Here is a 63,930-nt window from a genome sequence, read left to right on the forward strand (position 1 = left end):
GGGCACCTGGCTGGCTCAGTCGGAGGAACACGTGACTCTTGATTTCTGGGGTGGAGAGATCAAGCCCCACGTTGCGTGTAGAGAGCGCTACAAAAAAAACCCCAAACCAAACAAAAACCACCCTGCCACGCAGCCATCCCACCCCTCCCAGGATTTAACCATGAGAAACGAGAGCACGTGTGCACACAGAGGCGGCACTACTTCCTCATGGCAGCGCCAACCCGAGACCACCGAGGGCCGTGGGCAGGGTGATGAAGCCGTGCGCGGCCGCGCCGTGGACTCCTCTCGGTAAGAAAAGGGAATGAAGTGGGGCGCCTGGGTGCTCAGCGGTTGAGCGTCTGTCTTTGGCCCAGGTTGTGATCCTGGGGTTCCGGGATCGAGTCCCGCATGGGGCTCCCTGCATGAAGCCTGCTTCTCCCTCTGCCTGTGTCTCTGCCTCTCTCTGTGTGTCTATCATGAATAAATAAATAAAATCTTTTAGAAAAAAGAATGAAGTATGCAAGCCTGCAAGCGCGTGCATGAAGCCAAACACTGCCATGCGGTGACAAAAGCCAAGCAAAAAAGTGCACACGCTGTGTGCTTCCCTGTAGGGAAAATGCTGGAAAAGACAGCGATTGTCTAGAATCCAAGAAAGGAGGTCAGGGGTTCCCTGGCCTGGAGTTGGGGGCGGGGGTAGTGACAACTGCAAAGAGGCCTGGGGTGGGCTTTCTGGGGAGATGAGGAAGTTCTTTCTTTTCTCTTTTCTTTTCTTTTCTTTTCTTTCTTGATTTTATTTATTTGAGAGAGAGAGAGCATGAACCGGGGGAGCAGCAGAGGCAGAGGGAGAAGCAGACTCTCTGCTGAGTAGGGAACCTGACGCCGGGCTCGAAGCCAGGAACCCTGGGATCATGACCTGAGCCCAAGGCAGACGCTCAACCACTGAGCCACCCAGGCGTTCCTAAAATGGGTGTGTTTTCTCGTATGTAAGTTATACCTCGATAAGCAAAACAAAAAGAACACAGCAACTCTGTGTCCACACTAATAAGAAAATACCCTCAAGCCTATTAAGTGAAAAGAGCAAGATGTCCCACAGCCGGCCTCACAGGCCGCTACTCACGTGCAGAAAAAAGAGAGCGAGAAAGGAAGCGGGGATCCTAGCTTCCCACGGCCCTTCTACCTCTTATCCATTAAACAAATACTTAAGTAATAAGAAGTAATAATATTTCTTTTAAAAAAAAAGATGTCATTTATTTATTCATGAGAGACACAGAGAGAGAGGCAGAGACACAGGCAGAGGGAGAAGCAGGCTCCATGCAGGGAGCCCGATGCGGGACTCGATCCCAGGACCCCAGGATCAGGCCCCAGGCCGAAAGCAGGCGCTAAACCTCTAAGCCACCCAGCTATCCAAGAAATAATATTTCTTAAGTAATACTATTACTTATATCCCCAAGCCCTGTGCCCTGGGGGTGTGACGGTGAAAGAACAGATTCGCATCCCCACGGGGCTTCTGGCCTTGTGGCGGGGAGGGATGGACTCCGACAAGTCAAGGGATGACCTGCTAGTTGACAAACAGCATCCGGTGTTTTGGAGGTGAAACGCAGGCTGTGAAGACAGGGTAAGGGAGCCCGGGGCCTGTTTTAACTAGGGTAGTCAGGGAAGGCTTCTCGGGGGAGGTGATGTTTGATTGGCGACCTGAAGCAGGGGAAAGACTTGAGCAGATCCAGGCAGCAGGAACAGCAAGTTCAAAGGCCCTGGGGTGGGACTGAGCTTAGCGTGTTTGGGGAACAGCGGGGAGGCCGGAGCTAGCAGAGGGATTGTAGGGGAGATGAGATCAGTGAGACAATGGGGCAGCCTGTGGGTTTATCTTGCAGGGATGTGGGTGCGGTGCATCCTAAGTGGAGCCTCAGGGAAGCTGGGGAGAAAGGAGGAAACTGATCTCTGGCTGGGGTGGGGGTGGGGGGGCCGGGACCAGCGAGGAGGGAGAGGAGGGCACACAGGGCCAGGGTCAGGGAGTGGGTGGCAGAGGACACATTCAGGATCTCCTCTTGACTGGCCCCGGACAGTGCGGACGGTGGCCCCATAGTGTGAGAGGGAAGGCGCGTTCCATGGCAGGGGGGGGGGGGGGGGGGGGGGGGGGTGTCAGGCACAGGATGACCAAAGGAACACAGGGTGCCACGCGGTGACTAGATGTACGTGGCGGGAGTTCAGAGAGGAGTCAAGGCCGAGACACAGACCTGGGAGGCATCGCCGTGTCGCCCAGTGAAGAAATGAATGCGCTGTAGCAGTAACAGTAATAATAGCGGCTGTGGCGCTCTTGTTCTGGGCCAAGCTCTGCTCTATGCATTCCAGGTACTTTTTTTTTTAGGATTTTGTTTTTATTTTTTTTAGATTTTATTTATTTTATTTAGGTTTTATTTTATTTATTTATTCATGAGAGACAGAGACAGAGATCCCGGGTCTCCAGGATCATGGCCTGGGCTGAAGGCAGGCGCTAAACCGCCGAGCCACCCAGAAATCCACCTAGGATTTCTTTTTACGTAACCTCTACCACCAACGTGGGGCTCGAATCGAACTCACAACCCCGAGATCAAGAGTGGGCCGCTGTCCTGACTGAGCCAGCTGGGCGCCTGCGCCCCGTGTGCACTAATCAAATGCACCCATTACTGTAGGTGTTGTTTCCACTGAACCCTCCTTACGGCACGCCTGGGTGGCTCAGTGGTTGAGCATCTGCCTTGGGCTCAGGATGTGATCCTGGGGTCCTGGGATTGAGTCCAGCATCGGGCTCCCCGCAGGGAGCCTCTTTGTCATGAATAAATAAATAAAATCTACAGGGCAGCCCGGGTGGCTCAGCCATTTAGCCCCTGCCTTCAGCCCAGGGTGTGATCCTGGAGACCTGGGATCGAGTCCCATGTCGGGCTCCCTGCATGGAGCCTGCTTCTCCCTCTGCCTATGTCTCTGCCTCTCTCTGTCTCTCTCATGAATAAATAAATAAAATCTTTTTAAAAACATAAAAAAAATTCTTTAAAGAGAATGAAAACTAAACCCGCTTTACTGTGAGGGGACTGGGGCACAGAGAGGCAAAGTGACTTGCCCAAGGTCACACAGCCCGGAAGTGGGAGAACTGAGATTTGAACCCTGACCGCGTGGCCACCAGAGTCTGCATCCCCAGGGAGGGCGGCTCAGGTTGGGGTCCAGGCTCCCCATGCGAGCGTCTGACTCCCGGGGTGATCCCTCTCACCAGCCACCTGGCCACGGCTCTGCTCTCCTCACCCCCTTCCGCAGCCCCCCAGGCGTTAGGCCGGATTCCAGTTAGCGGGCCTGCCTCCAGGTCACCGGTTGCTCCGAACCTTCTGGACACACCCTGCTCCCTCCCTGTACACGGGCAGCTCCAGGTTCCCCGGGGAGACTCGGAGCCCCCAGGGCGCGGGCAGGAGGAAGGGGCGCGGGGCTCCTCTTGGCCCCGACAGGAGGTCACGCGGGGCTCTGTTGGTCTGTCCGGCCCGCTGGACCGCGTGGTAGCTTCCCGGGGCTGTCACAGCCCGTCAGCGTGGACCTGGCGCCTTTACAATCACAGAAATGTATCCTCTTGTGGTTCCGGGGCCGGAAGTCCGAAATCAAGGGGTCGGCCGGGCGTCCCTCGCTCCAGAGGCTCCAGGGGGGAACCTTCCTTGCCTCTCCCGGCCCCTGGGCGCTGCCCGTGTTCCGTGGCTGTGGCCACATCCCTCCCATCTCTGCCCCTGTGGTCACGCTGCCTCCTCCTCCTCCCAAATGTCCCCCTGTAAAGACGTTTGTCATTGAACTTAGGCACCTGATGATCTTTTCACCCCAAGGTCCCTAACCTAATTATATCTATAAAAATCCTTGGGCAGCCTGGGTGGCCCAGTGGTTTAGCGCTGCCTTCAGCTCAGGGCGTGATCCTGGAGTCCCAGGATCGAGTCCCACGTCAGGCTCCCTCCATGGAGCCTGCTTCTCCTTCTGCCTGTGTGTCTCTCTCTCTGTCTCTAATAAATAAATTTTTAAAATCTTAAAAAAAAAAAATCCTCTTTTCTGGGTAAGGTAACGTCCACAGGTTTTGGGGACCTGGAGGTGGACATGTCTTTTTGGGGGACTGCCATTCAACCCACGGCAGACAGAGATCCCTCAGAGGACAGGAACAACATTGGGGGAGGCAGAAGAGCCTGGCTCAGTGGTTCTCAAATTTGACCATGTGTCAGAATCTTCTAGAAGGCTTGTTCATCGCAGACTGCTGGGCTCCAGACCCCACTCCCACCCTTCTGATTTAGTAGTTCTGGGGTGGGCCGAGACATGACACTGGTCTGGGATCCGCGCTAAGAACCACTGTCCTGGTGGTTAAGAGGGTAAGGCTGCCTGAGCTCAGCAGTCCCCACCCTTACCGTGTGTGTCCTTGGGTGACGAGCTTTTCTTCTTCAAGCCTTAGTTCCCATCTATAATCTGGGGCTAACTCCTCCCCACAGTGCTCCCCGCGGTGGCCCACGCTCTCCCCTCACTCATGGTGTCCCGTGTTTTTGCTGGCCCTTGATCCTCCAACTTCCTTTCTACCTCAGGGCCTTTGCATATGCGGTGCTTTCTGCCTACCAGGCCTTCCACTCCACGCTTCCTTGGCTGCCTTCATCTCCATTCAGATGTCACCTCTTCACAACACACAACCCTTCTGGCTTTATTCCTTGCGATCGTTGCTCCATAAACAGCAACTGGGCCCTCCCCAGCCAAGGTCAATTCCCCTCCCCCTCACTATTTTCTATTGTCACACCCACCCTGTTCTTTCTTTCTTGAACTTAGTATGATTTATAAATACCTATGAGTACGTGGATCTGTTCACTTGGTCATGAACTGTGTCACCCCATGACTATGTCAGCCTCACCAGGGCAGGGCCTTGGGCAGGTTTGGGGTTTGGTCTTTTTTTTGTTTGTTTGTCCTCAGCTCAGGGCTGACACAGACTGACTGTTTTGTTTGCTGAGCAGGGAAGACAAGAAGTCCGGCCTCAGGCAGGAGGACGAGGCTCTGTCCGGTGAAAGAACCACGTTCAACCTGCCCGAGTCTAGCTCCCACCACTTCTGCTGCAAAACTAGTATCACCCCCAGGACCCAATCCTACTGGTAGAAGAGAATGGTGGGGATCCCAGAGGGGAGGCACTGGGGTTTTGAGAAATAGATGGTAGGTTTTCCACCAGGGCTGTGGGGGGTGGGGAAGCTCAGCCACATCAGAAGGGAAGGCAGCTGCCACCCAGCTTATCTGGGTGGGAGCTGCCTTCCCCAAATATAAACCACAAATGTCCCCCCCCCGCCCCCCCCCCCCGGAAGGATATGGTGAGCCAGCCTTATCCTACAGGGGGTGACAGAGAGGCGGGGACGAGCTAGGGTAGAAGGAGAGATATGGGAGGAGGCAGAGGGAAAGAGGAAGACAAGGAGAGGAGCGTGGTGGGAAGGAAAGCAAAGACACATAGCGACAGAGATGAAGAGAAAGAAAGAGACAAAGAAAGAGAAAGAGCCTGGGATAAGGTTGACCAGAGGCAAGGAAGGATCTAGAAGGTTAGAGATAACAGAGGGCAGATGGGAGTCCAGTGGCAGGTGGTGGGGGGAAGCAAGGTACCAAGGAGGAACCACCAAGACAGTGTGAAGAGGGAGAAGGCAAGATGTCGAAGGATGTGGATGTTATGCTAACATTCGTGCAAAGTGGGACACGACCTGCATATGCAGGTGGTCTTTCCTGGTCCGTATATACATTTCTGGAAGGAGATCCAAGGAACTTGTACAGTGGCCGCCTCTGGGGAGAGGGACCCAGAGGCTGGGAATGGGGGAGGAGGGGAGGAGGTCGATCTTGCAATTTACTCCTCTTTGGAATATTTTGCATTTTGCACCATGGGTTTGGGTTACCTGCTCAAACACTGAGTATGATTAGCGATAGAATAAGGGAGAGAGAGAGAGAGAGAGACAGAGAAAGTCAGAGATAAAGGAACAGGGAAGAGAAGGGGGAAGAAAGGGAGAAAGTTTCCTTTTGTTTCACCCAGTGGCCCCAACCTTCTGCAGATGCCTCTGGTCTTCTGGAAAGGCCGTGTGAGCTATCCCCAGCTCCCCGAGCCACGGGCCCACAGCCGGCCCCTCGGGTGCAGTGAGGATGGGCAGAGGCTCTCAGCCCCATTGTACTTGGGTTCAAATCCCACCTCTTCCACCTTTTGGCTGTGTGACCCCTGGGTGGTGACTTCATGTCTTTGTTCCTTAGTCTTCCCAGCTGTAAAATGGGACGGGGAAGGTCCGCGCTCAGAGGAGGGGCCCCAGGAGGGTTGCATTTGTTTCCTAGAACTGCCCTAATGAATTGCCATGAACCTGGGGGCTTACAGGCCCAAAGGTGTTGTTTCCAGGTACTGGAAGCCAAGTTCCAAAATCAAGGGGTGAGCCCATCTCAAGCTTCAAGAGGAGGATTTTCTTGGCGTCTGGGAGCTGTCAGCGCTGTTCAGTTCCCACCACAGCCCTCCCGTGTCTGACTCCTCTGGGCATTGCAAACCTCCTGCTTTTCTCTTCTAAGGACACTGTGCCTGGCTGTAGGGCCCAGCCAGATAATCCACGGTGATCTCATCTTCAAGAGCTTCATCGTGTCCATGAGGCAGGGGGGCCTTTCCCCTCATAAGGTTGAATTTACAGGTTCCATGTGGACCTAACTTTTGGAGGTGGTGGGGGCACCGTTCAATGCACTAGAGGGTTAAATGAGGTAAATTAGGTGCTCAGTGAGGCCCTGGACACTGTCTTGCTTTTTTTTTTTTTTTTTTTAAAGATTTATTTATTTGAGAGAGAGAGAGAGAGTGAAAGAGGGGAGGAGGGGCAGAGGGAGAGACTCTCCAGTAGACTCCCTGCTGAGTGCAGAGCCCCACACAGGGCTTGATCTCACCACCCTGGGATCAGGACCTGAGCCGAAATCAAGAATCAGATGCTCAACCGACTGAGCCACCCAGGTGTCCCCACTGTCTTACTGTTTTGACGAATGTGAACTATTACCTTGATTTTGCTGGGCGCACATGCTATTGTTTAGTGCACTGAGTTGGTTGCCTATCTTTAAGATTCAAGAGCTTTTGAGTGAAGATGGGGATCTCTTTTTTTTTTCTCCAAAGATCTCATTCATTTATTTATTCATGAGAGACACAGAGTGAGAGGCAGAGACAGGCAGAGACAGAAGCAGGGTCCTCACAGGGAGCCCGATGTGGGACTTGATCCCAGGACCCCGGGATCAGGATCTGAGCCAAAGGCAGACACTCAACCACTGAGCCACCCAGGTTCCCCAAAATGGGAATTTCTTAAGAAAAATCAGAACATTTGGCACCATGAGGCCAAACTCTACAAGGCTACAGTGACCCGAGAAGTGACTGCTCTTCAGAGGGGCATGTGTGCCACCGCTTTCCTGCTTCCCAGTGTTACCCAGCTGGGCCCGGGGCATCAGGGTCTGAGTCTCCTTGGACCATGTCTGTCTTGCTCAATGCTGCAGCCTCGCTGCCCAGCTCAAGGCCTTCCACGGAAACCAGCGAGGGCGCACGTCAGGTGGGCATGTGGGGCCAAGACTTCAGGCCTGGCCCTCCCAGGCCCTGGATGGGTCCTTCCTCTCTGTGGACCTGTCTCCACATCTGCAAGAAGGGGGAAGGCATGAAATGCTCCCCTGGGCCCCTCATAAACTCTGGGGAGATGGCAGGAGGCGGGTGTGAGGCTTGAGTCCAGCAGTGATGCTGCAGCAGACAGTGCTGGGAGGCCCCACAGCCGCCTTCCGCTCTCAATCCCGGCTGCACATTAGGATCACCTGGATGATTTTCTTTCTTTTTTTTTTTTTTTTTTTTAAATTTTTATTTATTCATGATAGTCACACACACACAGAGAGAGAGAGAGAGAGAGAGGCAGAGACATAGGCAGAGGGAGAAGCAGGCTCCATGCACCGGGAGCCCGATGTGGGATTCGATCCCGGGTCTCCAGGATCGCGCCCTGGGCCAAAGGCAGGCGCGCTAAACCACTGCGCCACCCAGGGATCCCACCTGGATGATTTTCGTTTCAATACCTGTGACCAGGCCCCAATCCACAGCAAAGAGGGTTGCCCTCTGTAGGACAGACCTTCAATGTCTTTATTCCTCCCGAGACCCCTCTCATGTTCATTGATTCTTTCTCTTTATTCTCTCTCTCTCTCTCTCTCCCTTCCTCCCCATTGGGAGCCATTCTATTATGTAAGTGAGTCTGTCTCTTTTTTTATCTTGTAAAATGAGTGTTTTTGTTTTATGTCCATAATTTGTAATCGACACACGTGGGCTGGTAGCATAGGTCTTGATTTTGCTTTTACCATCACAGGTTTGGCTCCCCTGCCCCATGGGCACACTCGGTCCCTGGCTCCTGATGACTGCACCAAAGTCCTTGGTGTGCGCGATCCCTGTGTTTCCCATCTGCTGCCCTAGAAAGGACACCCAGGCCACCTCCAGCTCCTACCCCATAAACACTGTTGCAGTGAACATCCTTGTGCACGCTCCCACACAGTCCCATGATTTCTTTGGGAAGTCACCCAGGAGCAGAATTATTGCCAGATACCTACGTGCAATGCTTTATTTGACTAAGCCAGACTCAAATTTTTACCAGACTCATGTTAGAATGACAGCTTGTTGAAATTTGCCTTCCTCCGATTTCCAATGAATTTGAGCCCTTGGGCATACACCCTGGTTGGTCTTTTGGGTTTTTTCCTTCTATAAGTTGCCTGTTTATACCTGTTGCCCATTTTTCTATTTGGGTTGCTCTTTTTCTCATAAAAAAAAAAAAAAAATCTGATCCGTGTTAGACTCTGCAGATATTTTTTCCCTTTCTGAGGCCTATTACATTTGCCCATGATGTCTTTCCTTGAACAAGTTTTAAATTTTAACAAAGTCCTTGTTTTAAGAAGTCCTTCTCTGCTGCTGGTCATCAAACATTTTCCTCTCTCACATTTATAGTTTGTCTTTCAGAGGATCTATAATCCATCAGAGAAACCTTTTCTGGGAGGACTCAGGTAATGGAAAGGTCTCATATCTGTACCATCTAGTTAGCAGTCGCTGGTTAAAAGTGACAGTGGAGGACGTGAAATGTGACTAGTGCAACTAAGGGGCTGAAATGTTTCATTTTATTTCATTAGTTTAAAATTCAAAAGCCACACTTGGTTAGTGGGGTTCTTTTGTTGTGGTGTTAAGTAGGGATTCTGTTTTCTTTTCTTTTTTTCCCCCCAGATTAACCAATTTCCCCACTATTATGAAACAAGCTATCTATTTTCCCCTCATTGTCTTGCGGGGCCATCCTTATCATGTTTAAGCTCATGCTGGATACACCTGGGGCTGCCTCTCGGTTCTCTGGAGAAGCCCGGTGGGTCTAGTGAAGGTTAGAAAATCGCAATTCTACAGTAACAGAATTTTTAGCCAGATGCCCAGCCGCCCAGAAGAAAGACTACGTTTCCCAGCCTCCCTTGCTGCCAGGTGCAGCCACGTGAGCGGGCTGTGACCAATGAGGCAATGGCGCGCGACCTCTGGGTCGTGTCCTTAAAGGGGAGTCGCCGCCTTTCCCGCTCCTTCGGGACCACTGATTCAGCCCGGGGCGTGGCCTGGCAATTTGCATTTCCAGCAAGTTCCCCGGGCTGCTGCTGGTCCGGGAGCCGCCCGGGAGCACCGCTGGTCTGCCTGGTTTCCCTCCCTCATGGAGGGTCAGGCGACTCCCTCCCGGCTTCCCCTCCTGGGCCGTCGCGGGCTCGAGCACAGCGCCCCCTGCTGCAGCCCAGGCAGCACCACCGGCGTGGCGCACGTCAGGTGGGCACGTGGGGCGAAGCCAGGCCCGGCGGATGTCGCCTCCTGCCCTCGCTCGCCCTCGGAGTGCCCGGCGCGGAGCCCGTCGCCACGGGGATCAGCGGGGGCCTGCCCGGAGGGGACGCACGAGCGGGAGAGGGCCGGCAGCCCGGAGGCTTCGGGAGCCTTGGTGCAGGGCCCCCTTTTGAGCCTTAGCCCCCGGGGCCCGGGGTGCTGGCCCGCTGGCTGCCCGGCCTTCCCGACCCTGTAACCGAGCCCCTGTATTCAGTCTCCCGTTTGGAACACCTGGAGGGGGTTCGCTGCAGCCGTGGGAACCCCTTGCAGATGCGGCCTCCGCGAGCGCTCTCAAGGCCACCCGAGAGCATCCCTTAACTGCACTGCTGGGGACGGAAGGTGACAATCACAGCAGAGTGGCCACGGGGCTCAACGAAGGCGCATCCACCGCGGGCTGTCCCCCCCGTCGCAGCGGCGGCGCGTCCCGGGGCGGCCCCGGGGCCCCAGGCGGAGAGCGGGGGCCTCCGAGCGCTCGTCCCGGCGGTGGCAGCATCACGGGCGCACCAGCCTCCTGCAGGGAGTCCGCCTGCTCTCCCTTCTCTGTTTTCTGGAACAATTTGTACAAGGTGGGACTTACTTGATCCTTCAAAGTCTGGTAGAACTCATTTGTAAAAACATTCAAGCCCAAAGCGTTTTCTTTGGCGTGTCTGTGTGTGGGGGGGGTGTGACTTTGGTCTTTTCTTGTTTTCTGTTTCTCCTTATACCCGTCTTGGCATCGTTCTTCCCGGAGATGTAACAACTCCACCCAGGCATCCGACACATTCAGCCGTGGCAGCAGCTGCTTCCCTGGGTATGTTTAAGCCTGAGTCCCCCACCAGACTGTGCCCGGTCTTGGCCAGCCCTGGTCGCACACCGCACACCCGGCTCCCCATCTGGGGTGGGTCATGTGACGCTGGGGAGCGGGAGGTGTGGCCCAAGCCTGAGTCTCTACGGGTTTCCTGCCCGGAACCAGGCTGAGGTCCCAGGCGCCCGAGGCAGGGGGATCGCTGCTCACTCTGCCGCTGTCCCCAGGAGGCCGCTGCTGCCCCCACACCCGCCACCGTTCAGGTTCTGGGGGAGACCCACACAGTCCAAGCTCAGCACCAGCCTGGGGCGGTCAGTGCCCAGAACACAAGGGCGGCGTGGTCCCCTGCGTGTCAGCCAATTCCCTTGTCCCCTCAGGGAGACCCAGGCTCAGGATCTGGAGGGAAGGCCAGTGGGTGTCCCTAAAGCTCGCTGTTCCAGATCCATCCACCTTAGCCGATTCCTCAAAAGCCCACCTGCCCACTGACCAATTTCCTACCATCAGCTCAACAAGCATCATTCCTGAACATGCTCAAGACAACCTCCAAAACAAGCTTCCAGCAAATCTCAGATGTGGCAAACTGGGCATCGTGGCACACGGACTCCGGTAAACCGGCTCTCTGCAGGCCAGGGGGCGGGCGAATCGGGGTCCCATGTCGCGGGCATTACTGGCTGCTTTGACCTGGGGCTTGCCCCCCACCCCCCGACCAGACACGGCTCTTGCCCTACATGGGCTGGGATCTTGGGGCTCGCCAGGCCTCCCTCCCTCAATCCTCGGGCCCTTCTCCCCAGTTCCACACCGAGATGGCCTGGACAGGGAGGGGCCCCTACGCACTACACACACACACACCCCCGAAACAAGAAAACGATTTAATTGTAAAACTAACTTGAGGGGGTGGGGTGGGGGTGGGGCTGCGCCAAAGGGACAGGAACCTGATTCTTCAAGCGGTGGTTCTGTCCCTGGGGCTACCCCGTCTGTCCCCAGGTCGGGACAGGGGCCAGAGTGTTATAAAATGACAATATAAATAGACTTCTAGAAAAGAGGAGGCTGTCCAGGTGCAGTAGTCATCTGCAGAGGCTGGGGATGGGCGGGAGGCCCTGGTCCCCGTCTCCCCAGCCAGCCACAGAAAGGGGGTGCAGGACATGGAGAAAGGCCACTCTTCAGACATTCATGATCGACCCCCGCAATGGCTCAGGGGGGCCGGGGGCTGCGCCGTATGTCAGGCAAGGCCTCAGACACCCACTCGCAGGCTGGAGGACAGAGCAGCTGGACCTTCTGCATGGGCGTACGTGCACACACTCACGCACGCACACACGCACCCCCCTTTCGTAGTGTTCTCTCCACCCACAGCAGCCCCCACTGCAGATGATTTCCAGTGATGGGGGGGCCGCCTGTCCTTCCTGGAAGACAGGAAGACGCAGGGAGGGACTGTCCCGGAGGGTGGGGAGTCCGGGGACCCTTGCTTGCTCCCATGAGTCCCTGTGTTTTGTTTTGTTTTGTTTTAAAGTCACAAAATCAAAGCTGGAGTTCAGTAGTAGGGTCCTGCACACTCCCCCACCCCTGGCCAGGAGGGTGGTGCCACGTGGAGCATCTCCCAGGCTGGGAGGAGTGGGGGCCGGCCCCCTACTGGCCTGTGGCAGGGCAGGGGTCACCCGAGGGGCTCTTTGGTTCAGGGACAGGGCACTGGGCCTCATCTGGTGCGGTTCTGGCGCATGAGGGGCACGATGCTGGCGGGTGGGCCCGCTTTGGCCAGGAACGGGTGCTTCAGCAGTTCAGCCGCTGTGGCCCGCTGGGCCGGGTCACGCACCAGCAGGCGGTCCAGGAAGCCCTTCAGGGATGGTGACACCTGCCGGAAGGTGGGGGAGAGAGTTGGGGGGAGGGTCTGAGTGCCGGCTCCGCTGCTCACTTGCCATTGGGCCTCAGTTTCCTCTTCTGTCAAATGGGCTGACAACATCCACCATCTTGGCAGGGGGCCAGGAGGGCCCAGGGTCTAGAGCTTGGCCCCAAGTCCAAAGACCCCAGGGGCTCATTTCAAGGTTTGGAGGAGGTGACAGCAGCGGGACCCTGGAGGTGCCCCGCCTCCCCAGGTGATTCGTCTGTCAGGAGGGCTCCTCTCAGGGCTCTGGCTGTGCTGGGTGTGCTCAACCAGCCAACCGAAGTACAACCACGGTGGGGCAGCGGTGAGGGCTCAGGGGACCCGTGGGGACGGGGAGTGGGGAGCCCAACACAGATGAAGTGTCACCTCCGCCACACCACCCGCCTGCCAGGTGGGGCGCACCTTGTGCAGGTTTTTCAGTCGGGGTGGCAGGTTGTCCCGAATCATCTTCATGGCTTTGAGGGGGGGCTCGTTGAAGTAGGGGGGCTCCCCATCCACCATCTCGATCACCATCACCCCCAGAGACCAGATGTCCACCTGTGGTGGGGAAGGGACATAGGGCCGAGCTGCGCGGGGCCGGGCCAGGGTTGGGGGAAGCCACGCAGGGCTGGCCCCTGGCTCTGCCTCTGCCTCCCTGCTCCTGGAGCCCTCGGGCCCCAAACACCCTCTCTTGACACCCAGCTTGCCAGACCCGCACACCCCTCCCCCAGGGAGCCCTCTGAAGGGTTCTGCCCACACAGCGCCCCTCCCTCCCTCGGTCTGTGGATCATCCGGGGCTCTGTGACCAGCCGCCTCACCAGCATCGCTGGGACAGAGCAACTGGTTCACGAACAGGCACGTGACCTGAACTGAGCCCACCAGAGTCCACTCTAAGACTTTAACCAAAGTAACCGGGAAAACCGTGGTACTCCTAGGCAGGGGGACGTGTCCCAGAGCTGCCCGGCCATCTCCGCCCTGACAAGGGGAGCGTCTGCCCAAGTGAAGACTACACGGGGAAAGTCAGGGCTGGGGAGGGACAAGGCACAGGATGGCTGGGACCTGAAACCTGTCACCTGCCCCTGACTTTACAGCTCTTGGGACCCGGAGCTTCCACATTTTGAGCTGGTGTTGTCAGGGCACTGGGCCTGGCTCATCGGTGATGATGCATGCATGCCCTACCTCCTGCACAAAACCATCCCCAGCGACCCATTCCCCACCCTGAGCCCCACTCCACCCCCAGGCTCCCACTGTTCCAGACTGTCACAGGGTAAACCAAGCCCGGCCTGCTCCAGCTTACCTCTGGCCCATAGGGAAGGCGAGAGATGAGCTCTGGGGCCATCCAGTAGGGCGTGCCGACCAGTGACTTCCTCCGTGGTACCTCCTTGCTCACCTGGGCGCAGAACCCAAAGTCCGACAGCTTCACCTGCAGCAGGGCACAGGCAGTGGGGGTCAGGGGTGCTGGAGGTGGGAGGGGGAGTAGAGGTGCTCACCTAGTGAACTCCCCTGGCCTTGGACGTGCTGGGGCTGCACTCTGCGGCCTAGAGGCTAGAGCCAGACCACTGGGTAGGTCCACAGCCCCCCAGTAGGGGGCCCCCAGGTGTGTCACTTCCCCAAGGTCACAGGGCTGCCTTCCTGGCAGGGTCTGCCCTGGGGCTTCTGGTGGAAATGAGTCCTACGGTACCAAACACGGTGTGGGGACTGAGACCCCAGCTGGCTCCCACAGCCCCTGTCCTGGGCCCCTGCGTCCCTGAGCGCAGCCCTGCCCCCGAGGGTATGAGGGGTGTGGCCTACTCTGCAACCACCACATGGCCAGACCCACGCATTTCCACCTGTTTCAGGGCCATGGGCCCCTTTCCGATTCCTGAGGATTCGTATGGATCTTCTCGCCCCCAGGAAACACACACACACAGCCTGCACACAATTTCAGGCTCACGGATGTCCCCCAAACACACCTGTGGCCAGTTCAAGGTGTTCATGGACGCCAACTGCGACTCCCAGGGAAAGAGCCCAGCCCTACCCGGCCCTCTGCTGAATGGCTTAACTTTCCTGGGGGAGGGCAGGCAAATCACCACAAGGACCCCCTCCCACAGGAAAGCACGCCCACCTGGGAGGCTCATCCAGGGAGCTCAGAGACAGAGTCTCAGGCTGGAAGTCAGGAGACAGGAGTGGGGGCCACGGCCACCCAGATGCCTTCCACCCTCTCTGGGCCTGGGGTTGGACTCCAGTTCCCACATCCCGTGCAGAAGGCAGAGCCTCCACCCGCCTGCCCCCCCGCCCAGCCCATGAGCAGGTGCACGGAGCCCCCCACTGACTGGGGAGGAGCAAACCGACTCCTCAAGCCACTGAACTGGGGGGGTCAGAGGTAGAGGGGAGCCAGGGAGAGGCAGGGAAGCCCGAGCCACCCTGCTACTCACTCTGCCGTCGTGGGTCAGCAGGATGGAGTCACTCTTGATGTCGCGGTGGATGACTCCCTGCGCGTGGAGCACAGACAAGGCCTGCAGCACGGCCAGGCACACGGCGGCAATCTGCTCCTCATTCATCCTGCGCAGGGTGGGGGTCAGCAACGGGGGCCCCGCCGGGGAGGGGAGGGGGGAAAGGCCCCGAGGGGGATGCAGCCCTTCTGCCCCCCGAGACACGGTCCCACCCCCAGGGGTCTGAGGGGACTCCATCCTGTCCTGGGAGAGGTCTGAGGGGACATGGGGGAACGCTGCAGCCCAGAGACCCGGGGAGGCAGCAGGCCGGGTGCCCGCCTGCCCAGCGGTACCTGGTGTGAGTGACGATGTCGGTGAGGGCGCCGCCCTCCAGGAACTCCATCACCACCCAGAGCTCATCCCCGACCAGGTAGCTGTTGTACATCTCCACCACGTTCTCGTGCTGGTAGTCCCGCATGATCACCACCTGGGCACCGGGCCGCGTCAGCGCCACCAGCCCCTGCCTCGAACCCAGCCACCAGCCGGCCACCAGGCCTCCTGCCTCCCCTCCTTCCCCGGGCTTGGGCTCAGCCTCTGCGCAGGCCCAGTCCCGCTTGTCCCTGCCACTCACTGGGGGTTTTCCTGGACTGCCCTCCCCCGTGCCCTAGCCAGGAAACCCTGATGCCCACATTTAAGGGTGCACTCCCCCACACCCCATTTTCTGATCCTGCTCCCTGACCAGTCCTGAGCTCGCCTCTGAGTGGCCCTGCTGACCAGGCTGGTGTGGGGAGAGGGCGGCGGGCAGGGAACGTGTAAGCACGGGGTTGAGACGGCAGGACAAGCAGGTACCAGCCATGGGCAGAATCAAAGGCTGGGGGCATGGACTTCAGGGGCGAGGAGGCCTGGCAGGGCAGCCTGGGGGTGGTGGGAACACGACACTCGCAGGGGTTCCCTTGGAGCGCTGACGGCGCAGCTGGAGCCCTGTAGTATTTGGGGGGCAGGGGATGGGTTATGGGGACAGCTGAGGGACCAGAAGGCAAGAGGCAGAGTGTAGACCACCTCCAGGCCTGACAAGCGGAGACTCCCGTGTCAGAGTTCAGGGGCTGCTTCCAACAGATTCCTCCGGGGCAGGAGCCAGGAGTCTGCCCCTGTAACAAGCTCCCCGGCAGACGCTCCCAAGAACCAAAGCCAGAGATTGGACAGAACCAAGGACCCTGATGGAAGCCCGACCTCAGAGGCCAGGCCTTTACCCTGAGGACACGGAGGGGCGGGGCAGGGGAACTGCCAGGGTCAGTAAAAGAGGGAGCGGGCATGGCAGGCCTGCATGTCCAAGAAAGCCCTTTAGCTGCTGTGTGGGGTTACCCCGGGGGTGCCCATGAGGCAACCCAGGGCAGAGCCGAGTAGGAGAGGATGGGGCTGCAGGGAGGCTAACGTGCTCTCTGAGCCAGGGAGCCAGGGGAGGGGCAGGGCCGAGGGAGAAATTCTGGGGGTCAGTTTGGGACTCAGTCACAGAGGGGCTCTGAGGAGGCCAAGAGTGTGACAGAGATGCAGTGGTGGGTACTGGGGGTGATGGCCCGGGCAGGTGTGAGCAGTAAGGAGAGGAGGCAGCTCAAACCCAAGCCCTGGGAACCCCCAGTGCTGAACGGTCTTCTCACACCCTCCCCCTGATAGGGCCTGGACCAGAGAGGGCCTGGACCAGCACTGGCCTCAAAACCAGCTGGGGGAGGACACGAGGAGGGTGAGACGGGGGTGGGAGGGGGCCCGGGGCCCACCTCGTTGAAGAGCAGCTCACGCCTCTGCTGCTTGCGCAGGTCCATCTTCTTGACGGCCACCAGCCGGCCCGAGCTGCGCACGGTGGCAATGCACACGATGCCCGTGGAGCCCTCGCCGATCTTGATGAAGTTGTCCAGGTAGGAGCGAGGGTCGCCGGGGTCCACCACCAGCTGCAAGGCGGCCCGGAACTGCTCGTGCGACACTCGCTGGGGTTCCCGCTGTGGCGAGCGGGGCCCAGGGGGCCCGGGGGCCGGGGGGCCGGCAGGGGCAGCAATGGGGCGGGCCTGAGGGGCCAGCTGGGGCTCAGAGGCATGGGGCCCCAGCACTCCCGGGCTGGGGGGACCGCGGGCTCGGGTGGGAGGCCGGGAGGAGGAAGACTGGGGGACCGCCAGGCCCCCTGCCGAAGGCCCGTTGGGGGCCAGGTTGTGAGGCTCCCCCTGCAACAGAAGAGAGAGGTGGCTGTCAGTGGAGGGGTGGGAGGGCCAGCTCTGCTCCCTGCGTGGGACAGACACATGGTGGTCAGGATGGAGATGGACGGTGGGCTGGGCACAGGCTGGAGTTGGGAAGGGAACAGGGGGAGTCTTGGAAAAAGGGGCAGTGGAAGGTCCTGGGGCAGGGGGGTTGGTTACCTGGGCACCCCGGGCCGGGTGGTCCGTATCGGCCCTCGGGTACGTGTTAAAGGGCCGACCAGCTGCCACTCTGGCCCCACCGGCCAGACCGGCAGGTTGAGGGGTGCCGACGTCAGGCCCAGAGAGGGGGCGTTTGTCCCGGGAGGACTCTTGGGGTCCCCCTGAGCCCTCCCTGGAAGACTTGGGCCTCTTCTCTGGCCCCACCCGCCGCCTGTCGCCACTGCTGCCACCCGCCTCGCTGCGACCGGCGGCCCGGCCTTGGCTGCCCGCCTTCTCTGGGGCCCCTCTGGCCGTGCTGGCCGGCTCTGCGGGCATCCCGTTCTCCTGGCGGGCACGGGCAGGTGGCGGTGGGCTGTCTCTCCGCAGGGAGTTGGAGCGCGTCACCGACATGTTCTCAAACTCGTCGAGCAGCAGCGTGAGGGCCCCATCCTTGGCGCCTTTGCTGCCACGCACGATGGTCTGGGGTCCGGGGCAATGGCGGGATGGGGGCCGGGCAAGGAAGAGGAGGACACAGGACGTGTATCCGACACACAAGGACAGGACAACACAACACACACAGAGACAAGACAGAGACGGAATGAAGAAATGCCATGGGGTGATGATGGGGCTGGGCAGGTGGGGGCAGCACCAGGGAGGCCCCTGCAGCCCCTCCCACACCACCGGGATGTCCTTCTCGCAGGGAGGAAGCCAAAGGATTAACCTCCCACGGGTCAGGCTGTCGCCCCTGGGCTGGCCAGCCCTCCCCCCACAGAAGCATCCCGTCTTTTCTTCTATTCTCCAGGCTGGGGGCCGGTCTCTGCCCCGTGGGCAGGAGAGGAAGGAGCGCAGAGCCCACACCACCCCATAATCAGCCCTGGAGAGCTGCAAATTACACGATGCTAGGGCCAGGGCATGGCTTGGACTTCCTCCTCTGCAGCCTGCCGGCTGTTAACCCCAAACCCATGCTCTGTTTCCCTGGAAGCCAAGGGTGGAGTACAGGAGAGTTGGAAAGGACCGCAGTGCAGGAGTGCCCTGGGAGCAGTGGTGGCGAATGCGAATTCCCACGGGGCCCGGTGGATGTACCGTGTGTCCCTAATCGACCCCAGCTCCAGCTGCTGAGTCTACCACCCTGATCCAGGTCATGGCCACCTCTTCCCTTGAGTACTGAGTCAAAGCTCCAGGGTTCCCCCGTCCCCCCTGGACTCTACTCCAGGCACACAGGGCTCCTCACTGCTCCTCAAACATACCAGGTACTCGCCCACCTCAGGACCTTTGCACTGGCTGTTCACTCTTCCTAGGACACCTTCCCCCAAGTATGCCCATAGCTCCTTCCCCGTCCTCCTCTTTCAGGCCTTTGCCCAAACTCAGTTTCTCAGGGGGAAGCTTTGGTTGACCACCTGGACTCTAAAACGGCAGCCCCTAACACTCCCTATTCCCCCTCCCTTTCTTCTCTTTCTCTGGAGCACCTGAAACCAGCTGCCATGAAGCACGCGTACACTGACCATCGCCTGCACCCCCCCACCACCCGTGTGTGATGTTCATGAAGGCAGCTGTTGTATTTGCCTGTTTTTCTGCTCTTGCTACATCTTAGCACCTAGAACAGTGGTATGTATGCAGAGAGTGCTCAAGAAACACTGGCTGAACCAGTGAGGGAGGGAGGAGGGCTGGGAGGGGGCTGCGGGGAGCAGAATATGCACCCCTATCCCTCTGCTGTCCCTCACTGGCCTGCGGGGACGTGGGCCCAAGGCTGCCAGACATCCTCAAGCCAGAACTGCCCCCTGTACTGTGCACAAAACACCGATGCCACAAAACGCACCTCCAACCCCGCCAACCTTCCTGGGCCTGGCCACAAGCGTGGAGGCCCAGTCTTGCCTGGGCACCAGGTAACGCAAGGTAGACACCTGGTCAGACCCTAGTGCTGGAATAAGAGGCTGAGAAGTCCCTGGGGAACGGGGGCGGGTCTGGGAGGACCCAGCCAAGGGGAGATTCCCAGCCTAGGGCAGCGAACAAATACCCAGAGGGGTCCCGATACAGCGCTAGCCCACGCGCACCCTCGTGTGAATCAAGACAAGGTGCCTCCTCCTCCTGGCGGACACAGCCCAAGCAGGGCTCACCGCCAGTGGTATGGGCAGGGGTCAGATTTTAGGGTCCCCTAGGGAGGCCAGAGCCAGCACGGAGCAGCCAGGAGGCCAGCCGGGGGATGGAACTGAGTAGGGCTGGGGGGGGCCTGCGGGCCCAGAAGAGCCAGTGCCCCGTCCGCGGTGGCCGCCACCCCCTCAGCCCCTGCGATTAGTCAGCAGAAGCCAGAAATACAGATTTGGATGTGAAGTCTCTGCTGTTTTAAGCCGCGGCAAAGAGTTCAAAGTACTCAAAAGGCCGGCATGAGCTACCCGCCCCCGCAGCCCCGGCCCTGGCACCGACGCCCACCTGCGCTGATCACGGAGGGCGTCCTCGGGCCACCGGGCCGGGCACCCGGAGAGGGGGGCTCAGCCGCAGGCCGGTCCCCAGGCGCTGGGCCCGCACGCCAGCACACCCGTCTCCACCCCAGAACAACCCTGGCCGCGTGCCCTCGGCCCTTCCTGGTTCCCACTGCCCTTGGGGTGAAGTCCGCGCTCCGGGCTGGCTTCCACGCCCTGCCGTGGACACGCAGATGGGAACGGGCTCAAGGGCTGTAGGCTGTGGAAACAGACCCTGGTTCAAATCCCCACTCCACCCTTTTGCTCAAGATGGCAGGAACCCCCCCACCAAACTAAAACACCTCCAGGGCTTTCCTCGGACAGCTTCCTCCCCTTTAAGCCCCGCCTCCTCTCCATCTGCCCAGGGACAGACGCCTCCTCAGCCCTCAGGGCTCAGCTCAGGTATCCCCTCCCCCCAAAGCTCTCCCAGACTCCCTGGCAGCAGCTCCCCTGGGCCACCCAGCCAGACCCCCCTGACCCTGGGGGCCTGGCCCTTGCCCGAGGACAAGTTCCTGGTACTGGGGACAGGCACAGAGCCCAGGGAGAGGAGGCTCAAGACAAGGAGGCTGGTGGGGGGGTCTGCCATAGGGGTCAAGGTGGGGGTTGTGAGGCAAGGGGAGGGGTCAGCGGGTGGAGGGATCGAGGTTAGCACTGGGGGTGAAGATCAGGGTAGAGGGTTGGGGTGTGTGTGTCTGGCAGGCAGTGAGGAGGGGTCGGCCCCAGGGTCAAGCATGAGGTTGAGGGCGCAGGGGCACCCTGTGGGCTCGGTGTGGGGCAGGAGAGGCAGCGGTGGGTCATACCTTGGGGGCCCCGGGCTGGATGGAGGTGATGCAGGCAGGGTCCACCAGGGGCTTGGGCCGCCGAGCCGACTCCTCGATCAGGCTCTGCCACTGGCGGGGCAGCCCCGTGAACTTCTGCTCGTGCTGGTCGAAGCCCGTGTGCACGCGGTGCTCGAAGTTGGATGGCGCGGAGATCTCTACTCGTTTCTTCTTCTTCCCAAACATGGTGCCGAGGCTCTCAGCACCACGAGGGCGCAGACTTGGGCTCCTATCAGCAGGCCTGCGGGAGGGGGCCGCTCACCAGAACCCGGCCATTTCTCTCTGCTCCTCTGACCCTGCCCTGGCCCTGCCCCTCCTCATCTCCTCCTTGGTCTCCCATCCCCCACCTGCAGCCCAAGGGACTCTGTGAACCATCTAAGTGGGGCCGAGTCCTTCCTGCAGCCCACCCCACACGACCTACCCCTGTCACCTCTCTGCTTTCACGTCCCTTTCACTCACACTGGTTTTCAAACCTCAGGGCCTTTGCACTGGCTGTTCCCATCTCGTGGAACACTCTTCCCCAGTATCCACACATGGCCCCCTCCTCCTTCCCCTCCTGTAGGTCTTAAGAGTTGTCAGGCGAATCTTTTCCTGACCACCCCCAGTGAAAGAGGTGCCCCGCTAGCCTTCCATCACATAGCTTCACAGCATGTTTAACTTCTGGAAGTTCTGCTGTTCATTTCTTGTGTTTACCAGTTTGATGTCTACACCCCCCAGCCCTAGAATATCAGCACCGCATGCCAGGTCTCATCTGCCCCATGTGTCCGTGTCGTGCCCCATACCCAGCACAGGGCCTGGCCCCAGTCCATGCTCAGTGACTGAGTCCTTTGGTGACTTGTTCGACAACTGCTTACACAGTCCCCTGTCCTATGCCCGGCCTCTGGGAGCCTCATGGCAACACTCCCAGTTGTTGTTTTTTTTTTTAATGTATATTTTTTTATTGGAGTTTGATTTGCCACCATATAGTATAACACCCAGTGCTCATCCCATCAAGTGCCCCCCTGAACACTCCCACTTTATAGATGAAGAGACTGAGGCTCAGAGAAGGGAGCTCTTCACTGGGAGCACACAGTGGGAAAGTCCCACCGCGCAGCAACTAGCAGACAAGACGATCCCCGTCTTTAGGGTCTGTGGTCTCTAGGTGGATACTTCGGACAGTACCAGGCACCATATAAATGCTCAATGGGAGCCAGTTGTAAAAGCGAAGGGGCCCCAGGGGCGATGGTGTCCCACAGGGAGCGCAGGGCGGTGAGGGGAAGGGGCGTCAAACGGCCAGGGCCCAAATCTCGCTCTGCCGCTTACTCTGTGTGACTGTGGGCAAGTGACTTAACCTCTCTGTGCTGCTGCCATGAGGATTAACAGGGTTGGCAGGAGCAGAGCAGGGCACGGAGTGAGGGCCCCGTCCACGTTTGTGGCTCTGATCATCAGGAGCACTCCTAGCAGTGTCCGAGGGAGGAGGGGCCCCAGGTCCCGCTCCCGTCCCACACAGGAACCCTGGGGTCCCACAGACCTGGTGTGATGCTGGCTGGGCTAGAAGTGCCCTCGGGCAGGTGATGTCTCCTCTCGGGGCCTCGGGTTACTCATCTGTAAAATGGGAAGAACATATTCACGCATGCATTCATTGGTCACTCTGCTCTGTGCCCAGCCCTGTGAGCTTGCTGCTAGGGACACAGTGGTGACCAAGATCGCCTCCAACAGCCCAGGGTGGTCAGGGCTGTGGTCAGGAGAAGCTTCCCCGAAGAAAGGCTGTGCGAGCTAAGACCCAGAGGATGAGGGGAAATGCACTGGGCTGGGATCTTTGTGGGTTCAGGCTGGTTCCCTGGAGCCTGGCACGGTGCCCAACACAGGGTCGGCCCCAAGCTCAGTGAGTCCTGTGACCTACTGAGGGCTCTCTCGAGCGTGTCCGGGATGCTGCCCTCCTCCCTCCCTATTCCTTTCCTGTGGGAGCAGCTCAGTGAGGTTACAACAGCCAGCCACCCCTCGCCCAGAGGTAGGACCATCAGTGAGGAGCCATCTAGGAGAACCGGTTTGGCAGCAGGAGCTCAGTGGGAGGGGGTGGGGATCCAGCAGACAACTTGTCTCAACTGGTTGGGGCTTCATGGGCAGCAGGTGGCCAGAGCCAGGTCCGGCCAGGGCTGCCCTCGCAGATCTGGTCACCCCTGTTGCTCTGGGGCCCCTGGCTGCTGGCATGTGGGGTGTGACAGCCCTGGCCAGGATGTAGGCCCCTTTGCCTCTGCCCCCAACCAAGCCAGGAGCCCCTTCAGCGTCTTCCCCGGGTCCAGCTCGCTGCATGCAGCCCATCCCTCCCTCCTAGACTCCGCTCCCTGGCCCCCACCCACCCTGTTCTGGCTCCCTGGCCTCTCTGCCCTCAGCTGTCCACCTCTCCAGGACCGGTCCTCGCCTTGTCTCCACAGCCAGGCTTTCACCATCCTCCTCACTGTCACCCCAGACAGAGCTTCGCCTCCACCTCCTCGCTGTGTTCCCAGATGCGCCCCCACCTGGCCCCAGGCCCAGCTCACCCCTCATCTCGGCCTCTCACTCAGCCTACCCTTCCTCCCCCAGCAGCCCACAGCCCCAGGCACCACGTCACTCCGGGGAGTCGGATTAGCCACGTGACCCCTCACTAAGCTCCAGGGAGGGAGGGGCGGACCCCAAGGTGGGAGGAGCTTGGCACCAAACGGTGTGGGCAGGCACAGCCTGGACCCTCACCCACACACCCCAAGGCGCCTCTGCATGCAGCAGCCAGCCCCCTGTTTATCCTGTCCTCCAGGCCTGTGACCCTGCAGGGGAAGGGGACCAGGGACACACCTCCGGATATCTGCCCGGGGCCACCCCTTCCCTCTGGGCACCGCATGGAGAGAGGCACAAACAGAGGAACTGACCGTGTTTATAATGATCCGGCTCCAGCTCCAACCTGGGGCAGCTCCCAGCTCTCCCGGCTCCCTCACCAAGCCACCCCCCCTCGGGCCAAGGCCCCCAGCTCCTGATCTGATGGGGGCCACAGAGGGGAAGGCGGGGGAGCTGCAACACAAAGCTCGGTGCCTGTGCCAGGAGCCAGAGGCGGGCGAAGAGGGGCTGCTGGGGCTCCCCTGCAGGCTCGGAACCTGGGAGTCTGGCTGCTGGGCCTGTGCCACCTCACCTTCTGCCCTTGGGAGCCAACCAACCCACCCTGGGAGCTCACTGTGCAGCGGGGGCCTGCAGCTCGGCCACCCTGTGCCTCAGTTTCCCCTGTTAAAGAGGGTAACGCCAGTACCTGCTTCCTGGAGTCCTTAGAGGAGTCCCAGTTAGAACGCCAGGCACCCACGCAGTAAGGCAGCGCCCAGGAAACGAGGTCACCATTCTTACGGCGGGAGCCGACACTCGCTGAGCACCCACTGTGTGCCGGCCCCTCTTCTAAGCGCCCCACGCATGTGACCGACGAGGAAGCAGCCACGACGAGCCCCGCGTTACAGCCAAGGGAAAACGAGGCACAGGGAGCCCACAGCTTGGCACAGAGTGGACCTGAGGCTCCGGTCTGGGAACCCAGAGCCTATGCCAGGCCGGTTTTCAGAAATAAAGGCAGCGGTGCCCTCAGAGGGCCAGGCGTGCCAGGCTCTGCTGGCCGCCCTATGCCCCCAATCCCTCTTCCCCTGCACAACTGACCAGCCCCAATTCACAGATGGGGAGCCTGAGGCCCAGAGACAGGAAGCCCCTCGTCCAGGGCATCCAGCATTCAAACCGGGCAGGTGGGCACCAGAGTCCAGGCTCTTACCTGCCTGGCCTGCCCTGAGGGCCACGGGGACGCCACTGCTTCTGTCACAGTCACCATCATCTTCACCTCCGGGTGCCTTCCTTCCTCCCTCGCCCTCCTGTCCATGCCCATACTCTGCCCTTCCTTGTTTTTTAAATTTATTTATTTATTTGACTTAAGAGAGAGCAAGAGTGAGAACAGAGAGAGAGAGAGAGAGAGAGAGAGAGAGCGCACAAGGTGGGGGGGGGGGGCAGAGGAAGAGGGAGAAGCATGACACGGGGCTCAATCCCAGGACCCTGGGATCACGACCTGAGCTGAAGGCAGACACTTAACCGACTAAACCACTCAGGTACCCCTTGTTTTTTTTTAAGTTGATTTACTTATTTTTTGTAATCTCCACTCCAACGTGAGGCTCGAATTCATGACCCCAAGATCAAGAGTCACATGTTCATCCAACTGAGTCAGCCAGGTGCGCCCACACCCTGCCCTTCCAGTCCTGCCCTGAGCCCTCCTTGGGCTGGAGGTCCCTACCTCCTACCTGACCTGTCCCAGCCCCCCAAGGGCAGTGGGAGGCAGCACGTGCCCCCAACCCCATGGCCCTCTATCTCCTTTTACCCTGGGCCTTCGGGAGGACAATCTGCAGGGGTACAGGTGGCCACACACCAGTCCCCGCCACCAAAATGTGCCTTTCCGAGGCTCAGCCATGGCACTGACATCGCTACTGCCACTGAGAGGGACCCTGCAACTCTGCGCAGATGCACTCAGCTCATGGACTCCCTATGACCCGGGGAGGGGGTGGGGTGGAGGTAGGGGTGGGGGCAGCTATTCTCATTTCCTTCTCGCAGATGTGGAAACAGGATTACAAAGGTGAAATCTCTTGCACAGGTTACCAAGCGGAGCTGGGCCTAGAAGACAGTTGGATCCACTAAAGAGCTGACCTCCCGAAGCCTGCTGGGCCCCGAGATGCGTCCCTGTGATCCCCCTTGCTCGTTTTGCCCCAGCCACATGGGCCTCCTTGCTGCTCTTCAAACCCCAGACATGTCCCCACCTCAGGGCCTTTGCACTGGAGGCCACCCCAGCTGCCGGAAGCTCATTCTCACTGATGTGCACATGGCTCCCTCCCACATTCCCTCTACCTGCCTCGGTGTTCAGATAGCCGTGCTCCTGTCCTGTCCCCTCTACGCCTTTTCCTTTGCACCTGGCATCCGTCTTGCTCCCCACTGTACCTCAGTGTCCGCAACACGGCCCAGCCCACCCGAGGCACTCAAGGAACCTCTGGTGAATGCACGGACTCATCTGTACCTGCTGCGCTACATCCCTGCTCAGACACCGATTCTGCCCAGGTGGTCCTTAGGAAAATCCTGGGAGAGGGTGAAGCAGCCCCTCAGACAGAGGGAGCAGGGGGGACACCGGCCAGGCCACAGATGCCTCTGAAGTCCAGCATCTGATCCCAAGAGCACAGGCACATTTTGCGTCCAACTCTGAAACATTCACTGCAATTTAAAAAACTCTTTTAACTTATTTGACACGCGGGACAGGCAGTTTCCAACGTGTCCTAGTCAAAGCTTCAGGTTTTCTAGTCACCCCTGCATTTGCTTGTTCTACCCTCTGAGCTTTCCTGGGACGTAAATGATACCCACCCACCCACCCACCCACCCACCAAGGAAATCAGCTCTGGTAGAAAAGCAAGATCCACTTGTGTGAGTATGACAAAGCCACCGGGCGGGGGGGGGGGGGGGGTGTGCATGCGTGTGTAAAACTCCTTGCCTCCCCCCAGGCTCTGAATCAAGCTGCTCCCCTGCAGTCTGGGGAGCCGCCGACCTAGTGGGAACCCAGGGGCCCAGGGAAAGAGCAGGGGATGTTCCAGGATCACAGTCTCCAAAATGAAACCCTAAATCAGGAAGGGGACCATGAAGGAGGGCTCACTGACCCCAGCCAGCACTCAGGGCTGCCACCACTGGTTCCCACTCACCCTCCTGCCAAGACTCACCCTACTAGCTCTGGGAAACCCCTTCCCACCTCAGTTTACCCTGTTGTCCCTGGCTGTGTTCTGACAATGGAGGGGGAGTCTGGCCTACCTTCCCAGCCCCCACAGAATCCTCCCTTAACCCCCCACACCTGCCCACCTCCACACCTTTGCTCAGCTCTTGCGTGCCCATCTGTATAACCCTCCGCCTCCCCAGTCCAATCTCTATCCCACCCCCCACCCTCCCACTGCTGAGCCTAGTCTCTCCAAGGAATCATCAGGGACCTTGACCCCAGATGCCACCACATGCTTTGGGTCTGACATGTGCCCGAGCCCCGTCCTTGGCCAACAGCTACTCTACCCCCAAAGGACCCCATCACATTCACACTCCCGGCCACTGTCAATGGCTACTGAGGGCTGATCTCTGCCAGGCAGGGGCTGGGGCTCACAGCGGCAGTCAGAAGCGCCGGAGCATCCCTGCCCTTGCAGACAGAGCTCGCTTCTAGGGGAAAGGAGACAGTCAATAAATGAGCTAAGTCAGAAAAGTCTATAGTAAGTCAGATGGTAAATGCTGAGGACATACACAAAGCAAGGATGGAGAGGGCTGAGGGTGAGGGGCAGGAGAGGTTGGAATTCTCAATGAGGTGGTAGGGGAGGGCCTGGCTGGGAAGGTGACCCTTGGCTGGGACCCCGGGGGGCGTGGGGGGAGGGAGCCACGTGGATGCAGGGAGGAAGAGTCCGGGCAAATGTCCCCAGCTGGAACGTGCTTGATGTGGTCAGAGATGGAGCTGGTGCAGGGCAGGAGGTGGTCGGGGCAGATCGTGCTGGGACCTGCGGGCCACGTGGACAACTCTGTCCTTTCCCCGGGTGAGGTGGAGCCACACAGGGGCTCTGAGCAAGGGAAGGGACGTGGCCTGACTCAGGCGTCCACAGGCTCCCTGTGGCCATGTGGAACCCAGGGAGGTGGAGGACGTGACAAGCCAGCGGAAGATGGGGGTGGGCAGGGCCACGTGGGGGCTCTGGAGGGAGAAGTGGGCGGGCTCTGGGCATGATGCAATGGTCCAGATGACAGGACGTGCTGCGGACTGACCCCACCTCTCGCACTGGCTGCAGCAAGAGCACCGCGGGGGCGGGGGCTGGGTCCGGTCTTGCCCATCACCGCGTCCTCAGCCGCTGGCCTGTTCCTCTGCCCTCTCCTGGCCCTGTGCATCCCCTAACACGTTACAGTGATGAGTGTGCCCATTGTTTCCCACTAAGCAGGGGCTCGGCGCAGCCAGGAGCCCAGCACCTAGAGCGGGCCGCTCCTTCTCCACACCTGAGCGGATGGGGGGACAGGCACAGGCTTTGGTGCTGACTCGGGCCCTGGTCTGTGCCAGGCATGCAGATCAGGCCAGGCTGAGCCCTCCCCACGGTACTTGGGTGAGTGGGCAAGGAGGGGTAGTTCTCTTCCTTCTTGTTTCCCAAACCAGAAAACTGCGGCCCAGACAGGGGAAGTCACTGCTCAGGGCTGCCCAGCAACCACAAGGTGCCTACCCTGACCCACAGAGAAGGCCTCTGCTCCAGACGCAGGACCCTGGACGCTTGTGGGACAAGAACAAGGGCAGAGACAACTCTACTGCTTACAACCAGAACCAAGATCAGAAAGGCTGCCTTGGTTAGGAAGGACCCAGGAGCAATGTTAATAAACAAACAGCTCTCCCAGGCCTTCCCACTTGGATGAAATTTCCCCCTGTGACCTACCAAGGCCCTGCCCAGATGGACTCCGCCAACCTCGGGACCTCATCCCTTCTTCACTGCAACTACGCTGGCCTCCTTTTTAGTCTTGGATGCCTCAACCTTGTTCCAGCCTCAGGGCCTTTGCACCTACTATTCCCTCTGCAGAGAGCTGCATGGTTCGCCCTTTCCTGATATTTGAGTCTCTGTGCAAATAAAACCTCACTAGAGAGGTCCTTCTTGATCCCTGACAACATCTGCACTCCTGCTTTTACTTCCCTGTGGCATTTACTACCATCTGACACGATGCACATGCAGACCTTTGGTCCCCTCCTCCCTCCCGGCCCCCAACAGGGGCTCCCTGAGAGCAAGGGCCTTCGTCTCATCCTTGCTGTGTCCTTGGCATCTAGAGCAGCAGGCACTCAGCAAATATTCATGGAACAAATGAATGATGCCATTGCCAAGTGATGGGTCTAGACCCCGAGGGGGAACAGGCAAGGGTGGTGGAGGCAGAAGCCTGCAAATCCTTCGTGCCCGAGCAGGAACTGGTCTGAGTCTTTAGAGACCAAACCTGGCTATTTGTTAATAAGTTGGCATATGTTCCAAATGCCACAAAAGGTGCCCCACTGTGATCCTATCCCTGGGCCCACCCCACCACAGGGAGGCCCACCCTGGCCACACGACCTCGGCTGGAGATGTGAGGAAGTGGCAGCCCATTTTGGCTACAGGCAAGAAGCAAGTCACACAGTGAGAGATGCCACCAGAAATTCACTGGTCCCCATAACGGGTAGAATCCCATAGGGTGACACAGATCCAGGGGCCACCCTGGCCTTGGGAAGCAGCTGGCATTGGCAGTCTGGGGCATGAGCAGCAGCCCTGCTCTCTCCATGTCCCAGCCAGATGCAGCGCCATCTCCCCACCACTGGGCCTTTGCACAGACCGTGCCAGAGCAAGGACTCGGCAGGCAGGTGGTGGTTAGGAGCAGGCTCCCCAGGCTAAGTTACCAGCCCCACCACTCCTAAGCTGTGTGGCCCTGAGCAAGTGAGTTAACAACTGAGGGTGACGATAGTCCCTATCTCCCAGGACCGTCTAGACGATCGAATGAGATGGCAGATGAAAAACATTTAGGACCCTGCCTGCCACCAAGTGGGTCCTCGCTACAGGTTACCCCACTGGCATTACCACTGCCAATGCTGCTGCTGCTGAATGCACAGGGGAAGGAAAGAGTAAACGAAAGGGATGCGGGGCATAGTCCTCTCCTGGCCAGAGCAGCCTTACTGTCTCACTGCCTTACTTACTTCTGGGAGCAGAACGGGCTGCACTGTCTGAGGACAGGTCTGCTTCTCCCACTGCACTGGGAGCCTCCCGAGAGGGCGGTGCCGGGGGCCCTCTCAGCCACCCTATGTCTCCAGCCCTGCCCAACCCGGAAGGGGCACAGTTCAGAGAGTGGGGCTGAATGAAGAGAAGGTATTTCCTGGGCCCAGCCAAGGGCTTCGAGCCCCCAGGGAGGCCAGGCGGCTCCTGGGGTAGGCCCACACTCAGGTGCCCCCTCCCACCAGGCCAGGCCCCACAAGGCCCAGACAAAAGGATACTGTTGGCTTCCTTCGTGCCCCTAGAGGTACCCAGGGTGGGGATGGATGCCACAACAAACCTGAGAGTGTGGGCGAGCCCCCAGGGACCTAGGAAAATCAGATTAGACTTCATTCATTCTTCCCCGAGGCAGGACAGGAAGGAGGGAGGGGGGAACAGGCAGGAAAGAGGCTCCAGAGCCCTCCCAGGACACCCCACCCCTACCTCCAGCCCTGCCCCGCCATGCAACTCTCTGTTACACACACACACACACACACACACACACACACACGCAGCACATGCACATGCACACATGAGCCCTAGATACTGAAACATATGAAGCTGCCCCACGGCACCCGGTAACAGCAGCCACACAGGAGCCTTGGCAAGGAAAGGACATCCCACCCTGAGCCTTAGTTCCTGCCTTTGGGATACAGGCCCCAGCGGAGTATGCCTGAGCTTTGTGGCATCCGTGGGAGAATGCGGGGGAAGCAGTCATCAGGAGGGGCCTGGCTCGGAGGAACTCAGGATGGAAAGGCCAGAACAATCGCACAGTCCACAGCTGGGTCCCCGAAGAAGCCGTGTGGACGCCTCCCCCGCCCCTAGAGGTGCAGGGACTCCCGAAAGAGACCCACAACACACACTGACAATATACATAGTACAGACCACCCATCACCTTGAAACACAGGCACAATCCCAGATGCTCCCTAGCTGCCAGACTTACCTAGAGGGGACGCCCCACACACCCAGGTACACTCCCCAAGACACAGAGTTAGACCACAAGGGCCACACAACCCTAGATCCACACAGAGTTAGGAAATGAGACCCCGCCACAGACACAGGCACACCACAGCCAGCTCCAGGCTCATCCAGGGTGGCTGGTGAGGCACAGCCCTCAGAACCACCCCCTGGCAAACCAGATCCCAGGAATGAGCTCCCATGGAGGCGGAGGCGCTCAGGGACCTGTGCGGAGACACGTGGCTAGCCCCAGCAGGGAGACACCTGCCCCTAAGCACATGGAAACACGGCGACCTCACTTCTGGCCCCAAGAAAGGTGTGGTCCCTCGAGCACGTGCTTCCACTGGCTCGGGCGGCTTGCTGTCCAGGCGGGAGGGCTGCCCTCCCACGCCCCGTGCAGTCCTCCCCCTTTCTCCCCACCTGCCTGAGGCCAGGCTCGGCTCACCTGCACCATCCTCCTCCCTTGTCCTGGGCCACCCTCCGTGGGATAGGGCAGCAGACTGACAGGCTTCCAGCCGTCAGAGCAGAGGATGGGGATCGAGGGGCTCCCCGGGGCCCTCGATGCAGGCGCCACCGAGGAGAGCTGGCTGGCTCTGCACCCCGGCCTCCCTGGCAGTGGGTGGTGCTGAGGCCCTGCCCTGGCAGGAGTTGTGTTCGGCTGTGGCTCCAGTCCATGGAGGGCGGAGGGCGGAGGTTGGGAGGGAGGAAAAGAGGGAAGGAGGGGCCGAGCCTGGAAAGCTGGGCCACAGGGCCACAACTGCCCCGGCAGAGGGAAGGGCCGGGCAGGGACCCAGGAGCAGGGGGACCCAAGCCCCAGCCCCTGCTTCGGCAGGGTCACCCCTCACTAGCACACCCCCGTGCCAAGCTTGGCACCAGGAGCCAGCGAAGTGGTGGCTCCTCAGCATGGGGCTGAGGACCTGAGAGTGGCTGGCAGGTTTGAAATGACAGCCTGGGCTGGGGGGCTGGAAAGAGGGACAGGGATGGGGGGGGGGCTCTCTGATGTGGAGGGGTGGCTGGACATTCCAGGTTTGCTATATCTGCCCCCCACCCCGTGATTCCAGCAAGAATTCTGGCTCTCAGGCTTATTTCACAATGGAGGAAACTGAGGCCCAGAGAGGTTGAGAGGCTTGCCCAAGGCACCCAGTGAGGGGGGAGGGGTGGGCGGGCACCAGGCTTCCCAGGAAGGCATCTGTGCTCTTGACCTAGCTGCTCAGAGCATGAGGCTAGCTTGCTCAGAACCTCCATTCCAGAGAGAGGAAAAAGATGCTCAGACAGGGGGAAACCAGAAGGGGTGTGTGCACCCGCCCCACCTCTGCCTCATACCTCTCTCCCCCTCCAGATCTTACTTCCCCAGCAAAGCCCTCACTAGCCCAGGTCAGAGCTCCCAGTGTGACATGTCAGGGGACTTGGGGGGCCGGGGGGGTGGGGCTGCCTGGGTTAACACTATTCACCCTTCGGGCCCTGCCCCAGGCACCCTCTCCTCCAGGAAGCCTTGTCTGACACCAGGCTGGGTCTGGTTACCTCCTGTAGACTCCATCCCAGGGCTGACCCCTCCAGGCCACCCCATCTCTGACATGTCTGTCTCCTCCATTCGTTCACACATTTCCTGAGCTCCCAGCACCTACCAGGCAGGCCCGTTGGAGGTCCTGACAATTCAGCAGTTAACCAACTTGACAAAACTCCCAGCTCCGAGGGGCTGATATTTGAGTAGGACTGCTCCCCAACGGGCTGGGGGCAGGGGTGTCCTGTGAGTGGCAGGGACTAGGTTCTTGCAGGTGACCTAGGACAGGTGCCCAGTCGACAGTGAGCCCGTGAGAACAGTAAGCTAGTGGCCCAGGCAGGCAGGTGGACAGAGACGCCTGTGTCCTTCCCACTCCCCGGCTCTGGCACCTCTACCGAGACTACTCCCACTGCAGCCAGCTCCCTGAGGACTTTATCACTGGGACCTGGAGGACCCCACCAGCTCCAAGGTCCTGGAAATCCCATCTCCCCTCCTCCTGTCTACCACCTGCCCACCAAGCCAGGGGCTCCCAGTCCGGCCTAGGCTGGGCCTGAGGGACCCCAGAAGTCCTGGATCCCAGGCCACTCCCTCCTCTCTGGGGTGGAGCACCTGTCAGGCAGCCACCCAGAGTGAAGCCAAGTGGGTGGGCCCCAGACCTTCCCAAACCGGACAGGCAGGTTTGGGCTCCCACTGGGGAGGCAGTCAGGATTGGGCAGTTTTGGTCAGCCCGGGGAAACCAGGTCCCAAGGGGAGGGGGCGGGGAGGAAAGGGAATGGAGGGAGGGAGCACTCTTCCCCCAGAAGTCGCAGTGGAAACAAGGGGTGCTCCTGGGGACAGGCCTCAGGAGCAGAGAGAGGATCCTCCAGGATCATCTCACACCGGGAACAGACTGTTATAAAACTTTGTAAACTACCCCCAAATGGAAACTAAACCAATAAACCCATGTAAAGTTTATCACTCGGATTCTCAACTATTGACACTCGGCCACACTGGGCTTCAATATTCCCCTTCCTTTTCTGTCTGTCTGTCTCTTGATGATCTGAACACATGGTTCCAAAGCCAATGGCACCACAGGGTAAACAGTGACAGGCCAGCGCCCTCCTGGCGGCCCCAGCTCAGCCCTGGAGGCAACCTCTGCTAGTTTCCTTTTTTTCCTTTCTGAGAGAGCTGACACAGGCATGTGCGTGGGCGCCTATGCACACACATGCTTGCACACCTTTTGTAAAAAAAACATAAATGGCAGCACAGCACGCACACTATTCTGACCCTGCTTTCCCCCAAAACATTCCTTGGCTCCCCTGCACTCTTGGCGCCAGAGAAGCCTGGCAGCAAACGGTCCAGGGGAAGACACACTCTGGGGACCTAGCAAATGCTCTTCCTAGAAAGTGCTCTCCTGGGTATGTACCCGAGCAGAGTAGCAAAACCCAGCCTGCTGGCCTCAGGGACACGCGTGGGGAAGTGTGCGCAGCACAGGCTGAGCCAGCTAGGGAGACTGCAACCACCCCAAGTGCTGGTCTGCGGGAGACAGATGATGACCTGGGATCTCCTGGCTCCACGGAACAGTACTCGACAGTGAGAATAAATGACCCACAGCTACATGTGAGTGACCGCCAAAAATGACGAAGCACTATCTTATGACTTTGTTTAGGAAAAGCTCAAAGCTAGACAAGATGAAACGTGCTGTTTAGGGCTGCGCCCAGGGGGGCAGAAGCCAAAGAGAAGGCACAAGGCAGTGAGGGCCTGAGGGGGGCTCCTGGGGGGGCCGGCACCACCTGCTTCTTCATCTGGGGGGCGACTATGTGGGTTTTCTCTTTCTAGTAACTGGTTATGCTACACATTCACGCCTTATGCACTTTTCGGGGTGTGTGCTAACAATGTAAAATTGTGATGTTAAAGGCAAAGAAAAAAATATCTGCGTCTTAGTGATTTTCCAAGCCTAGATCTCTGCAAAGCGCTGCCGTGCTGCTTCAGCAGAGGCGTGGAAGGGTGGCTATGCCTGGAGCCAGTCCCCACGGGGCCAGATAGGTGCTTGCCAGCCTCTTGCTCTTACAAATGGTGCGCCACTGATACCCGTGTGCAGATGTCACTTCACAGGTGTGCCAGCACGGCTGTGGGCCTACATGCCCAGAAATGGGCTTGCGGGGCCAGGATCATGACTGCCAAGCTGCCCGCTCCCCCGGCCCCATCTCCCCGTCCCCCCAGTCCCCACAGCCTCAGGGCCCAGGCTGTTGTCAAGCTCCTGGCCAGTCAGACAGGTGGAGCCTGGCTCCTCTGAGCCTTCTTTTCATTTGCATTTTCTTAGGATGCACATCCTTTCATCGTTATAAAAGCCATCAGAATTCCTTGCCTGCTAAGTGTGGCCAGAAAGCCTTTGCTTATTTTCCCACGGGGGCCAGGGAGACCTTTGTAAAATCCAATTTACGCCCCTCTCCTACTGCAACCCTATCAGGGCCCACAGAGCTAAAGCTACCTCCTCCCCAGGGACCCCCAGGCTCTTCCAGCCTCTCTGGGCTCATTTCCTCACCTTCCCTGCCACCGGTCATGGGTGCCAAGGGCACGCAACCTCCTCCTCCTCCTTCAGAGATCCTGTCAACAGAAATCCAATGCACGTCCACCATGTGCCACCAGAGCTGAGGCTGGGGTGTAGCACGGTCCCTGCCTCGTGGGGCCTCTAGTCACGATCGCACAAATGAAATGTGAAATTCCGGCAGAGAAGGGCTGGCTGCAGGGATGAGAGTGTGGTGGAGCCGGGCCAGGGAGGGGCAGGAGCCAGGCCGGGGCGAGCCAGGGGAGCCGAGGTGTTAGGGACAGGCCTGCACTTGGGAGCTAGAACGCTGGCTGCCCTGTCTGCGGAGGACGAGATCGAGGTGGCTTGAGTGGGTGTGGGGACAAGTGACAAGATGCAGCACTGCTCCCGGCAGCTGATGAAGGCAGCCAGGAGGGCGGGCCACTGAGAGAGGGGGACAGACCGCAGCTATGTCTGCCAAGAAAAAGTAACACTTGTTGGTGAGTCAGATATGGGGGCTGAGGACAAGGCAGGTGCCGGGGTGACCCTGAAACTGGGTAAACCACAGTGCCACCTTCCACAAGGGGGAGCCTGAGAGGATCTCCCAAAATGACAGGCCCCAGACCCTAGAATAGCTCTGTTCGGGAACAGAAGAAAGTGGAGGCGTCACTCCCCCCTGCCATGTGAAGTCCCACCTACACAGCTACAGCAATCAGACAGTGTGGATAAACACGCGGGTCAGTGAGCAGAAGAGAGAGCCCACGGACAGACCCCCACAAATATACACACTGGGTTTTATTTTTTTTTTTAAATTTATTTTTTTAAATTTTTATTTATTTATGATAGTCACAGAGAGATAGAGAGAGGCGGAGACATAGGCAGAGGGAGAAGCAGGCTCCATGCACCGGGAGCCCGACGTGGGATTCGATCCCGGGTCTCCAGGATCGCACCCTGGGCCAAAGGCAGGCGCCAAACCGCTGCGCCACCCAGGGATCCCCACACTGGGTTTTAAAACCGATTTTTCTTCTTTGCGGTGAAATATACACAATATTTATCATTTCGACCGTTTGTAAAGCACATAATTCAGTGGCTCTAAATATAGTTTTGCAGTGTCGTGAACATCGCTGTCTACACCCAGGACTTCTTCATCATCCCCAACAAAAACCCTGCAGCTACTGAATGACGGCTCCCCATTCCCTCCTGCCTCCCAGCCCCCGGTAACCCCTATTCTCCTGTCTCTGAATTTATTTATATACCTATTTCAGGTATCTCACATAAGTGGGAGCTTACAATGTTTCTCCTCTGTCTGGCTTATTTGACTAAGTGTAACGTTTTCAAGGTCCATCCACTTGTAGCATTTTTCAAAAGCTCATTCATTTTTATAGCTGAATAATGCCCTGCTGTCTGTATCTAACACATCTTGTATATCCACTCACCTGTTGATAGACACTTGGGCTCCTTCCACCTTTTAGCTAGTGTGAATGATGCCATCACCACCGCGGAGGTACAAGTATCTCCCCAAGTCTCTGCTTTCAATTCTTTTGGCTATTTACCTAGGAGGAGGACTGCTAGGTGATTCGGCAGTTCTATATATAACCATTTGAACAACACCACACTGCTTTCCACAGCGGCTGCACCATGCTACGTTTCCACCCCTGATGCATGAGGACTCCATCGATACCTGTGATTTTCCCTTGTTTTGGAAATAGCCATCTTCATAGGTGCAAAGTGGTATCTCATGGTGGTACCTTATTTTCTGGCGAAAAAGTATAAGCAACTGGATGGAAAAAAGAGCATTTTCCACAAACAGGTGCTGGAACTGCTGGATAGCCACATGCCCCAAAACTGCACTTTGATCTTAAACCGCATGCTTTGCACCAATGTGAACTTAATATTGGATCACAGACTCATATGTAAAACTAAAAAACCTTCAGATGCCAATTAGCCAAACCAACCCTTAGGATCTAAGGCCTCGCACAGAGTTGTTAGACTTGATACCAAAAGAGCCATAAAAGGAAAAATTAATAAAGTAGATCTCATCAAAATTAAAAACTTTTGCTCTGCAAAAGTCCATGAGAGGAGGAAGAAAAACAAAACAGCTATGGATTAGGAGACAGTATTTGCAAACCTATCTGACAAAGGACTAGTATCGAGGAGAGAGAAGGAATCTTCAAAATTCAACAATACCCCTCCCCCCAAAAAAAACAGGTAGGAAATGAGCAGAAGGCATGAGGAGACATTTCACCAGAGATGATGCACAGATGGCAGATGGGCCCCTTCGGCCATGAGAGACAGGCAAATTAAAGCCACAATGAGTTATCATTACCTGCCTAGTCGAACAGCTTAAAATTAAAAAAAAAAAAAAAAAAAAAAAGCAACACTAAATGCTGGTGAAGATGCAGAGAAACCGGTTCATTCGCACGCTGCTTGGGGGAATGTAAAATGGTACAGCTGTAACGGTTTGGCAATTTCTTTACACATGCAGCTGCCTATACTGCCCAGCAATTGCACTTCTGGGTATTCATCTCAGAGAAATAAGTTATGTTCACACAAAAACCTGTACCTAACTGTTTATGGTAACTTTATTTGTCATAGCCCCCCACATGGAAACAGCCCAGGTGTCCCTCAACTGGTGAATGGTTAAACTGTGGTACGTCCAAACCATGGAATACTACTCAGCAAGAAAAAGGAATGAGCTATTGATATGGGAAACGACCTGGATGACTCTCCAGAGAAGGAAGCTGAGTGAAAAAGAGCCAACCACAACATTACCTACGGTATGATTCCATTTACATAACATTCTTTCTGAAGTGTTCAACTTTTTTGCTTTTATATTTTATTTTTAAAAAGATTTTATTTATTTATTCATGAGATACACAGAGAGAGGGAGAGAGAGGCAGAGACACAGGCAGAGGGAGAAGCAGGCTCCATGTAGGGTGCCCAACGTGGGACTCGATCCTGGGTCTCCATGATCACGCCCTGGGCCAAAGGCAGGCACCAAACCACTGAGCCACCCAGGGATCCCCTGCTTTTAGATTTTAAATTCTCCTTGTTGTTACAGTTCTTTACATTATGGTTGTGAAAACTGTTCCATAATACATTACATTCTTGAAATGCAGGGTTATAAAAACAGGGAATGGATAGACGAGTGGTTGCTGGGAGTTGGGGACGTGCCAGGGAGGGGATATGGCTATAAAAAGGCATCAGGAAGGATCCTTGTGATGGAATGTTCTGTATCTTGACTGTATCAATGTCGCTATCCTAGTTGTGGTCTCCTACCAACCAGAGTTCTGCAAGATGTTACCGCTGGGGGAGCAGGGGCTTTCTCTGTTATTTCTTACAACTGCCAGTGAAGCTACAATTTTCTTGAAATACAAAGTTTAATTTAAAATATTAATAAATGATGAAAAATGCCAGACCCTTTCCCACCTTTGAGCCTCTGAACATGCTATTTGTTTTCCCTGAACACCCTTCCGCACACTAATTCTTGCTCTCTTTCAGCCCTGAGCTCAGCTGTCTCCTTTTCTTTTCTTTTCTTTTCTTTCTTTTCTTTTCTTTTCTTTTCTTTTCTTTTTTTTTTTTTTTTTTTTTTTTTTTTCATTTTACTGTTGTCTCCTTTTCCAGGAAAGCTTTCCTGATTTCCTAGGCCCAGTCTTCTGGGCTTCCTCCACCACAGCCGTGACACTGGTCTGTGCTCCCCCTCAAGGTCGCTCTGGACTGTCACCGATTGGTACTGTGTCTATCTCCATCACTAGACCACAAGTTCCATGAGGGAACACCATGGGCTGACCAGTCACCAGTCCTTCCTGGGCCTCAGCCAGCACAGAGAAGAGGAACACAGTGAGCACCTACAAAATGAATGAGTGAATGGCAACAGTGACAGTAATACCGACAGCTAGAGCTCATTACTTGGTTTCTCCGGGCCACTCTCTTTTTGAGCGCTTTACGTGGATGAAATAACCAATACAATCCCATTTTACACACAAGGAAACGGAGGCTGACAGAGGCCCAAGGTCCCCCAGCTAGTAGGTGACAGAGCCTGGGGAGCAGACCCAGGCCTCCGCATCCACAGCCTTTGCTAGTACCATTCACCCCAGAGGACTCTCTGGAAAAGGCTGGATGAGCCTGGCTAACAGGGGAAGCAAAGGGGTACAGGGGGCAACCAGAGAAGTCATCATCTGGCCCCTGGCCCCCAATCCATTCCCATGTGCAGGGACAAGCAGACCCAGGATGATCCCAGAGGCCCCCTTATCCCTTAAGTGCTCAGGGAAGACCCCGTACATGTCAAGGGCCCATAACTGAACCCCAGTTGGTGCCCGGGGAAGCCAGTAGTACCCTCCATGGACAGAAGATGCCCACTGTCACTGGAGGCAGTGGTCTCAAGCTCCCAGAGTGCCCTCCTGACGCTTCCATCTGGCTACTGGCTGGGGGTATCTCTGACCCCCGCCGGGGAACCTTCCTATGGGCACAGGACTGAGTTTATCCACCTGGAGAAACCCCAGGAGCAAAATGTGGAGAGCAAGGAGCAGCCAAGCGCTGGCGGTCTGGTACCATTGTACCCAGTTTCAAAAGTTGCAGAGCAACGTGGGAGACATGGAAGGGACCACAGGGAGGCGTGCACACCTGCAGATGGGCACCGAGAGTGTCTTCTCTCTCTGCTGGGCAGAGTGCCTTCGGGGGGGGTGCATCAGGTGACTAGGTGACTCTGTCCCCTTGGGGGCAGCGGGTATCTCCACCGATTCACAAAAATAGAGGCAACAATGAAAAGGAAGACAAGGGAGGTTGAATTTCTTTGACAAAGCTGGAAGAGCACGTAGAGCAGGGGGCTTTTGGGGTGCTGGTGATGCCAGTCTTCTTGATCTGGGAGGTGACTGGAGGGCATATGCTTTTGATTACAATTATTCATTACACTGTACGGAGTTACGCACTGCTCCACTTGGTCCTATTCCACACTCCCATGCGGTGAACAGCAGGGGCAGCAGCTCTGGCAGCTGGGAGCTTCGTCTCTACGCACACGGACCTTTCCTCTCTCTCTCTCAATCTCTCTCAAGCCCTATTTCTACACAGACACAAACATGCGCACATGCACACCCCAAAGTTGTAAACTGCTACCGTAATCAGAACAGAGGTCCTCCTTGGCCCCGTGCAGCTCTTGGCCTGTTTCCTGCAAGGGAAACAGAGGCCTGCGAGCAGCCAGTCCTGGAGCCCCCAGAGGCGGCCACAACACCGGGTCTCTCCACATCCCGGGCACCCTCGTGTCCTGCGGGGATCCCACTCTTCAGTGAGCCTTTCTGGCCTTGGGAACACACCCATCTGCAGTGTCCCTGCCCTGACCTGCCCTGGGGCACCAGCAGCCAGTCCTACAGAGTGAAAGGAGTACTTAAGATTGAAGGTTTAAAGTGTCCCCATGGCAGGGGCAGCTCCTGGCTGGCTCATCTGTGCCGGCTGCTGGACACACGAGACGGCGGCAAGGCCAGCACGAAGTGGCACATTCGGGCACCCTGCTAGTGCAAAACAAGGCAGTGAGCGGGGTGCTGTCAACACGCCCACGTCTCAGAGGAGGAAAGTAAGGCTCAGAGAAGGGAGGTGCTGGCCCCAGGTCACACAGTGTGCGTCAGAGCCAGGAGTCCAAGGTAGATCTGACCCAGTCCCAAGTCCACGCACTTAACCATGTTCAGTCTCTCATTCGTTCATGCGCCCAATACCTGCATCATGCACGCAGTGTGTGCCCAGCACAGTTTTAGGTACTGGGGACACAGCAGTAAATAAATGTCCCCTCCTTCCCAGAGCTGACATTCCAGGGGGGCAGAGAAGACAATGAGAGGGAGAGGGCAAGGAGCGCATTCGGGAAGGTCTGCTGGGAGGTGTGTGTGTGTGTGTGTGTGTGTGGCATCGGAGCTAGAACACAGGGCAGTGAGGTGGCCACATGGCAACCCAGGGAAGAGCATTCAGAGCAGAGGGAATGGCCACCACAGACGCCCAAGGACTGAAGCCAGCCTGACACATGCCACAGTGTGCAAGGAGGCCAGCGTGGCCGGGAGGGCGGGAGGGAAAAGTGGTGGAGCTGAGGGCCAAGAGGCCCACGCTAAATGCAGAGGGACAGCGGCCCGCAGAGCATGTGCCAGGCGTCACGCCCTTTTCTGAACGGTCTCCGTCTGCCTGAGTCCTGACCACAGCCCCCGAGGGAGGTGTATCCCCATCGTGTTCCAGAGGAGGAGCGGGTGGAGGACGGGAAAGCTCCCCGGGGTGGGCCCGCTGGCCAAGGGCCGAGCCAGGGCAGGAGGGCGGCTCTGTGCCTAAAGATAACCACGGGGCCAGCCGAGGGTGACAGAGTCAAGGGTGGGGATGGAGGCCAGGGATGACCCTCGGCTGGGGGCCTAGGATCCAAGCAAAGCAGAAGCCCAAAGCCAAACATTCTGACGACAGGCAGTTGGTGGGAGCCGGAAGCTAATGCACGGCTCCTAAGAAAAGAGAAATTTTTTATTTCATCTACTCACTTTTTTTAATTTAATGGAATTTATTTTATCTTGATGTACATTTTATTTATCTTTTTTTAGTAATCTCCACACCCGACATGGGGCTTGAACTCACAACCCCAAGATCCAGAGTCAGCATGCTCCAGCGACTGAGCCAGCCAGGAGCCCCCTAAATTTATTTTAAAAGTGACCCAGAAAAAAGAAAAGTGACCCAGACACTAATGTTGATCTGATGTTTATATGTATAGCACCAGCTGTGAAAGAAACAGAACCTGAATATAATCAAGCCCCCAGACCTAAGTCCCAATTGACATGAAACAAAGGGGACAGAGGAACATGTCAAATGACACCAGGATTCGGCTGGATCCAGACTGGAAAAATTCTCGGGGACAAAGGACTAAGGTCTTTGGCAGATACACAACGCAAATAGCAAGCACACAAAAGCGCCGATGCGAGAAATCCTACAAACTACAGAAGGCTCAAGGGACCTGTCAACCACAAGCAAAGCACAGACCTTGTCTAGATTCCAAATCAAACAAATTGAAAAAGGATGATAAGACAATTGGGGAAATGTGAAGATCTTAAGGAATCACCAGCTCTTTTTTTCTGTGACAACAGTATTGTGGGGTTTGTTTTTTAAGGCTCTTTAATCTCTTACAGGAGAAAAATCTGAAAAATGTATGGTTAAAGCATATGATATATGGGAATTGCTTTGAAAAAATCAGGGAGGTGGGGCCTGGGTTATAGATGAAAAAGCCTGGCCTTCACTGGTAATTGTGGGACACCGGGGACAGTGACGGGAATAGGGACAGGGACGTGGGGAAGGCACGAGGCCATTCTTCCAAGCATGAGTGAACACTTCCATTATATGAAGGTTTTAAACATTTTGCAAAAGAAAATGTGACCTAATGATAACAGCAAAGAATTATGGATAGCTCACCAGGTGAATCTTTGTTACTAAATCCAAACACATGTCCTGCCTCTAATAACCGTTAACAGTGACCACAGCCAAAGGGGCCATAATGACATAAGGATGGCAGCGCTGTGCTGAGCGTCACACACGACACTGACTCACTCGCTCCTCCCAGCTCCCCAGGGAGGCAGCAGGAATCTGTCTCCTCCTGCTCCAGATGTGGGAACCAACGCCGAGAGATCTGGGGCTCCGGGCCGGCCCGAGGTGACAAAGGAAGAAAGCCATAGCCGGAGGGCCCAATGGGGAGCCCTTGCCCCGAGTGGGTGCGGGAGAGGTGGCTGGTGAGCCCCGGGGAGTGGGGACACACAGGAGCCCTGGACTCATTCCCCCTCATTCCCATTGAAAAGTAAACGCTCCTGTGCTGTAATATTCACATCTTCGCATGAGCCTTTGCTGAAATCAAACCTTTGGTCACTCCACAGGAGCCTGAAAATGGTAACCGGCCACAGATGACGCCAGCAGACTTCTGGGCCCACGGGAGGATCCTGGGCCACAGGATCTGTCACGTCAGGGTCCGCCTGCCTGGACAGTCCCTCCTCAAGGTTGCAAAGCTGGTCCCAGTACCCGTGAGTGTCAGGGGGACACGTGCCCCCCACCCCCACTCCAGGTGCCCACAGAAGTGAGGGAGGCTGGCAAGGTGACCTCGGCCTCCTTCCCATCCTGCCCTGGGCCTGTGGGAAACCATTTCCCTCTATGGCTTTGGCAGGGTCCTGGCTAACGGGGGAAGCCAGGGAAGCTTTGACCCAGGAGAAGGGAAGCAGAAATTGCGGGCAGGGAAAGGGAGAGACACAAAAGGCAGAGACATGGAGAGAAAGAGGATTGGAGGGAGACAGAGAAGACCGCCCACCAGGAACCTGGAGGACCCAGGCCCAGAAGACAGGACTGCGCAGAGGCTGCACCTCCCGCAAGGAAGCCCCTGGGCCTCGGCTGCCTCGGCCAAAATGTGGGAAAACTCCTATTTTCTGACAACTTACTTGTGGGGGTGACGTGGCTCAATCATGCCATGTCAGAGGCCTAGAAAAGTGCCCCAAACGTTGCAAAAGTGAACACATTTGCTATCACTTCTGGAGGCCAGTGGCTCTCATCCTAGCAAGTCACACAGGCAACTTAAAAACAACACCCCCTCCCCCAATTGATGCTCAGGCCCCACAGCCAGAGACTGGGATTCAAATGGTCTAGGCTTGGGCCCCTGTGTGGTTGCCCCCTCCACCATACAGGGGAGCGGCAGGGGCAGCGCCCAAGAGGCCCCCTGCCCCCTGCCTGCCCGCCCTCCCCCACCTTGGGCCACGGGGAGTCTGGGGCCTGCTGAGGAATGCAAGGAATGAAGTCAGGCCTGGCACAGCCATCTCCACGTCCCCTCCCCTTCCACAAACTCCCAGGAGCCCATATCATGTGTCTGGTCCAGGCAAAAGCCTCCCTGGGGAGGCAGTAGCTAGCTCTAGGTCCTCCGCCCTGCATCCCTATTCCCAGCCTTCTCCTCCTGGGTCCCCTCCAGCTCACGTGCTGGACCACAAGGCCCGGGCCAGGGGTCCCCTTCATGAAGCACTTATCAGTGGTGGGGTGAGTGGCCCTGACAGCCAACAAGGAGCCCACAGAGCTTATCACCTGCTCTGGTGGGCGGGTGTGTGTGTGTGTGTGTGTGTGTGTGTGTGTGTGTGTGACCTGAGACCGCTTCCCAGAGGAGGTGACCTTTAGGTCAAGGCACAAAGAATACATGGCAGGAGAGCACTTACCAGAGGTCAGCAAGGCTAAAGTGCAAGCAGAAGGGGGCAGGGCCTGGTCCACCAGGGGAGGGTTCAGGTTTGGGCCCTCTCCCCAGCCAGTGGGGGACATGGAAGGAATTTAAGCAGAGAAGGGCCCCCCTGCACTGACCTCAGCCACACCTGCTGCCTCACTGCAGAGTGCCCGGGGATCCCCAGGTCCTGCCACCCCCGCGGGGTAGGGTTGGGCCCTAGCTCCTTCCTGCCATGCTGTGAGGAGACCCCACCAGAGTTGCTTCCCGCAGCCCTGAGCCTGTTCCCCGATAATTAAACCGTAAGCTGATTAGTCAAGGAAAACCTTTAATTAGCCCTTGAAATCATTCAGGGAAATTACAACCTCCTCTCCGGGCACCCTGCCCACCCTCTGCCAGGGACCAGGAGTGATGCCAGGAAGGAAGCAGGGTTAGGGGTGGTGTGTGTGAGGTGGGCTCCTGCCCCTAAAGTGAGCCTCACCCGGCAAAGACCAAACGTAGGGTGCAAGATGCCTCTCAGGGGAAGAAGCCCAGACTCCCCAGGCCACACCACAAAGTGCCTCAGCATAGATCTAACAAGGAGTGGGCAAGGACTGTGCTGGAAAAGTGTGGCGCTCTCCTGAGAGACCTTAGAGAAAACAAATAAATGGAGAGACAGACCACGTTCATGCACTGGGAGACCCAATGTCAGGTCTGTGTGTGTGACGAGATGCTTGTCTAATATTTAAGTAGAATTCAGAAAGCCTAGGATGGCCAAGACTCTCTTGAGAAGAACAAGTAGGAGTGCTTGCTCTCCCTGTGATCAAAACTTCTGATCAACTAGAGAGATACGGCCAGGGTGGCAGTGATGCAGGAATAGGCCAAAAGGTCACGAGAAAAGGACAGGGCATCCAGCAACACACCCACTTATACAGACACATGACTTAGGGTAACGGTGGCCGTGGGGAAAAGTCAGTCTGTTCCTAATAAACGATACTTGGGTGATTGGGGATCCAGGTGAAAAATAGGAAACTGGATGCCTACCTCACACCACACACACACACACACACACACACACACACACACACAATATTCCAAAGCAAAGAAAGGTGAGAAGCAGAACTATAAAGTGATGCATTTGACCAGATTAAAATTAAGCGCTTCTGTTCACCAGAAGACACCACAATGGAAGTGCAAAGATGAGCAGCAGGCGGGGAGCGTTATGGCACCTTAGAAACAAAGGCTCTCATCCAGAACCTAGGATTTAACTCAAAGAAGTAACAAATAAGACTGCAGACAGCCCAACGGGAAGTAGGCAAGTGACTTAAATGAGCTCTTCCCAAGGGAGGAGCCCCGGCTGTTCCAGGAACAGGTGAAAAGCCGCTCTGGGGAGATGCAAATCCGCACCCAGAGGAGATACCACCAGACCTGGTATCTCAGCACCAGCTTGCAGGATGGGCTGGCATCACCCCGGTGCCACCCTTACCCTCTCCACCTGTGACATGGGATCCCAGGAAGGCCTGGGCACACGCAGGGAGCACTACTCTTGGGGCACCGGGCAAACCTTCAATTAGTTTCCCCTACGAGTCAGCCTAAGGAATAAGCACTCCCCAGACCCAAGGTCATTTCAGGCCTTCCCGTGCCTCCGAGCGGGGATGCCCCAGAAGGCTGAGTCGAAGAGACAGACGCCAAATGGGTAGCAACTGGATCTGTTTATCCACCAACCACTGTGTCCCTGGGGAATCAAAAAAGGGCCAGGCGCTCGAGAGCATATGTAGGAGGAAAAGGCCAACGACCACATTCATATTTATACACCAGGCACTGGCCTAAGTATGTTAGGAGCCGAACTTCAGAGATGCCCTAGAACACGCGAGTGGCCTCGATTCTAGGGAAGAACAACGGAGAGGTGGAGAGGCCCGAGTGGCTGTCTGCACTCAAATCCAGACCGGAGGCAGAGCCGGCAGTGATGTTAGCTGCCCTTCAGCTCCTCAGAGACCCCTGCCCTCTGCCCTGCCGTCCCCTCCCTCAGTCGATTCCTGCTCACCCTTCCAGTGGCATTCGCTCCGCACTCAGGGTAGATCCTCCGCCACGCTCTGCTCTCGGGCAGCACCACTTACAGCTTATCACAGCTCGTTCACTCCTTCCCCCTCCACCAGCAATTATTGAGCAACCATGGCACACACATCACGTATCAGCTGAGGTTACAGCAAGGGACACAGGAAGGGTCGCCTGCCACGACCCCCCTCCCAACCCAGGAAGCCAAGTTATGAGGGGCAAGGAGGACAAAAAGCAAAAGATGCACAAATTGTAATGTAATGTAAGCAGCGATGATGAGTGCTACAAAGAGAATCAAGCCCGGGAAGGCAGGAGGAGAGAGTGACAGGTTGCAGACAGGCAGCATGAACCAAAGGCCCTGAGGCAGGACCCAGCCTGGAATGTTCCAGGAGCAGCGTGGCAGGAGAGGAGGGGAAGCTGGCAGGAAAACGGGGCCAGGATCTCATGACTGACCTCTCCCCACCCCCCACAGGGAGATGAAGCCACAGGAGGGTCCCCAGCAGGGCAGGGATGTGATCCGACCCTGACCCTGACCCCCTCTGGCTTCATGTGAGGACAGACGGTGGGAGCAATGGGGAAAGGGGGGGGGACGGGGGTGGCTCAAGCGGCGGCTGCCACAGAGGAAAAGTGAAAGGTGCCAGGTTCTGCTCTGCAGGTAGACCAAGTGGCGTTCCTGCCATCGTGGATGTGAAGGAAAAGGATGAGCGGAGTCAGGATACCACCGGACTCCTGGCCCAGTCGAGAAGATGGATGGGGTGCCCACTAATGAGGCAGGGTCACAGTGTGTGTGTGTGTGTGTGTGTGTGTGTGTGTGTGTGTGTGGCAGGGAGAGATGGGGGCCTGGGAGTCCAGCTTATTTCACCTGCCTGCATGTGGATCTGGGACCAAGGTCTGTCTCCTGCATGGCGGAGCTCACTGAGGGCCCCTGCTGTGCTCACCTCTGGTTCCCGTGGCCCCAGCAGAGCACTTATTAGGGAATAAGCACTGGCTCCTACTGGTAGGACAGGAAAGAGCGGGCATGGACAGGAACATGGGAATGAAGAAATAACACGACGGACAAGCGCAGGTTACTTCTGCGGTGGGACAGTATATAAAACGTTCCAAGGTCAATGAAGAAGTCTGACACACCCTACGTGTGGTGCGCACTGGTGCGCAACCCTACCCTCCGACCCAAGCCAGGTGCCCTGACTAGCCTCCCTGGAGAGCTGCGTGCACGCATGGCCCAGGCGGCGTGTTCAAGGACATTCACCCCTGCAGGCCCGGAGGCAGAGAGCTCGGCTCTGGTGTGTCCTCACAATAGAATAGCGCACAGCAGCCAGGGTGGACGCTACTGACACGCTCGACCGCGTGGCCAGACCCCACAGACTCAGGATAAAGAAGGCAGCCGCAAACAAGACGGGCCGGGAGGATTCCATTTCTGTGACGTTCAAAAGCGGGCAAGGTGGCATTCTGTAAATTCAGGGATGCATGGCTGGCAGGGACTCTGCAAAAGCAGGGACACGGGGACCCCCAAGGTCAGGGGAGTGATCACTCCTGGGGTCGTGACCAAGAGGGCGACAGCGGGTTCCTAGCATGCAGCGCTGGGTCTCCCCCTGGGTGTGGCGAGGTGTTTGTTCATCTCATAATCACATTAAGCTGACATCTGCACTTGTTAGGCACATTTCCGGAGGCACATTATGCTTCGCGATTATTAAAGCTTTAAAAGTAGTAGAATCATAAACGTACCTAACTAGGTATACACAACACGGCATCTCAGAGCCCAATAATCGGGGCCAGGCTGCCGTGGAAGGTCTGGGAGAAGGGAGGACCGGGCTGCCGAGGCCCCTGTGGGCAGCAGAGGAGGGGTCCCCTGGGAGAGAGGAGGCGCACTGCCTGGGGGGTCCTCACCTGAGGGAGGTACGCTGAAGAGCCGCCTTCGGGCCATGTCCTACTTTCTCCCCATTGCTCACCCTGACCGTGGAGGGGAGGGGGTGGGAGAGCAGGAGGGGAGCGGGAGGAGGGTGGGAAGAGGCTCACGATAGCAATAGCAGGCACTTGGCTTCGCTTCCCTTCCCTTCCCTTCCCCTGGTGTGGGAGTGGCTGAAACCAGCCCGGGGAAGCCAGCCCGCACCCACCAAGCAGCACAATGCAGCTTTATCAGGAGTTTCCAGGGCTGGGCCTGGCACCTAGGGGTGGAAGCGGGGAGGGCCTGGGAGGGAACGAGCTATCTGGGGACCCTGCCCGGGGCCCCCACCTGTCTGGGTGCTCCCCTCCAAAGCTCTGCTGCAGCCAGCCAGGAAGGAAGACCCAATGGGGGGGGGGGGGGGGGAGAAAGGCCTCTAATCCCTCAGGCTTAGCTCTGGGGGTGGCAGAGGGAGTGCAGAGGGAGTGCGGCAGAGGGAGTTAGGAGCCCACTGGGCAGTGACCCCAGGCAAGCCTCCCAGGTTCTCAATCTCCTCCCCTGTGAAAGGGGAATAATAGCAACGCCTACATGTTGGGGTGCTGGGAAGGTCCAATGAGTTAGCTCACCGGAAGGGCTCGGGATGAGGCCTGTTAACAGTAATGATACAGAGGAAGGCTCGGACTGTTACCACTAGCAGCTAACAGCCTTTGAGCACTCACTATGCATTTTGCCTGATGATTATGCATTTACAGGCTCAAAACCCCCCTTTGAAGACGTACCATTATCCTCTCCATTTTGTAGACTGGGACACCAGAGGACAGAGCAGTTAAGTGACTCGTCGGGGATCACGCAGCTAGTAGCAGGACAGCTGGCTCCAAAGCCCGTGCCCTCCGCCTCCACTGTTACCACACAAGTTAAGAACTTCAGGCCGGAGCCATGTAGGCCTGGGTTCCAGTCCTGGATCTGCCACTGCTCTGCTGAGGGGTTGCCAGCCTGTGCCTCAGTTTCCCCTTCTCAGGGAAAGTAAAAATACCACGTAGAGACAACAGCTCCCAGGAAAGGAAGCCCAGATGGCTTTCAACAAACACAAAGAGGCTCCGCTTCGCTCACATTAAGATCCGAACCACCTCGAGGGCCATCTGGCACCTTACCTGACTGGCAAAGGTCAAAGCATCCGCTAAGGCCCCAAGCAGGTGGCCAGCCGGTGCCGGCAGACGCTGGGGCTGGGCTGTAGGCGGGCGCACGCTCTCGGGCGGGCGTGCACATCTCAGGCCCCCGAGCCCTCCCCCAGAGACGCACCCGGGGCTGTGCCGGCTCGGGTGTGCAGCCCTGCTCGGGGAGGGCCAGGCCGGCCACCGGAGCCGTCGGCGGGAACACGCGCGCGTCAGGGAGGCTACGCAGTCACGGACAGCACCAGGAGACGCTCCAGGCCCTCGTGCACGCCTGTGGAGCGAAAAGGGCCGGGGTGAGGGCAGAACGCAAACCTGGGAAGTCGGCTCCATCTGGGTAGAGACAAAGGGGGCAGAGCACGTGCAGGGACAAATATCTTGAGACAGAGGAGCCGCCACCAACAATGGCTCTCTGGGAAGGGGACTGGCCGCCAGGCTGGGACCGGGATTTCCCTGCCACTGGATACCCGTCTGTGCCGGGCGCGCTTTCTCCACTATTATTGAGGGGACCGGGCAATGCGTGTGCACGGCACAACAACGCGCCTTCTCCAAACGCGAGCGCTGGGGAAGAGAACTGCGGCTAATAACGTGTCCCGGCCGGGCGCTGGGCAGAGCCAGGGCCGGCGGGCCGCGCCGGGAGCGCCGATCACCAGGGGCTGGGAGCAGCCGGCGGGACAGGGCGCAGGGAAACGGAAATTGTTAAAATTGTTGAATTATTAAATTGTTACCACAAGCTTACTGTGTGCCAGGAGACTTGGGAAGCTCTTTACGGTATGATCCACAATCCTCCCAACGGCCCACTTAACAGGTGAGGGATGGGAGGCCCACGGAGGCTCCGGCTCTGTCCCAGAGGCCCCAGCTAGGGGGTCAGGGACATGTGTGAACCGGACCATGTGGCCTCTGGCCCCCGGGGGTTGGCGGCAGCACCTGGGGAAAGGCAGGGCAGGGCCCGAGGGCCCCAGGGGACAGGCTGCAGTGAGTGGTGGCTTCGGTTGCATCTGCCGTAGCCGGCTCCCCTGGGACCTGGGAAAGCTCCTGGCCCTCCTTGCTCCCCCACCCCCGACACCTTCCTGTGGGCCCAGGCACCTGGCAGAAAACAAGCCCCAGCCCCGGAAGGGTGGCGGGGGCGGGAAGGGTCCCATTTCCCTGGCCGTGACTTGGAAGGAGGCTGCTTCCTGCTGGCAGCATCTGTGGCCGCCTGGCTCGGGTGATGGGATAAACAGCTGCTGGGGACACCCCGACCGGCGTCTGGCCAGGAAGTCTGGTTTACCGTGAGCCAGCAGGACAAGGAGGGGTGAGGCAGTGGATAAGAGTTGAGGAGGCCCCTGAGGGAGGTAGGGACCCAGGGCCCAGAAACAACCCGGGTTTGACAGACCTCCAAGGAGCTTCCATCCAAAGAGGAGCCTGGGTAAGAACCAAATGGACAGGAAGTGGCCTTGTCTCACCCAAACCACTTCCAAATCACTGGAGGGCAGCCACCACAAGCAGTGACTCTAGAGTCTGCAGACCTGGAGTTCAAGTCCTACCTCTGCCACCTGCCTGCTGGGTAACCTTCGGCATGCCATGTACCTCTGTGGGTCTCAGTTTTCTCATCTCTGAAGTGGGGATAGTAACAATCCTACCTTGTAGGCTGTTGTGGAGATCAAATGGGTGAATGTGGGTAAAGTAGAGGCGCCTGCGTGGTGCAGTCGGCTAGGCGTCCCACTCTCGATTTCGGCTCAGGTCAGGATATCAGGGTTGTGAGACTTGAGCCCTACATTGGGCTCTGCACTGGGCGTGGAGCTTGCTCAAGATTCTCTCTCCCTCTGCCCCTCACCCCTGTGCATGCCTGTGTGCATGCTCTTGCTCTCTCTTTCTCTCTCTCAAATAAAAATAAGAAAATCTTTAAAAATATATATGGGTAAAGTCCTCACAATCTTGGCAGCACACAGATCCCTCCTCCATCACTGCCCCCCTCATCCTATCCACCCTCATCTGCTGCTTGGACCATTACAGCAGCCTCCCCGTGGGTCTCCCTGCTGTTGCACCCCACGATCCGCTCCCCGCATGGCAACATGAGTAATCTTTATAAAATGGAAACTAGATGTTGTTTAAAGCCTCCCAGTGACTCCCCATTACACACAAAACGAAATCCACACTCCTTACCTCAGCCTGCCAGCCTCTGGTCTATCTGCCACGTCTTCTCCACCTTCCTGACCTCACTGCCTACTCTGCCACATGGGCCTCCTTAATGGTACTTGACCATCCCGAGCTCATTTGCACCTCAGGACCTTTGCACTTCCTGTACCCACTACCCACTCTATTCTTTCCACCTCCTTTCTTAGGCCTGGCTCATTCTTTCTCATCGGTCAGATGTCTCCATCCCCCGGTCTGGGTCAGGAGGCTCTTTTAGAGTCCTGCAGTCCCTGTGCCTCCTATATCCTAGCCTTGATGCTTCTGCTTGTGCTTCCCTATCCCAGGCCTGACACTCCGGGCTGTCATTGTCTGGGGATGGGTCTGTCTTCCTTTGTATACTAAAATCCATGCAGGTAGGGCTAGGGCTGTGTTGGCTGCCAGGGGGACCAGTGCTCACACCCAGAAAGAGTGTAACAAGGCTCTGCCCATCCCTTTCCACACTTTGCCTCCTTCCTCCCTCAAGTCAGTACAGCTTCCTTTCCCACTAGCAGCCCTGAGAGATGCCTCCCAAGGAGAGGCATTGAAGGGTCAAAGTTGTGGTCACTGTCCTGGAGGTCCTAAAGGGCAAAAGCCTGGATGTGGAGGCTTGGTTGGTGTCAGGCCCCAGCTAAGCCCACCACATGAACCATCTCCCCAGCTATTCTCAGTCAGCCCGGGGGGCCATAAACCCACCATCTCAGGGCCACAAACTTGCCACAAAGCAGGACGTGGAGTGAAGGGAACCCTTGAGCCCTGTTGGAAAGCGGACTGGTACAATTGGTTAGGAGAACGATTTGGAAGGTCCAGGATTTCCACTGTGAGCCACATGCCCAAGACAGACTCTGGCCACAAGTATACAAGGAAATGCATTCTAGACTGTTCAATGCAGCATTTGTCACTCTCCCAATGGGAAACCACCCAAGTGTCCCCCAAAAGTAACAAGTAACTCCTATGTGGCACAATCATGAAAAGAAACACTTGTAGCAGGAACAAGGAATCCTACAACTATACACATCCTCACGGAGAGAAATGCAAACTCTGATGTGGAGCAGAAAGGGCAGGCTGTTTACCGGGATGCCACTTACATCATCCGTGAAACTGGAGAACAGTGGTGGTCAACCCTGGCTGGCCATGAGGACCACATACTGATACCCGCCCCACCCCAGGCCAAGTGAATCCAAGTCGGAGTCTCCATGGCTGGCCTGGGCCATGACAGTTTTGAAAGCTCTCCAGGTGACTGCAGCGTGCAGCCAGGGTTGAGAGCTGTTGCTCTATCATCTGCGAACACATTCAAGGGTAGGAACGGTAGGAAGACCTGCAGAGAGACGCTAGACACCAAATCCAGTGCAGGGATAATACAGGCGGGGAGGCCGGGGAGGGAGGGGGATAATGCAGGCTGTGAGTTTGGTCCCAGGCCCGATGCTGGAGGCGTGGATGCTCTGTTATGTTGAAAGCTTTACTTTTCCCCTCCCCGATTTAAAATGTATCATGAGGAACAAAACCGGCAAATAAGAAATCACCTGCCTCAGGTCCCATGGCTGGTGACAGGGCAGGGACCTGAATTCGGGTCTCTGATGCCAAAACCCTAGCTGTCCTTATCTGTGCAGCCAAGCCTGGGATGCTGAGCAAGCTGGAACCACGAGGGCATGAGGTTGGGCCAGCCTCGCAGGACTGCCTGGCAGTGTGCCCACCCGGTGACCCTGCCAGAGCTGGAGGGGGTGCAGGGCAGCTGCCTGAGAGAGCCAGGAGGCAGGTGGGGTGGGGCCCTCCCTCATTTCTGAGGTCCTCCCCAGGTGGTGGCAGCAGCAGGACTAATGCCAACACGGCGCATAGCAGGTGCCAGGCCCGGGGCCATGCGCTTCACACTCTGTGCCCTTGTGGCCATCCTGTGACGTGGCCGTTATCATTCCCATTTTGCAGAGGAAGAAACTGAGGCCCAGAAAGTTAAGCAGGTTGCCCACGGCCACAAAGCCTGAGTGATGGAGCTGTGTGAGCAGCAGGCATCCCACTCTAGCAGCTGCTCCCTGAACCAGTCCTCGGTACTTACGCTCCAGATACAGGGCAGCTGCTCAGCAGCCCCTGCTCCACTGCCCCCCGACCCCTGGGGACCGGGCACCCTGGGGATCCAGATGTAGCCCCGTATCACTGGCTGGGGGTCTGGTTCCAGTCTGCTCCCACCAAGGGACACGGAGAGCCCTTGGAGGCCCAGGGTTCTGTGTCTTGCCCGCTGCTGCCGTCTCAGCACCCAGCACAGTGTCCGACATCCAACCACCAGCCACCAAGCATCCTCCGCTGGCCAGGCTGCTTCAGGCCGGGATTCAGGGAAGGAACAGCAAGGAGAAATTCCTGCTGCGTGGGCCCCACGTTCTTTGGGGAGGGAGGGAGGGGAGGCGGACAACACATGGTGCCCTGACAAACAAGGTAAGAACAGAGCAAAGCCCTGGGGAGAAAACAAGAGAGTGAGATAAAGGGCGTGTGAGGGACAGTGAGGGCCAGGTGGTGCTGGTAGGGCTGCACGTGGGTGACTGCGAGTGGGGGGCGGGCGGGGAAAGGATTCTGGGCAGAGGGAAGAGGAACGTCAAAGACCTGGAGGGTGGCATATACCTACAGAGTTGAAGAAAGCAAAGAGGCCAGTGGGGTTGGACCTTGACAAGGGACCCGGAGAGCAGAAGGAAATGGCGTGGGAGCCATCTGGGACCACCATGAGAGCTTGGGGTTTTAAGTACAGAGAACACTCGGCCTTGTACTGGGTTCCCTTCAGGGACATCCTCCCCAGCCAGAAGCCCATCAGACTCACTTGGACTCGGGGCCACCCACAAACACCCCCACCCGCGTAGGTCCATGAGAACTTTTCTTCCCAGATCACACCCTCCCAAGGAGCCCAGAGACAATCCATTCCAGTCCGGGGAGTGGCTCAGCCCTGCCCAGCCCCCTGCTTCCAGGACAGGAACGTCCTTTAACAATCTACAGTGTAACAACCCAGGGGCAGGAGCTCTGGAGTCCGTCAGACCCAGCTTGGAACCCGCCTCCTGTTACTCAGCAGAAGGTACCCGAGCCTCAGTTTTCCTGTCTGTAAAGTGGGTCTATCCAGGACCCACCTCACAAGTTCGCGGTATAACGAATCAAGAGCGGCGAGCACGGCGTTAGGCCTCATTAAATATTAGCCAAAGTTACGATTGCCCGAGAAGCAGTAGAGCCTGGTACGACTCGGCCCAGAACTCCGGTCTGAATCCCAGCCCCGCAACTTCTTCATTAGATGATCCTGGGCAGATCGCTTGGGCTCTTAATAACAGCGCCAACCCTATAAGGCTGCGGAGAGGGTTAAATACGTGTAAAGCGTCCAAGTGACCGGGCACATAGTAATTCACGAGTGCTTGCTCTTCTTTTCGTTATTTGTGGGCGCGGGCTCCCCTTTACCCGGCCAGGAAGCACCTTTGATGGCTCTGGGGCATCCCTCCCGTCCTCCCCAGCAATGGATCCCACTGGGGTTTCAACTGTTGACCCTCAGGTCCATCATCTGTCACACTCTGACCTTTGCCCCCTCTGGCCACGCCCCACATTTGAGCCCTTAAAAAGGTGGCCCCCCAACCTCAGTCTCGGCATCTGCTCCGCCGGCTGCTGCCGCAAACCCGCAACCCGCCGCCCCGGGGGCTGTGATCTCCGACTCTGGTAAGCGCGCCCTCCCTTCAAATGACTCGCTTTGACCCCCATTTTGTGACCCTCGCCCCGACCCCCTCCAAAGCTCCAAAGGGCCCCACTTCAAATTTCGAACTTCGAGGTCCCCTTCGCCACGCCCCCTTCGCCACTCTGACCTCTGACCTCTTGTACACCACCCTCCCCGGCGGCACTGACCCCCGACCTCTCCGACGCGACCCTTCCCTCTTCGAGTGAACTTTGACCCCCGCGGCCCCGCCCCCTACTTGCGTAAACGCTCTCCCACCGCCACGGCCCGGCCCACCCCAATCTCCAGGCCAGACCGCTGATCCTACCGGCTCGGCGCTGCAGTTGCTCGCGGCCTAGCAGCTCGACTCGGAATCCCGAACCCTCACACCGCCCTCAGCTCTCTTGCGCCGCCGCCACCGCGGCCACTGCCGCCGCCATGTTAAATCCCCAACGAACATCCGGGGCTTTCCCCCCTCGCCGCCCACCAGTCCCCATAGCAACGGGGCTGACCGGGCAGGGGGCAGGGCCCGTCCAGGGGCGGAGCTGGGCCGCCGGCAGAGCCCGCTCCAGCCTCTGATTGGTGCAGATTGTCCAATCGGAGCCCTTCGGGCAGAAAATGCCGAGCGGAGATTGGAAAATTTGGAAAGGGTGCGGGGAAGCTGGCTCCCCGCCCAATCAGGTTCTTAAAGGGGAAATGACCATCCGCGTGCGGCAGTCGCACCTTACACCAAAAAACCGAGTAAGCGGGTGGAAGGCAGTAATGGGTAACAATGGCCAGACACAGTTACTAAGCACTTGTGTTCCAGACACCCGGCCAAAAGCCCCTTGCATTGTCTCACTAAATGCTCACTAAATGCTCACCAAACCTCTGTTGTATTATTTTTTTTAAAAGACTTTATTTCTTCATAAGAGACACACACAGAGAGGGGGACACAGAGGCAGAGGGAGAAGCAGGCTCCCTGCAGGGAGCCGGAGGGGGAGGGTCTCGAGCCCAGGACCCAAGGATCACGACCTGAGCCAAGGCAGATGCTCAACCCCTGGGCCACCCAGGCGTCCCAACCCTGTCCTAGTATTAATACTCATCTTACAGGGACAGAAACAGGCTCACAAGGGTGAACTAGCTGCCTCAGGATTACAGGAAGTAGATAATGAGTTTTGAACGACAATCCGAGTCCAGGAACTTGAACTGGAACCAAGACACTGTTTGATCTTAATCTTTTCTGTAAGCTTTTAAAAAAAATAATTCATCCAAAAAAAAAAAAAAAAAAAAGGAAAATACGAGAAAACAAACAACAACAACAAAATCCATAAGCTAAACCCAGACATCCTATCCTATGCTTTCACTCACTGGGTCCCAGCTACGTTGCTCTTTCAGAAAAGATACCGGGCATTCCCCTTCCTCGAGGTCTTTGCATGGGCTGCTCCTTCTGTCCGGAATAGACTCTTTCCCTTGGCATCCTCAGGGCTCCCTCCCTTACCTCTCTCAGCGTTTTACTCAAATATCACCTTATCAGGGTGATTCCTTCCTACCCTAACTAAAGCAGCAAACATCCCTCTCCCATGCTGCTAAGCCCTTCCCCTCATCTGCTTTTTCTTATTTTCCTGCTCCAATCGCCTTCTAACAAACTAGATAATTAGCTAATTGTAGTTATTTGGGTTGTTTCCTCTACTGAAATGTCAGCTCCACGAGAGCATGGATTTTTGTCTGTTTTGTTTCCTGTGCATGCCCAGTGCCCAGTGCACGATGGGCCTGTAGATGCTCAGTAAATATTTGTTGAATGGATGCTTGGCTGAGGCCTAATTCCACGCCCTCCGAGATACTCTTAAATGCTAAGTGCATCCCCCCCACTGCCCCGCCCCAGCGCAGTGTCTAGCCCGTAGTAGCCATTTAATTAATGTCTGGGGGAGGCAATGAATGAATGATGGCAGGATGAGTCATTTTTTTCTGTACATGTACCTACCCTTTTTGTTTTTAACAGAATCAGAGACACACATTTATAAGGGATTTTGTGTTTCCAAAAACAAGATTAGAAATATCACCAGTATCTTTCCACATCATTTTCTTCAAGAACATTAGTTTTAATGGCTGCATAGATGCCATCCTATCAATGAACTCTAATTTGTTTAACCACCCTTTCTTGTTGAACATCTAAGCTGTGATAAATATTTTGCTATCATAAATGATACTCCCCCCGCCCGAGTTCTAGCAGTTAAATATTTATGCACATCTCTAATTATTTCCTTTGAATAGATTACCACAAATGGAACCACTGGGTCAAAGGAAATGTTCAACTTTACGATTTAATAATAGTAACAGTTCCCATGCATGGAGCTAAGCCGTGTAATCTTAACAACAGGGGCTATGATTCCGGCTCGGCAGAGGAAGCTGAAGCTTAGAAAACTAACTTTATTTGCTCAAAGTCGCACAAGCTAGTGGGGCAGAGCCAGGGCTCATCCCCAGTTTTGACTCGGGGCAAGGCTCTTGCTAACCTCCCTCTGCTGCCTCCCCGCGGCCTGAACACGCATTGCCAAATTGTGCTGCAAGGATCCAACTCACACTCCCACCAGCGTTCAGAGGGAACATGCGCTTTGAAGTATCCTCGCCAGCATTAAACGTTCTTGTTTTTGTGCTCTTTTGAAATCTGTATGCTGCACAGAGTGTCCGTTTTTTAAAAATCAAGTCTTGTAGCTGAGATGGCAGCACTTTATCCCGGCCCCAGTGATGGGGGAGGAGGGCCAGGTGCAGCCTTTGCCTCAAATTGCATGGCATTAGGCTCTAGAACCCACGTTTGGGGAAGCCTCCTTGGAACTTAATTGGAGAATCTCTGTCGGAGATCAGACCTGAATAAGCCCAGCAAGATCTGCTCCAGGGGTTTCCTAAGGATGGGTAATTAGGCCCTCCTACTTCAGGGCTCTGAAAGAGAAAATCAGCTCCAAAAGAGCCTCCTACAGAGGGCCTCCTGGAGGAGGTGGTGAGGTGGCGACTCCCAATAGATGGAAACAGATGAGGAGGATTTGGTCTCATAAAAATAATGAATTTCACTACATCAAGGGAAAAGATAAGCAGCAGTATAGAGGTGGCAGGCAATGCTTTGTGTCCTTCATATGTAAAGAGCATTTATAAATCAATAAGAAAAGTGAACATACAACAGAAAAACAGGCAAAGGACATGAACAAAAATTTCAAGTACAGACAGTGGATAAGAAAAAATGAAACTGGCAAATAAGAAATTAATGAAAGAGATATTAAACAGATGCTTTTTATTTTTTTGGTCTCTCTGGAAAAAATATTTTTAAAGATTTACTTACTTATTTGGGAAAGAAAGAGAGAGAGCATGAGTGGGAGGAGCAGAGGGAGAGAGAGAATGTCTCCCTGAGCCCAGTGCAGGGCTTGATCTCATGACCCTGAGATCACAACCTGAACCAAAACCAACCAAAACTGACTGCCCCACGTAGGTGCCCCAGAAAAATATTTTTTAATATTATAATCAGTGCTGATGAGAATATAGGATAACAGCCACTCTCATACCCCATATATAGGACTATGATCTACAATCTGGGGCAGATTTTTGGTAATATCCATCGATTCCACTTATATGAAATTTTTTTAAATATTTTTATTTATTTATTTGAGAGAGAGAGAGAAAGCAGGAGCAGGGGTGGTGCAGAGAAAGGACAGGCAGACTCCCCACTGAGCTCAGAGCCTGATGCAGGGCTTGATCCCAGGACCCTGAGATCATGACCTGAACTAAAGTTTGACACTTAACCACTTAACTGACTGAGCCACCCAGGTGTCCCTAAGAATTGTTCCTGAAGGAAAAAAAGAGACAAAGGTGTGCATGTGAATGTATAGGTGACCCTTGAACAACACAGGTTTGACCTGCATCAGTCTGCTAATAAGGAGATTTTTTCAGTAAATTCAGTACAGCACCATAAATGTATTTTCTCTTCTCCATGATTTTCTGAATAACATTTTCTTTTCTCCAGCTTACTTTATTGTAAGAATATAGCATATGATACATATAACATACAAAATATGCATTAATTGACTATGTTATTGGTTAGACTTCTGGTCACACAAGGCTATTAGTAGTTAAGTTTAGGGGAAGTCAAAAGTTATTACTTGGGTTTTTGACTGTGTGGGCACCCTGAACCCCCATGCTGTTCAAGGATCAACTGTATTCATCGTTAGTGGTATTCTAGTAAGATTTTTAAAAAATCATTGTTTTTTAATTATTGATGTATCATACCATACTTCACGATTTCCCTATTGTTGCATATTTAGATTGCTTCCAATTTTTTTTCACTGCTTGCTATACCAGAGTCTCTCTAAACACTTTGGCTACGTGAACTTATCTAATCCTTTCCACTTCTTTGTAAGATGGGATCCCCATTTCACAGAAGAGGAAACTGAGGCATGGGAGGAAGGTGGAAGTGGAACAAAGTCCCCCTACTTGTAAGCAGCTTTACCGGAATTTTAACCAGGAGGTCTGACTTCAAAGCTGATGCTCTTGAAGGCTGCTCAAATTTAGGGCGCCTGGGTGGCTCGGCCAGTTGAGCATTTGACTCTTGGTTGCAGCTCAGGTCATGATCTCAAGATCTTGAGATCAAGCCCTGCTTCGGGCTCATCGCTTAGCGGGGAGTCTGCTTGAGATTCTCTCTCCTTTGCCTCTGCCCCTCCCCCTGCTCTCTCTCAAATAAAAAAAAAAATCTTTTTTAAGAAAAGAAAAAAAGACTGCTCAGATTCATTCAATAAATATATTCGTTGAATGCCATCTGTGTGCCAAGCATGTTGATAATGACAACTGCAAACATTTACTGAAGATTTTCTCTGTAGCAGGTCCTGTGCTAAGCACTTTACAACTACTACCTCATTCTAAAAGATTTATTTATTTATTTATTTATTTATTTATTTATTTGAGAGAAAGACTGAGCTTGAGCAGAGGGAAGGGCAGGAGAGGGAGAGAGAATCTTAAGCAGACTCCACACTCAGCGCAGAGCCCGTGTTTGGCTCGATCTCACGACTCTGAGATCATGACCTGAGGTGAAACCAAGACCCAGACACTTAAGTGACTGAGCGCCCCCCAGGCACCCCCGAATTTCTTTTTTTTTTTTTCTCGAATTTCTTTTATTATTTTTTATTTTTTATTTTGTTTTGAATTTCTTTTTTTTTAAAGACAATTTATTTTTAAGTAATCTCTACACCCAGCGTGGGGCTCAAACCCATGACCCTGAGATCAAGGGTTGCATGCTCCACCAACTGAGTCAGCCAGGCGCCCCTGACTTTGTTTTTTTAATAATGAATGTGTTACTTTCTCCCCTGAAATAAAATAACGATGTTATCTTTTTTTTTTTTTTTTTTTGCTGGAAAGCAGCAGCAAAGATCTGGACGGAGGATGGGGTAGAGGTCTGAGAGGAAGGACCTTCGCCCAGGGAGTAGGGAAACCAAGTAACAGAGGTCCCCAAAGAATGCAAAGAATGTCCTGTCTCCTCAGGCATGTGTGCGGGGATGCTGAGAGGAACTTTTTGTCCTTTCTATGGCCTCTTCTCCTCCGCATCCTTTCTTGCTCATTCCTATGGTTACAATGAAAATTTAGCCAATAAAAATACAGGATGCCCAGCTAGTTTTGGATTTCAGATAAACCTCAAGTCATTTTTTTTTAGTATAAGGGTGTCCCCATGCAATATTTGGGACTAAATATTTAGACTAAGCATTTATGTAGTATTTCTGAAATTCAAATTTAGGGCATCCTGTATTTTATCTGGCAACTCTACTCACTCCACACCAGTCACCCTGGCCTCATGGCTGTTTCTCAAATGCACACACACCCTTGGTCCTGCCTCAGGGCCTTTGCACCTGCTGGTCTCTCTACCTGGATCCCTCATATAGGTCTTTGCTTTGACCAGCTCCCTGTCCTTTGGCTTCAACGTCACCTCCTCAGAGAGGCCTTTCCTGGGCACCATACTGACATCACCCTTTGCCTTCCCATGTTCTAATCCCCGCTGTATTTTCTCCACAGTGAGGATCACCATCAAGAATTCTCAGGCAAAAAAAAAAAAAAAAGAATTCTCAGGCAATAGTATTTTTGTCTTCACAGTTTCTTCTCTACTTCCCCCAGTAGAATGTAAACCTCACAAGGGCCAAAATATCATCTCAGCCACCACAGTATCTCCAACTGGATCACGGTGGGTGCATTGTTCTCCCCTGGTTCTTAACTGTAATCGACAACAAAAAAAACCATTTCTGGCCAATGTGAGCAATGAAAGACTTCAGTAAATAAATATTTGTTAATGAATAAATCCTGAGACACACAGCTCCTCCCTTCTTGTCTCTCCATAGACCCCAAGCCACCTCACAGACTGTCCCTGGGACCCTGTTGCCCCTCCCGGGAGCAGTCACTCCCAGCCTGCTAGGCAGGCATCTTGTGTAGCCTCCAAAAGCCTTGCTCGGCGGGGGGGTGGGGGGGGAATCCCTGGGTGGCTCAGCGGTTTGGCTCCTGCCTTCAGCCCAGGGTGTGATCCTGGAGTCCTGGGATTGAGTCCCACATCTGGCTCCCTGCATGGGGCTTGCTTCTCCCTCTGCCTGTGTCTCTGTGTCTCTGTGTCTGTTTCTCTCTCTCTTTCTGTGTCTCTCATGAATGAATAAATAAATAAATAAATAAATAAATAAATAAATAAAATCTTAAAAACAAAACACCTTGCTCGGCTTTGCCTCCCAGATGCTGCTGGGTCTTCACTCCTGCAACCTGTCATTTCCTGTGCTTGTCACACATCATGGGTGTTGCAATCACCCAGACATGCCTGTCTCCTGCATGCCCAGCAGTGGGAGCCCCAAGGGCTGGGCCTTTATCTGATTCACCTAAATTACCGTCATTCTTGCTATTGATCACCTGCTCCTTCGATGCCAGTGCTGCTTTAAACATTTTATCTGGGTTTCTCCTGCCTCTCCTCAGTCAGTCAACCAGTGTTTATTGAGCAACTACTATGTTTTGGGTACTAGAATCACAGGGATAAACAGAACTGGGAGAAATCTCAGAAACCCCTGTGCCCCAAGAGCTCACTTTCTGGTGGAGGAGCTAAAGAATAAATCATTAAAGATATTATCTCCAGGGGCACCTGGGTGGCTCAGTTGGTTAAGTGTCTGCCTTCAGCTGGGGTCGTAATCCCAGGGTCCTGAGACTGAGCCCTGTGTGGGGCTCCCTGCTGGGCGGGGAGCCTGCTTCTCCCTCCCCCTGCTTGTGCTCTCTCTCAAATACATAAATAAAATCTTTAAAAAATAAAGATATATCTCCATAGTAGGCCACAATGTGGAAGTGATTGGAATGGAAAGGTGATGGGAGGTAGGCGGTGGGATGCTATTTTAATTTAAGCAGGGTGGTCAGGGGAGAGGCCTCACCACAGACTTGAAGGAGGGGAGGGAGAGAGCCATGGGGGTACCCAGGGGCAGTGTCCAAGGCAGAGGGAACAGCCAGTGCAGACAGAGGAGGGTCATCTGATACAGTTGAGGCCAGCATGGCTGGAGCAGAGTGGGCAGGGACAAGTAGTGGAAGGTGAGGACAGAGAGCCGATGGGGGCAGATCGTGTGGCTTGGGCCACAGGGAGGACTCTGGCTTTTATCCCAAGTGAGATGCAGCCACAGGAGGGCTCAGGCTGAGGAAGGACATGACCTGACACAGGTACCTACGGGTCCCTTCGGCTGCAAGTGGAGAGCAGACTATGGGGGCCGGGGATGGGAGCAGAGGGGAGACCAGGTAGGAGGCAAGGGATAGGTGGATAGGACCAGGGTGGGAGAAGGGGACAGATTCTAGATGGACTTTACTTATTTTTTTTAAGATTTTATTTATTTATTTATTCATGAGAGACAGAGAGAGAGAGGCAGAGACATAGGCAGAGGGAGAAGCAGGCCCCCTTCGGGGACTCTGATGCGGAACTCGATCCCAGGACCCCTGGGATCACGCCCTGAGCCAAAGGCAGACATTCAACTGCTGAGCCACCCAGGTGTCCCTCTAGATGCACTTTAAAGACCAAGTCAACAGAATTGGCTGGCTAATTAAATGCGGGACATGAGAAAAAGAAGAGTCATGGACAACATCAAGGCTTTCGGGCTCATTTAATGCCAAGGTGATCCCATAAAGTATGATCATTCTTTTGTGACAGATGATGAAACTGACATTCAGAGCGGGCTGGTGACTCCACATCCCTCGGGAAGTCGCAGAGCCGAGATCCAAACCCAGTTTCTGTCCAGCCCCAGGGCCAGGCCTTTGCTCTTGTGGTCTCAGCGCCCCCGCCCCCCAACCCCTCTGGCCTGGGACGGACGCGGCCAGGCCCACAGGGGCGCCAGCTCAGGCTTTGGCTGCAGCGTGCAATGCGTGACTCTGCAGCTGGCGACCTCTCAGGCTGGGCGCATCCCTCCGTGGCGTTCCCTCATTGCGTGTCACCCGAGTTGGGTAACCGCGTTTCTCTGCTCGCCCATGAACTCCTACAGGGCCTGGCTGGGGCCGATTCATCACTGTCCCCGGCGTGTCCCTGGCAGTGTCCGGCCAGAGCCTGGCATGTGGCACCATTAATATTTATGAAGCACCTCTCTTGCGCTGTGCTGTGCTGGGGTGAGCTCTGGGCCCCACCCTCTGGGGACTGACAGTCCAGTGGGGGAGACAGACACCCCCTACTCCCCAGACACTGCTGGCCCAGGGTGGGCACACCCAGCCTGAGAAAAGGATCTGGGAGGGGTGGGTGGAGGAGGTGATAGACCCACAAATGAAGGAGATGGCCCTGGTCTCCACCCCCACAGACTCTAGGCCCCAGGGGGCCGGACTGACCCAGAACAAGCCTAAATCAGTAAGAGGATTCCAGGCAGCTGAGAGCCAGAAATGAAGTAAAGCAGGTGATCGCAGCTCTCTTCGCTGGGGCTGTCAGGGGAGGCTGAGACCTCGGGCTGAGAAGATGCCAGCCCAGGATGAGCCAGGGAGAGGGCATGCCCAGGGTGAGAAAGAGCTCTGTGCAATTCAAGAAACCGCAGGAAGCTGGCGTGCCTTGGGCACAGTGAGGGGTGGCGGGGGGTGTCCATGTGAGGAAGCCGAGCCTGTGCAGCTCATGCAGCAATAATGTGAGGTCGGCTTGCAGAACTGGACACCCCCAGGGAAGCTCTCAGCCCTGGGGCCCGCGCCCAGCTCGGCCTAGGACTCCTGCACTCAGATGTGCCTGTCACCAGCTCGGAGCCCTCCTGTGGATAAAGGACAAAGTCCCCCTGGGCCCTGTAAGGCCCCACATGATCTTTCCCCCTCACCTCCCTGTCCCCATCTCCCGCACTCACTTGGCCCGGGCTTCACGGGCCTCCACACTGTCACTCTGGCAGGGCGGGCGTGTTTCTGTCTCAGGGCCTTTGCACCAGCTGCTCCCCTGCCTGGAACACACTCTGCCCCTATCGCTTCTCCCTCAGACTCCTTCAGATCAAACATCACCCTCGCAGTGAGGCCTCCCTGGTTATCCTCGCAAAAACTGCAACCGTCCCCCCTCATGCCCCTTCCTACCTTGCTTTTTCAGAGTGCTTACCAATATTTACCCTGCTTTATATATTCTTCTTTT

The 63,930-nt window shown here is 56.2% G+C and overlaps 1 protein-coding gene across 4 annotated transcripts; it reads right to left on the reverse strand.

Moving 5' to 3' along the window:
• Positions 1–11,469: 11,469 nt before the first annotated feature.
• Positions 11,470–54,862, reverse strand: PAK4 (p21 (RAC1) activated kinase 4). Of its 4 annotated transcripts, none has more exons than XM_038528936.1 (10): positions 54,673–54,862; positions 22,051–22,124; positions 20,523–20,781; positions 17,288–17,746; positions 16,658–17,095; positions 15,239–15,372; positions 14,889–15,015; positions 13,772–13,897; positions 12,898–13,032; positions 11,470–12,465 (listed from the first exon to the last, which is right to left on the reverse strand). In XM_038528936.1, exons 3-10 carry the CDS (start codon positions 20,724–20,726, stop codon positions 12,310–12,312), a joined length of 1,779 nt encoding a protein of 592 aa, XP_038384864.1. In that variant the 5' UTR covers positions 20,727–20,781; positions 22,051–22,124; positions 54,673–54,862; the 3' UTR covers positions 11,470–12,309. The 4 variants fall into 4 exon arrangements, with proteins under 4 accessions (XP_038384864.1, XP_038384866.1, XP_038384865.1 ...); XM_038528938.1 differs by lacking the exon at positions 54,673–54,862 and adding an exon at positions 47,366–47,386; XM_038528937.1 differs by lacking the exon at positions 54,673–54,862 and adding an exon at positions 30,702–30,889.
• Positions 54,863–63,930: the final 9,068 nt, after the last annotated feature.

The sequence above is a fragment of the Canis lupus genome, chromosome 1 (assembly GCF_011100685.1).
Source record: "Canis lupus familiaris isolate Mischka breed German Shepherd chromosome 1, alternate assembly UU_Cfam_GSD_1.0, whole genome shotgun sequence".
NCBI lineage: Eukaryota > Metazoa > Chordata > Mammalia > Carnivora > Canidae > Canis > Canis lupus.

Coding starts and splice junctions, on each gene's coding strand:
- PAK4 (XM_038528936.1), bottom strand. CDS start 20,726: ATGTTTGGGAAGAAGAAGAAACGAGTAGAGATCTCCGCGCCATCCAAC. Junction 17,747..20,522: donor TCCAGCCCGGGGCCCCCAAG/GTATGACCCACC, acceptor CCCGGACCCCAG/ACCATCGTGCGTGGCAGCAA. Junction 15,016..15,238: donor GACATCGTCACTCACACCAG/GTACCGCTGGGC, acceptor CACCCTGCGCAG/GATGAATGAGGAGCAGATTG.